The 72,089-nt window shown below is 40.7% G+C and overlaps 1 protein-coding gene across 1 annotated transcript; it reads left to right on the top strand.

Annotated features, from left to right (window-relative positions):
* The first annotated feature begins 33,746 nt into the window (after nt 1-33,746).
* On the top strand, nt 33,747-36,064 carry LOC120039111 (myelin-associated glycoprotein-like). Its single transcript, XM_038984637.1, has 4 exons — nt 33,747-34,092; nt 34,221-34,526; nt 34,663-34,955; nt 35,792-36,064. Exons 1-4 carry the CDS (start codon nt 33,747-33,749, stop codon nt 36,062-36,064), a joined length of 1,218 nt encoding a protein of 405 aa, XP_038840565.1.
* The last annotated feature ends 36,025 nt before the right edge of the window (nt 36,065-72,089 follow it).

Below are 72,089 nucleotides of genomic sequence, written 5' to 3'. Positions count from 1 at the left end.
GCCCTGCACTTTGAGCTGGATGTTGTCATAAGTGTACCGACGTCGGGACAGCCTGCCTAAAAGGATAACTTTGTTTGAGTAATAAATAAAATAAGTATGTCATTGTTGTGTTATTTGTTCACTCAGGTTCCATTGATCTAATATCAGCTTTTGATTGAATATCTGACAACATTCAGTATCAAAAATTACGCAAAATAGTTTTTCACAGCAGAGTTTAAATCCAGACTAATAAAATAGTCAGGTATAAAATAGTATAAAATAGTCAGGTGGTCAGGTATTAAATGTACACTTTTCTACACAACTAAAAAGCTGGAATATAGCACATCCCATAAAATATCATGACTTGTGCTTATTCCTTTATGTCTGATTCATAACTAGTTGTTGTTGTGTGGAAGACTCACCTGACATAAAGAGGACAATGAGAAAAAACATGTTCTCAGGACAAGCCATGTGAGAACTCACACACTACTGATCACCTGAAACAGTACAAACATACACTTACTGGTAGAGTAGCTTAACTCACACAACACATTGCATTGAACCATCTCCATATCAAATACACTATGTCCTTCAGTTGTGAAGATAATACATGAACAAACAGCAGTACTTTAGAACATTTTGAATCTCATTACTCATAATTAATTTCCTTTAATTTATTTTGAACATTCAAATTAAGAGAAAATATAGTGAAGAAGTCGATACTTGCCTTAGATAACGTAAACTGTCTACAGTAGAGACTGTCACACCCGTAGTGTGGTCTGACAAACTAATGTAGTGAAATTCATGTGGCATATCTCACATCTCATCAGTGACGTACTTCCTAATAATTATATGAGATTTTATTTTAAAAGAATACTACGGTATTTAATGTCCCTCTTTCGGGGTAGGACAGGTCACCACATTTTGATACGGGCCCCCAGTCTGCTCCCAATAAATTGTTAAAAGAAACTTTTGGCAGCATAACCATCTCCCTCTCCCGTATCTCCCAGGCTTGAATGGGAATATCTGTGGGATTTTAGAAATATAGTTAAATTATGAACCAAAATCAACTAATAATTTATTCAAATAAAAAAAGGAAAAGTTTATTTTGAGTTCGATACAAAACATATGGTTGTCACATTATGTTTCAACATGAAAAACAGACTTGGTATGAAACAGAGTAACTGTAATTGTATCTGACTGATTCTCACACACCACTCAACTTCTCCTACACCAACTTCCTCTTTGAAGTCTATTTGCCAAGAAGAGCCTGGTGGGCTGGAAGCCACAGAGACACTCTTTTCACTCCACTTGGATACAGAATTGACTTTTTTGTAGCAGTTTATGAGAATTTATGCAGCAGGTTAGGAGAATTAACGCAGCATGTTAGGAGACTGAGGTTAAGGTTAGGTAAAAGGGTTAGGGTTAGGGAAAATGCTCTCCTAACCAAGGTTGGACAACCGCATTTTGGACCCTGCTCTTACTTTCCTGCATTTCAACACATTTTGCCATGATGCAGAGAGGAAAATTTGCAATTTGATAATGCTATTCTACACATTTTGCAATGAGGCTGAGACAAAATGTGGCAGTTATAAAGCTAATTCCCTGCTATTCAACACATTTTTCCATGAAGTCGATTGAAAAGGTTTCAGTTTTAAAGCTAATTTCCTGTAATTCTACTCATTTTGCAATCATATGCTATCTGGGGCTGTTTGGTAATCTGTCCCTGCTACTAACCTGCAACCAAAATGATTTGGCGTGAAAAGAGTGTGTCCCGTGTGCAACAGGAGAGAGCCAGCGACCTGCAGGGCAATGGGTGGCAGGGTAGACATGGGCCCTCTCTTCGACGGTCAAGTCTAGATGGGATAAAGCTTTAGTCAAGTTGAAGTTGTATTCTTTTAGCATTTTAGCTAATCCTAACCCTTTTCCGTACTTTCATCTAATCATCATAACCTGATACGTTAATTATCCTAATCTGCTTCATAAATTCTGCTAAACTTGCTAAAAACAACATTTTGACAAAAGCTGTATCCCTTCTAGACAAAACCATCTTCGACCTGCCCAAGGTCTTCTGGGAGAAGGAGACCCAGGAGCTGAGGGCGTACTTTACCCAACAGGTGGAGGGAGAGCTGAAGGCTCTGGAGGACAGGATCAGGGATTGAGAGGCGGAGGGACCAGATGATTCAGAGAGAGAAGAGAGAAAGTATTGACTATTGGACATTACACTACACTGATGCTGCAGTATGGTGGGGATGGGGATATGGTGGGACTGACAAAAAAGGGACCAACATTCTCATTTCAGTTTTGTGGCAAATGCTTTGCCTATATGTGGGTAAAATGTATTAAAATTACATGTCTGCATGCAGTTTAGGCTACCACTCACTATCAATGGATATGTGAATTGGTATTAGGTAATATTTTTATTTTATTTAACTAGGCAAGTCAGTTATGAACAAATTCTTATTTATAATGACAGCATAGGAACAGGGGCTTAACTGCTTTGTTCAGGGGAAGAACAATAGATTTTTACATTGTCAACTTCGGGGATTTGATCTAGCAACCTTTCGGTTACAGGCCCAACTCTCAAACCACTAGGCTACTTGCCGCCCCAATAGATCAGAACCAATGTCTAGCAGTATCTTACCGTCATCTTGCATACAAGTATACATTGACATCAGAAGGTATTCATATCCCATAATAACAAAGTGAAAATATGTTTTTAGACATTTTTGCAGATTTATGGAAAATGAAATACAAAAATATCTGATTCATGTAAGTATTCACACCCCTGAATCAATACATGTTAGAATCACCTTTGGCAGCGATTATAGCTTTGAATATTTTTGGGAAAGCCTCTCAGAGCTTTTCACATGTGGATTGTACAATAGTTGGACATTATTTTCAAAATTCTTCAAGCTCTGTCAAGTTGATTGTTTCATCATTGCTAGCCATTTTCAAGTCTTGACATAGATTTCTACACCGATGTAAGTCAAAACTGTAACTAGGCCACTTAGGAACATTCAATGTCATCTTGGATAACAACGTCGCTGTATATTTGGCCTTGTGTTTTAGGTCATTGTACTGCTGAAAGGTGATTCTCTCCCAGTATCTTTTGGAAAACAGACTGAACCAGGTTTTCCTCCAGATTTTTTTAATGCTTAGCTCTATTCCATAAAATGTTATCCGAAAAACTCCCTTGCCTATGACAAGCATACCCATAACCTGGTGCAGCTATCACCATGCTTGAAAATACGAAGACTGGTAATCAGTAATGTGTTGTGTTGGACTTTCCCCAAACATAACACTTTGTATTTAGGCCACAGACTTAATTTCTTTACCCAATGTTTGGCAGTTTGGTGAAATCCTTAATTGTTTTTTTCATCTCCGGCAACTGAGTTAGGAAGGACACCTGTATCTTTGTAGTGACTGGGTGATACAGCATCATAAGTGTAATTTATAACTTCACCATGCTCAAAGGGATATTCAATGTCAGATTTGTTTTCTTTTTACCCATCTACAAATGGTGCCTTTCTTTGTGAGGCATTTGAAAAGATCCCTGGTCTTTGTGGTAGAATCTGTTGGAAATGCGCTGCTTGACTGAGGGACCTCACGGATAATTGTATGTGTGTGGTACAGAGATGAGGTAGTCATTCAAAAATCATGTTAAACACTAGTATTGCACACAGAGTGAGTCCAGAGTGAGAACTTATTATGTGACTTTTTACGCAATTCTTTACTCCTGAAATTATTTAGGCTTGCCATAGAAAAGGGGTTGAATACTTATTGACTCCAGACATTTCAGCTTTTAATATTTTTAATTATTTATTTTTTCAAATAGGTTTCAATTGTTTCTTTGATTTAACATTCAACATAAAACTGACACAACATCTTCTAAATAAATATAAACTGAAAATAAATAATATTGTTATTCTGGGAACTGCACAAAATATTAAGATAAACAGTGACTAGTAGATGTTAACACCATTCTGCCATCATGTATACTTCCTGCACCAACTTCCTGTCTTGTATCAGACCATTGTCTCTCCAACTAAGAGAGGAACAGGTGTAAAGCTCTAAGCTCAGTCATGTGTAAAACTCTAAGGTCAGCAGGTTACACAACACATACTGAGGTGATGTCAATGAAAATGTGAATTCAATTGTACCTCATTATTGACTGGCCTTTTGCCAACAAATGAGGTGTAATCTAAATGTTTCACAGCCAAAGTAAACACTGTCAAAGTCCAAAGCTATTCTGTAATCATTCCATATTCTTACAGGATGTGGCATTGCTATCGGTGTGGTTATCTCACCTTGAACAACCTCTAAAATGATATTAACCTCATGGCTTTGGATAGTTTCAGCATTAATTCAGTAGTTCCATAGATACACTTTGTAGATGGTTTGAAAGTTGAGCCTTATTCCCACCTGTCCCTGTGGATTGTCTGTCCTTTCAAGTCCATCGTGGAGCCTCGAGTTTCTCCTCCTGGAAGACATTTAGAAAGGCCTTCTGAATGCACTGAGAGGGTTTTCATATGCAAAAGCACAAACACAGCAGAAATAAACTAGTTTTGTATTGATGCCAGGAAGAGTTTTTACCATCCAAAACACTGATCAGGCTGATAAGCAAAAAGGCCCCCAGAGTTCCTGCTGCAACCCCAACAACCATTGGGTTAACAGGCTCTTGTTGCCCTGAAAATACAGCACATTTGATTGTCTTTTCTCACATAAAGATCTCTAAAGTATGTCTAACCTAAGGTTGTTGTCCTGGAACCACACGGCCAGGTCTCTGACCTCCTGTCATGTCCTGACTATAGAAAGCCTTTATTTTCTATGGTAGAGTAGGTCAGGGCGTGACTCGGGGTTTAGTCTAGTTTATATTTTCTATGTGGGGTTCTAGTTTGTTTTTTCTATGCTGGTGTTTTAGTATGATTCCCAATTAGAGGCAGCTGGCTATCGTTGTCTCTAATTGGGGATCATACTTAAGTAGCATTTTTTCCACCTGTGTGTTATGGGATATTATTTGGAGTTAGTGCACTTTGCACCGCTGTAGTCACAGTTTGTTCGGTTGTTATTTAGTCTTCGCTATAGTTTCACTTCTTTAATGAATTCACATTTTAATAAATCAAAATGAGAGGCCACAAGGAACAAAATCTTGATGCTGCAATGATTAAAGTATCTCTAAAACCAAGATAAGTAAGTCATTTTCTCTGGGTGTGCTCCAGCTCATGCTTTTTATATGACCTGAACATAACAAATAAAAAATAATACATGTAAAGATATTAAAGTATTTTCTTTATAGAGTACTGACTTTACTGTCCCCCTCTACAACAAAATACTTAAATAAATTTCATTTTGATTGAAATACTGTAGAATTCCATTAATTCTTATGGAGGACTGCTTCTTCTGGGGAGTACCATATATAGAGACCGGTGGATTTAAAGTCTCTCATTGGCTGTTACATAGCATCAGCGATCCAGGGTTTATACACATCATTGGTACAGTCTCTCCCAATAATAATAATATTAACTTATTTCAATGAACAGGTGATTTTCAATTGGTTTGTATGTCATCAAGGAGTGAGGTGACATGTGTTTGTGAGCAGAGGACCACTGGTTTGAGCCCGGTATGGTGACAGGAACAGTGGTGGAAGCTATACTGTTAGCTGCACACTGATGTCGGTTTCACATACTGTACAGTGACATGAAACAGTATTTCCCCCCCTTTCTGATTTTCTCTATTTTTGATTTTTTTTCTGAAGTTTACATTCACCTTAGCCAAATACATTTAACCTCAGGTTTTCACAAACCCTGACATTTAATCCAAATAAAAATGCCCTGTCTTAGATCATTTGGGATCATCACTTTATTTTAAGAATGTGAAATGTCAGAACAATAGTAGAGAGAATGATTTCTTTCAGCTTTTATTTCTTTCATCACAATCCCAGTGGGTCTGAAGTTTACATACACTCAATTAGTATATGGTAGCATTGCCTTTAAAATTGTTTAACTAGGGTCAAATGTTATGGGTAGCCTTCCATAAGCTTCCCACAATAAGTTGGGTGAATTTTGGCCCATTCCTCCTGACAGAGCTGGTGTAGCTGAGTTAGGTTTGTAGGGCTCCTTGCTCTCACAAGCTTTTTCAGTTCTGCCCACAAGTGTTCTGTGATTGAGGTCAGGGCTTTGTGATGGCCACTCCAATACCGTGACTATGTTGTCCTTAGGCCATTTTGCCACAACTTTGGAAGTATGCTTGGGGTCATTGTCCATTTGGAAGACCCATTTGCGACCTAGCTTTAACTTCCTGACTGATGTCTTGAGATGTTAATTCAATATATCCACATAATTTTCCTACCTCATGATGCCATCTATTTTGTGAAGTGCACCAGTCCCTCCTGCGGCAAAGCACCCCCACAACATGATGCTGCCACCCCGTGCTTCACGGTTGGGATGGTGTTCTCCGGCTTGCACGCCTCCCCCTTTTTCTTCCAAACATAACGATGGTCATTATGGCCAAACAGTTCTATTTTTATTTCATCAGACCAGGGCACATTTCTCCAAAAATAACGATATTTGTCCCCATGTGCAGTTGCAAACCATAGTCTGGATTTTTTATGGCAGTTTTGGAGCAGTAGCTTCTACCTTGCTGTCGATATAGGACTCGTTTTAATGTGGATATAGATACTTTTTGTTTTGCGTGGTCCCATGGTGTTTATACTTGCGTACTATTATTTGTACAGATGAACGTGGTACCTTCAGACGTTTGGAAATTGCTCCAAAGACGAACCAGGCTTGTGGATGTCTACAATGTTTTTTCTGAGGTCTTGGCTGATTTATTTTGATTTTCTCGTGATGTCAAGCAAAGTGGCACTGAGTTTGAAGGTAGGCCTTGAAATACATCCACAGGTACAGCTCCAACTGACTCAAATGATGTCAATTAGCCTATCAGAAGCATCTAAAACATGACAATTTTCTGGAATTTTCCAAGCTGTTTAAAGGCACAGTCAACTTAGGGTATGTAAACTTCTGACCCACAGGAATTGTGATACAGTGAATTAGAAGTAAAATAATCTGTATACAATTGTTAGAAAAATTACTTGTGTCATGCACAAAGTAGATGTCCTAACCGACTTGCCAAAACTATAGTTTGTTAACAAGAAATTTGTGGAGTGGTTGAAAAACGAGTTTTAATGACTCCAACCTAAGTGTATGTAAACTTCCGACTTCGACTGTATGTGCAGATAAGGATGTGCAAGTAGAAATACTGGTGTGCAAAAGAGCAGAAAAAAAGCAGGGTGTTGCTATGGTGACTAGTGAGCTGAGATAAGGTGGAGCTTTACCTAGCAAAGACTTATAGATGACCTGGGGCCAGTGGGTTTGGCAATGGATGTATAGCGAGGACCAGCCAACGAGAGCGTACAGGTCGCAGTGGTGGGTAGTATATGGGGCTTTGGTGACAAAACAGATGGCACTGTGATAGACTGCATTCAATTTGCTGAGTAGAGTGTTGGAGGCTATTTTGTAAATGACATCGCCGAAGTCAAGGATCGGTAGGATAGTCAGTTTTACGAGGGTATGTTTGGCAGCATGAGTGAAGGAGGCTTTCTTGCGAAATAGGAAGCCGATTCTAGATTTAACTTTTGATTGGAGATGCTTAAGGTGAGTCTGGAAGTAGAGTTTACAGTCTAGCCAGACACCTAGGTGTCAGAACCGTCCAGAGTAGTGATGCTCGTCGGGCAGGCGGGTGCGGGCAGCGATCGGTTGAAGAGCATGCATTTCATTTTACTAGCATTTAAGAGCAGTTTGAGGCCACGGAAGGAGTGTTGTATGGCGTTGAAGCTCATTTCGAGGTTTGTTAACACATTGTCCAAAGAAGGGCCAGATGTATACAGAATGGTGTCGTCTGCATAGAGGTGGATCAGAGAATCACCAGCAGCAAGAGCGACATCATTGATATATACAGAGAAAAGAGTTGGCCCGCGATTTGAACCTTGTGGCACCCCCATAGAGACTGCCAGAGGTCCGGACAACAGGCCCTCCAATTTGACACACTGAACTCTCAGAGAAGTAGTTAGTGAACCAGGCGAGGCAGTCATTATAGAAACCAAGGCTGTTAAGTCTGCCGATAAGAATACGGTAATTGACAGTGTCGAAAGACTTGGCCAAGTCGATGAAGACGGCGCACAGTACTGTCTTTTATCGATGGTGGTTATGATATCGTTTAGTACCTTGAGAGTGGCTGAGGTCCACCCGTGAACCAGCTCGGAAACCAGATTGCATAGCGGAGAAGGTATGTTGGGATTCGAAATGTTCGGTGATCTGTTTGTTCACTTGGCTTTCGAAGATTTTAGAAAGGCAGGGCAGGATGGATATAGGTCTGTAACAGTTTGGGTCTAGAGTGTCTCCCCCTTTGAAGAGGGGGATGACTGCGGCCGCTTTCCAAATCTTTAGGAATTTCAGACACCACTATAGTGGTGATAAGATGATGTAGGCTACTCTACTCTAGGCTACTCTACAGTTTATTTTGAGTGTTGAGTTCACAGAGCATCTGTTTAATGGGTTCCAGTATTGAGGAACTGCTGAGTTCAACTAGTCCACTGAAGGCAGTTTAAGTCCATATAAAGTCAATGATGACTGAGGAGAGAAGACACAGTTAGTTGGAGAGACAGTGGTCTCATACAAGACAGGAAGTTGGTGAAGTAAGTCTGCATGACGGCAGAATGGTCTTAACTCTAACTCTATCTACTAGTCACTGTTTAACTTCCTCTTTTGTGCAGTTACCATAATAACAATATTATTTATTTTCAGTTTATATCTATTTAGAATTGATCGTGTCAGTTTTAATGTTCAATCAATCAATTAAATTTATTTTATATAGCCCTTCGTACATCAGCTAATATCTCGAAGTGCTGTACAGAAACCCAGCCTAAAACCCCAAACAGCAAGCAATGCAGGTGTAGAAGCACGGTGGATAGGAAAAACTCCCTAGAAAGGCCAAAACCTAGGAAGAAACCTAGAGAGGAACCAGTCTATGAGGGGTGGCCAGTCCTCTTCTGGCTGTGCCGGGTGGAGATTATAACAGAACATGGCCAAGATGTTCATAAATGACAAGCATGGTCAAATAATAATCAGGAATAAATGTCAGTTGGCTTTTCATAGCCGATAATTAAGAGTTGAAAACAGCAGGTCTGGGACAGGTAGGTGTTCCATAACCGCAGGCAGAACAGTTGAAACTGGGACAGCAGCAAGGCCAGGTGGACTGGGGACAGCAAGGAGTCATCATGCCTGGTAGTCCTGACGTATGGTCCTAGGGCTCAGTTCCTCCGAGAGAGAGAAAGAAAGAGAGAAGGAGAGAATTAGAGAGAGCATACTTAAATTCACACAGGACACTGGATAGGACAGGAGAAGTACTCCAGATATAACCAACTGGCCCTAGACCCCCGACACAAACTACTGCAGCATAAATACTGGAGGCTGAGACAGGAGGGGTCAGGAGACACTGTGGCCCCATCCGATGATACCCCCGGACAGGGCCAAACAGGAAGGATATAACCCCACCCACTTTGCCAAAGCACAGCCCCCGCACCACTAGAGGGATATCTTCAGCCACCAACTTACAATCCTGAGACAAGGCCGAGTATAGCCCACAAAGATCTCCACCACAGCACAAACCAAGGGGGGACGCCAACCCAGACAGGAAGATCACGTCAGTAACTCAACCCACTCAAGTGACGCACCCCTCCTAGGGACGGCATGAAAGAGCACCAGTAAGCCAGTGACTCAGCCCCTGTAATAGGGTTAGAGGTAGAGAATCCCAGTGGAGGGGAACCGGCCAGGCAGAGACAGCAAGGGCGGTTCGTTGCTCCAGAGCCTTTCCGTTCACCTTCACACTCCTGGGCCAGACTACACTCAATCATATGACCTACTGAAGAGATAAGTCTTCAGTAAAGACTTAAAGGTTGAGACCGAGTCTGCGTCTCTCTCACATGGGTAGGCAGACCATTCCATAAAAATGGAGATCTATAGGAGAAAGCCCTGCCTCCAGCTGTTTGCTTAGAAATTCTAGGGACAATTAGGAGGCCTGCGTCTTGTGACCGTAGCGTACGTGTAGGTTTGTACGGCAGGACCAACTCGGAAAGATAGGTAGGAGCAAGCTCATGTAACGCTTTATAGGTTAACAGTAAAACCTTGAAATCAGCCCTTGCCTTAACAGGAAGCCAGTGTAGGGAAGCTAGCACTGGAGTAATATGATCAAATTTCTTGGTTCTAGTCAGGATTCTAGCAGCCGTATTTAGCACTAACTGAAGTTTATTTAGTGCTTTATCCGGGTAGCCGGAAAGTAGAGCATTGCAGTAGTCTAGCCTAGAAGTAACAAATGCATGGATTAATTTTTCTGCATCATTTTTGGACAGAAAATTTCTGATTTTTGCAATGTTACGTAGATGGAAAAAAGCTGTCCTTGAAACAGTCTTGATATGTTCGTCAAAAGAGAGATCAGGGTCAAGAGTAACGCCGAGGTCCTTCACAGTTTTATTTGAGACGACTTTACAACCATCAAGATTAATTGTCAGATTTAACAGATCTCTTTGTTTCTTGGGACCTAGAACAAGCATCTCTGTTTTGTCCAAGTTTAAAAGTAGAATGTTTTCAGCCATCCACTTCCTTATGTCTGAAACACAGGCTTCTAGCGAGGGCAATTTTGGGGCTTCACCATGTTTCATTGAAATGTACACCTGTGTGTCATCCTCATAGCAGTGAAAGTTAACATTATGTTTTCGAATAACATCCCCAAGAGGTAAAATATATAGTGAAAACAATAGTGGTCCTAAAACGGAACCTTGAGGAACACCGACATGTACAGTTGATTTGTCAGAGGACAAACCATTCACAGAGACAAACTGATATCTTTCTGACAGATAAGATCTAAACCAGGCCAGAACTTGTCCATGTAGACCAATTTGGGTTTCCAGTCTCTCCAAAAGAATGTGGTGATCGATGGTGTCAAAGGCAGCACTAAGGTCTAGTAGCACGAGGACAGATGCAGAGCCTCGGTCTGACGCCATTAAAAGGTCATTTACCACCTTCACAAGTGCAGTCTCAGTGCTATGATGGGGTCTAAAACCAGACTGAAGCATTTCGTATACATTGTTTGTCTTCAGGAAGGCAGTGAGTTGCTGCGCAACAGCTTTTTCTAAAATTTTTGAGAGGAATGGAAGATTCGATATAGGCCGATAGTTTTTTATATTTTCCGGGTCAAGGTTTGGCTTTTTCAAGAGAGGCTTTATTACTGCCACTTTTAGTGAGTTTGGTACACATCCGGTGGATAGAGAGCCATTTATTATGTTCAACATAGGAGAGCCAAGCACAGGAAGCAGCTCTTTCAGTAGTTTAGTAGGAATAGGATCCAGTATGCAGCTTGAAGGTTTAGAGGCCATGATTATTTTCATCATTGTGTCAAGAGATATAGTACTAAAACACTTAAGTGTCTCTCCCGATCCCAGGCCCTGGCAGAGCTGTGCAGATCCAGGACAGCTAAGCCCTGGAGGAATACGCAGATTTAAAGAGGAGTCCGTAATTTGCTTTCTAATGATCATGATCTTTTCCTCAAAGAAGTTCATGAATTTATTACTGCTGAAGTGAAAGCCATCCTCTCTTGGGGAATGCTGCTTTTTAGTTAGCTTTGCAACAGTATCAAAATAAATTTTGGATTGTTCTTATTTTCCTCAATTAAGTTGGAAAAGTAGGATGATCGAGCAGCAGTGAGGGCTCTTCGATACTGCACAGTACTGTCTTTCCAAGCTAGTCGGAAGACTTCCAGTTTGGTGTGGCGCCATTTCCATTCCAATTTTCTGGAAGCTTGCTTCAGAGCTCGGGTATTTTCTGTATACCAGGGAGCTAGTTTCTTATGACAAATGTTTTTCGTTTTTAGGGGTGCAACTGCATCTAGGGTATTGCGCAAGGTTAAATTGAGTTCCTCAGTTAGGTGGTTAACTGATTTTTGTCCTCTGACGTCCTTGGGTAGGCAAAAGGAGTCTGGAAGGGCATCAAGGAATTTTTGTGTTGTCTGAGAATTTATAGCACGACTTTTGATGCTCCTTGGTTGGAGTCTGAGCAGATTATTTGTTGCGATTTCAAACGTAATAAAATGGTGGTCCGATAGTCCAGGATTATGAGGAAAAACATTAAGATCTACAACATTTATTCCATGGGACAAAACTAGGTCCAGAGTATGACTGTGGCAGTGAGTAGGTCCAGAGACATGTTGGACAAAACCCACTGAGTCGATGATGGCTCCGAAAGCCTTTTGGAGTGGGTCTGTGGACTTTTCCATATGAATATTAAAATCACCAAAAATTTGAATATTATCTGCTATGACTACAAGGTCCGATAGGAATTCAGGGAACTCAGAGAGGAACGCTGTATATGGCCCAGGAGGCCTGTAAACAGTATATATAAAAAGTGATTGAGTAGGCTGCATAGATTTCATGACTAGAAGCTCAAAAGACGAAAACGTCATTTTCTTTTTTGTAAATTGAAATTTGCTATCGTAAATGTTAGCAACACCTCCGCCTTTGCGGGATGCACGGGGGATATGGTCACTAGTGTAACCAGGAGGTGAGGCCTCATTTAACACAGTAAATTCATCAGGCTTAAGCCATGTTTCAGTCAGGCCAATCACATCAAGATTGTGATCAGTGATTAGTTCATTGACTATAACTGCCTTTGAAGTGAGGGATCTAACATTAAGTAACCCTATTTTGAGATGTGAGGTATCACGATCTCTTTCAATAATGGCAGGAATGGAGGAGGTCTTTATCCTAATGAGATTGCTAAGGCGAACACCGCAATGTTTAGTTTTGCCCAACCTAGATCGAGGCACAGACACAGTCTCAATGGGGATGGCTGAGCTGACTACACTGACTACGCTAGTGGCAGACTCCACTAAGCTGGCAGGTTGGCTAACAGCCTGCTGCCTGGCCTGCACCCTATTTCATTGTGGAGTTAGAGCCCTGTCTATGTTGGTAGATAATATGAGAGCACCCCTCCAGCTAGGATGGAGTCCGTCACTCCTCAGCAGGTCAGGCTTGGTCCTGTTTGTGGGTGAGTCCCAGAAAGAGGGCCAATTATCTACAAATTCTATCTTTTGGGAGGGGCAGAAAACAGTTTTCAACCAGCGATTGAGTTGTGAGACTCTGCTGTAGAGCTCGTCACTCCCCCTAACTGGGAGGGGGCCAGAGACAATTACTCGATGCCGACACATCTTTCTAGCTGATTTATACGCTGAAGCTATGTTGTGCTTGGTGACCTCTGACTGTTTCATCCTAACATCGTTGGTGCCGACGTGGATAACAATATCTCTATACTCGCCAGTTTTAGCTTTAGCCAGCACCATCTTCAGATTAGCCTTAACGTCGGTAGCCCTGCCCCCTGGTAAACAGTGTATGATCGCTGGGTGATTCGTTTTAAATCTGCGGGTAATGGAGTCGCCAATGACTAGGGTTTTCAATTTGTCAGAGCTAATGGTGGGAGCCTTCGGCGTCTCAGACCCCGTAACGGGAGGAGTAGAGACAAGAGAAGACTCGGCCTCAGACTCCGACTCGCTACTTAATGGGGAAAACCGGTTGAAAGTTTCTGTCGGCTGAATGAGCGACACCAGTTGAGCATTCCTACAGCATTTCCCTCCAGAAGCCATGAGAAAGTTGTCCTTTACAGCCCAGGCGTTCCGCCAGCGGAACTCCTCCCACATTCCACTGAAAAGGCAGAGCGCGAAATTCAAAAAATATTTTTTAGAAATATTTAACTTTCACACATTAACAAGTCCAATACAGCAAATGAAAGATACACATCTTGTGAATCCAGTCAACATGTCCGATTTCTAAAATGTTTTACAGCGAAAACAGCACGTATATTTATGTTAGCTCACCACCAAATACAAAGAAGGACAGACATTTTTCACAGCACAGGTAGCATGCACAAAGCCAACCTAACTAACCAAGAACCAACCAAACTAACCAACAAACAACTTCATCAGATGACAGTCTTATAACATGTTACACAATAAACCTATGTTTTGTTCGGAAAATGTGCATATTTGAGGTATAAATCAGTTTTACATTGCAGCTACCATCACAGCTACCGTCAAAAATAGCACCGAAGCAGCCAGAGCAATTATAGAGACCAATGTGGAATAACTAAATACTCATCATAAAACATTTCTGAAAAATACACAGCGTACAGCAAATGAAAGACCCAGATCTTGTGAATCCAGACAATATTTCAGATTTTCTAAGTGTTTTACAGCGAAAACACAATATAGCTTTATATTAGCTTAGCACAATAGCAAACATCACAACAGCATTGATTCAAGCCAAACATAGCAATAACGTATAAACCACCAAAATATATTAATTTTTTCACTAACCTTCTCAGAATTCTTCAGATGACAGTCCTATAACATCATATTACACAATGCATATAGAGTTTGTTCGAAAATGTGCATATTTAGCGGCACAAATCGTGGTTATACAATGTGATTAGTGGCCAAAACATCAAGCAATTTGTCCGGCGCCATCTTGGAGAGGCACCTATTCTAATCGAAAACTATTCATAAACTTGACTAAAAAATACAAGTTGGACAGCAAATGAAAGATAAATTAGTTCTTAATGCAATCGCTGTGTTAGATTTTTAAAATTAACGTTACTGCGCAATACAGCATGCGCTAAAGCGAGACCACACCATAATTCATGGCGGAATTATTATTTGACATTTGTCAACATAAGTACGAATTAACAGCATAAAGACTGCTAACTATTAGCTGAGCTTCCATCAGAATCTTGGGCAAGGTGTCCTTTCTCTAGAACAATCGTCTTTGGGTTGAAAGATGTCCTCTTGTCCTGTCGAAATAGCCGCTAATGTTAGCCACCCACTGGAGAGGTGTCCAACTCGTGAACGCGCATCACAAAGAAATCCAGGAAAATCGCAATAAACTGCTATAAACTGCTATAAGTCAGTTTAAATTAACTACCTTATGATGTCTTTAACACCTTTAACGAATAAAAACATGACCGGAGATATAGAACTACTAAAACGAAAGCGTTTGCAGGACGCCATTGTGATGTCTTCTTGCGCCAGGCGCACCGTTGAAAAGGACGGTACTTCCGTTCCACGGTCTTATATAAGGTCCCAGATTGCGCAATGCACTCCATTCAAATTCTCCCCGCTTACTGACATCTAGAGGAAGGCGTATGCAGTGCATGTAGCCCCATAGCTTACATTGGGACTTATAAACTGACCCCAGAACAGGGACCTCGATTTCTGAAATCTCACTCCCTGACAGGAAATGTGCTGCAGAATGAGTTCTGTTCCACTCAGAGAAATAATTCAAACGGTTTTAGAAACTAGAGTGTGTTTTCTATCCAATAGTAATAATAACACGCATATTGTACGAGCAAGAATTGAGTACGAGGCCGTTTAAATTGTGCACGATTTTCCCCCAAAGTGAAAACAGCGCCCTCTATCCTCAACAGGTTTAATGGGGAAAACCGGTTGAAAGTTTCTGTCGGCTGAATGAGCGACACCAGTTGAGCATTCCTACAGCATTTCCCTCCAGAAGCCATGAGAAAGTTGTCCGGCTGCGGGGACTGTGCGGGGGGATTTATACTAACGTTAGTATCTGTACTTACTGGTGGCACAGATGCTGTTTCTTCCTTTCCTACACTGAAATTACCCTTGCCTAACGATTGCGTCTGAAGCTGGGCTTGTAGCACAGCTATCCTCGCCGTAAGGCGATCGTTCTCCTGTATATTATGAGTACAGCGACTGCAATTAAAAGACATCATGTTAATGTTACTACTTAGCTTCGGCTGTTGAAGGTGCTGACGAACCATGTCCAGATAAAGCGTCCGGAGTGAAAAAGTTGAATGAGGGAAAAAAGTTGTGATGGAAAAACTAAAAATATAAACGGTAATTAAAAAGTAAAAAGAAAAAAACGTAAAGTTGTCAGCTAGCAAAGTAAGGTTGGCAACAAAACGCACAGCAACACGTCTGCAAATTCAAAATGTTGAGTGTTAAACAACAGAAACAACTGAAACCTATTTGAAAAAATAAATAAATACAAATATTTTAAGCTGAAATGTCTCAAGTCAATAAGTATTCAACACCTTTTCTATGGCAAGCCTAAATAATTTCAGGAGTAAAGATTTGCTTAACAAGTCACATAGTAAGTTGCATGGACTCACTCTGTATGCAATAATAGTGTTTAACATGATTTTTGAATGACTACCTCATCTCTGTACCACACACATACAATTATCTGTAAGGTCCCTCAGTCAAGCAGCGCATTTCTAACAGATTCAACCACAAAGACCAGGGATCTTTTCAAATGCCTCACAAAGAAAGGCACCATTTGTAGATGGGTAAAAAGAAAACAAATCTGACATTGAATATCCCTTTGAGCATGGTGAAGTTATAAATTACACTTATGATGCTGTATCACCCAGTCGCTACAAAGATACAGGTGTCCTTCCTAACTCAGTTGCCGGAGAGGAAAAAAACAATTATGGATTTCACCAAACTGCCAAACATTGGGTGAAGAAATTAAGTCTGTGGCCTAAATACAAAGTGTTATGTTTGCGGAAAATCCAACACAACACATTACTGATTACCAGTCTTCATATTTTCAAGCATGGTGATAGCTGCACCAGGTTATGGGTATGCTTGTCATCGGCAAGGGAGTTTTTTAGGATAAAATTAAATGGAATAGAGCTAAGCATTAAAAAACTCTGGAGGAAAACATGGTTCAGTCTGTTTTCCAAAAGATACTGGGAGAGAATCATCTTTCAGCAGTACAATGACCTAAAACACAAGGCCAAATATACAGCGACGTTGTTATCCAAGATGACATTGAATGTTCCTAAGTGGCCTAGTTACAGTTTTGTAATCTACGTCAAGACTTGAAAATGGCTAGCAATGATGAAACAATCAACTTGACAGAGCTTGAAGAATTTTGAAAATAATGTGCAACTATTGTACAATCCACATATGAAAAGCTCTGAGGCTTTCCCAAAAAGATTCAAAGCTATAATCGCTGCCAAAGATGATTCTAACATGTATTGATTCAGGGGTGTGAATATTTACATGAATCAGATATTTTTGTATTTCATTTTCCATAAATCTGCAAAAATGTCTAAAAACATATTTTCACTTTGTTATTATGGGATATGAATACCTTCTGATGTCAATGTATACTCGTATGCATAAAATAAAAATATTACCTAATACCAACTCACATATCCATTGATAGTGAGTGGTAGCCTAAACTGCATGCAGACATGTAATTTTAATACATTTTACCCACATATAGGCAAAGCAGTTTCCACAAAACTGAAATGAAAATGTTAGTCCCTTTTTTGTCAGTCCCACCATATCCCCTTCCCCACCATACTGCAGCATCAGTGTAGTATAATGTCCAATAGTCAATACTTTCTCTCTTCTCTCTCTGAATCATCTGGTCCCTCCGCCTCTCAATCCCTGATCCTGTCCTCCAGAGCCTTCAGCTCTCCCTCCACCTGCTGGGTAAAGTACGCCCTCAGCTCCTGGGTCTCCTTCTCCCAGAAGACCTTGGGCAGGTCGAAGATGGTTTTGTCTAGAAGGGATACAGCTTTTGTCAAAATTTTGTTTTCTAGAAAGTTTAGCAGAATTTATGCAGCAGGTTAGGATAATTAACGTATCAGGTTATGATGATTAGATGAAAGTACGGAAAAGGGTTAGGATTAGCTAAAATGCTAAAAGAATACAACTTAAATTTGACAAAAGCTTCATCCCATCTGGACTTGACCGTCGAAGAGAGGGCCCATGTCTACCCTGCCACCCATTGCCCTGCAGGTCGCTGGCTCTCTCCTGTTGCACACGGGACACACTATTTTCACGCCAAATCATTTTGGTTGCAGGTTAGGAGCAGGGACAGATTACCAAACAGCCCCAGATAGCATATGATTGCAAAATGAGTAGAATTACAGGAAATTAGCATTAAAACTGAAACCTTTTCAATCGACTTCATGGAAAAATGTGTTGAATAGCAGGGAATTAGCTTTATAACTGCCTCATTGCAAAATGTGTAGAATAGCATTATCAAATTGCAAATTTTCCTCTCTGCACAATGGCAAAATGTGTTGAAATGCAGGAAAGTAAGCGCAGGGTCCAAAATGTGGTTGTCCAACCTTGGTTAGGAGAGCATTTTCCCTAACCCTAACCCTTTTACCTAACCTTAACCTCAGTCTCCTAACATGCTGCGTTAATTCTCCTAACCTGCTGCATAAATTCTCATAAACTGCTACAAAAAAGTCAATTCCGTATCAAAGTGGAGTGAAAAGAGTGTCTCTGTGGCTTCCAGCCCACCAGGCTCTTCTTGGCAAATAGACTTCAAAGAGGAAGTTGGTGTAGGAGAAGTTGAGTGGTGTGTGAGAATCAGTCAGATACAATTACAGTTACTCTGTTTCATACCAAGTCTGTTTTTCATGTTGCAAATTAATGTGACAACCATATGTTTTGTATAGAACTCAAAATAAACTTTTCCTTTTTTTATTTGAATAAATTATTAGTTGATTTTGGTTCATAATTTAACTATATTTCTAAAATCCCACAGATATTCCCATTCAAGCCTGGGAGATACGGGAGAGGGAGATGGTTATGCTGCCAAAAGTTTCTTTTAACAATTTATTGGGAGCAGACTGGGGGCCCGTATCAAAATGTGGTGACCTGTCCTACCCCGAAAGAGGAACATTAAATACCGTAGTATTCTTTTAAAATAAAATCTCATACACATATTAGGAAGTACGTCACTGATGAGATGTGAGATATGCCACATGAATTTCACTACATTAGTTTGTCAGACCACACTACGGGTGTGACAGTCTCTACTGTAGACAGTTTACGTTACCGTCTAAGGCAAGTATCGACTTCTTCAATATATTTTCTGTAAATTTGAATGTTCAAAATAAATGAAAGGAAATTAATTATGAGTAATGAGATTCAATATGTTCTAAAGTACTGCTGTTTGTTCATGTATTATCTTCACAACTGAAGGACATAGTGTATTTGATATGGGGATGGTTCAATGCAATGTGTTGTGTGAGTTAAGCTACTCTACCAGTAAGTGTATGTTTGTACTGTTTCAGGTGATCAGTAGTGTGTGAGTTCTCACATGGCTTGTCCTGAGAACATGTTTTTTCTCATTGTCCTCTTTATGTCAGGTGAGTCTTCCACACAACAACAACTAGTTATGAATCAGACATAAAGGAATAACCACAAGTCATTATATTTTATGGGATGCGCTATATTCCAGCTTTTTAATTGTGTAGAAAAGTGTACATTTAATTCCTGATTAGTGTATTTTAATAGTCTGTATTTAAACTTCTGTGTAAAAGTTGTAGCATATTTTTGATACTGAATGTTATCAGATATTCAATCAAAAGCTGATATTAGATAAATGGAACCTGAGTGAACAAATAACACAACAATTACATACTTATTTCATTTATTTCTCTAACAAAGTTGTGCAACACCCAATGTCCCTGTGTAAAAAAGTAATTGCCCCTTTACTCTCAATAACTTGTTGTGTCTCCTTCAGCTGAAATGACTCCAACCAAACACTTCCTGTAGTTGTTGATTAGTCTCTCACGTTGCTGTGGGTTTTAACTCAGCGACATTTGTGGGTTTTCAATCATGAACTGCTCGTTTCAAGTCCTACCACAATATCTCAATAGGGATTAGATCTGGACTAGGCCATTACAAAACTTTAAATTTGTTGCTTTATATCAATTTTCATGCTGACTTGATTGTGTGTTTTGGAATGGTGGCACAACCAGTTATTGAGTGTAAGGTGGCAATTCCTTTTTCACACTTTGTTAATGAAATAAATTAAATAACTGTGACTATTTTTTTTAGATTTCTAAACTCAAGTTCCCTTTATCTAATAGGTTTTGGTTGAAGATCTGATAACATTCAGTAAACAAAAAGCAAAAATAGAGAACCGGAAAGGGGATAAATACTGTTTCATGTCACTGTATGTGCATGTGAAAACGACGTCAGTGTGCAGCTAACAGTATAGCTTCCACCACTGTTCCTATTACAATACCGGGCTCAAACTAGTGGTCCTCTGCTCACAAACACATGTCACCTCACTCCTTGACAACATACTAACCAATTGAAAAATCACCTGTACATAGAAATAAGTTCATATTATTATTATTGAGAGAGACTGTACCAATGATGTGTATAAACCCTGGATTACTGATGCTATGAAACGGCCAATGAGAGACTTTAAATCCACCGGTCTCTATATATGGTACTCCCCAGAAGAAGCAGTCCTCCATAAGAATTAATGGAATTATACAGTATTTCAATAAAATGTTTCAAGGACAAAATGACATGTATTTTAGTATTTTGTTGTAGATGGGACAGAAAAGTTAGTACTCTATAAATACAATACTTTAATATCTTTACATGCTTTGTATTTTATTTGTTATGTTCAGGTCATATAAAAAGCATGAGCTGGAGCACACTCAGAGAAAATGACTTATTGTAGAGGTGCTGACTAACGGTGAATAAGCTATAAAAACAAAGAGAGTTGCACACTCTATCTATATAAACTCCCAGTCATTTATTGGGTAAAACACCAACGTTTCGGCATCACTGTGTCTTCTTCAGGGTAAAGTCATGAATGTTTGAACCAGGTTATGTAGACAAACAGTGAAATTAGTGCAACCAATGACAATAGTGAGGGGTGTGGCATAATTATGAGGTTAATTAGAGTGAATTGAGTGAAACTGTTAAAAGACAATAGTTTACAGCATATTAAATATATTAGCCTATTGTTATCATTAAAATTAGCATAAGATTAGCATCAACATACATTATTGTTTAATTTAATTTCACATATATTTAATTGTTTCCAATATCATTAAATGTTGTTACATGTGTCACGACTTCAACCGAGGCAGGCTCTCCTTCCCGTTCGGGTGGCGCTCGGCGGTCGTCGTCACCGGCCTACTAGCTGCCACTGACTCTTTTTCCTCCCCCTCCTTATGTGTTTATTTGTATCACCTGGTTTGAGTTAATTGGTAATTAGTGTGGCTTTATTAGTCAGCCAGCCTGTATGCTTATTTGTGCGGGATTGTTCGTCTGTAGCTGTGGATTTCGGGAGTGGTGGATTGTATTGTATACTGGGTTTGTCTCCCGTATTAGTAGACAGGTGTTTATGACACCCAGTAAGTCCGTGTTGGACATTTTGGTTTGCCGGTTGGGAATTAAAAATCACCGCATTGAAGCTCTGCTGTTCCTGCGTTTGATTTCACACCCCCCCGACACCCAGGTCGTTACAACATGTAATATTTTGGTTCATCCATAATGCGTAAGAAGTATCATCAACAGGGGGAACATATTGGGTGTACGCTGATAAACTGTAGAAAGAATATATTCATTTATAAGACTTCTTTATAAAGAATAATTGTTCATTAGAAGGGACTGAGACCAAATTAAATTTTAAGACACTAGGGGTCAATGTTTTTAAATTCCTCCTCTCCTTGGTAGACCAACATGCTCAATGCGTGTGTATATGAGTGTGTATTTGAGGGAGCAGATGGGATGGTTACCTTCAACAAAGTGAGCTGCTACTGGATAGTCAGTGTTCTTACACCTGATTGAGCTGCAGTGTTCAGCTCTGCATTGTTTTAATTGTCTTTTCGTTTGTCCTACGTTGGATTTACCACATGAACATGTGATGATATAGATCACTACCTTTATCTTGCAAGAGATGATACACCTAACAGGGATTTTTCCACCTGTATGTGGGTGTCTATAGAAGGATGTTTTTGTAGTGCTATTGCACTGTGAACATGAGCCACATTTGTAGTTCCCATTTGGAACGGGTGTCAAGAGTGTCTGAGTGGGCTCAGGGGGCAGGTCAGATCTCACTAAGCTATCCCCAATATTGCGACCATGCTTATAGACCACTAGTGGGGTTTCCTTGAAGAGGTGTGAATCTGATATCTGATTGCAGAATATGCCAGTGCTTTTTCAGGATTGCTTTCATTTTCTCTGAACACTTGGTGTACTTAGTGCAAGACTTAGTTTAGATTGTACCAATTCCTCTCTTGGTTTTTGAGATATTTTCATCGTTGCATCATCAATAGTTTTTTCCTTGTAGCCTCTGATTTTAAATTTATTTTTCATTTTCTTAGCGTTGCTGCCAAAATCTGACTGTTGGCAACAGATTAATTTAACCCTGAATAACTGGCTATATGGTAGACCATTCCGGAGGGGGAGGGGATGCATACTATCCCCACGTAGCAGGGTATTGAGGTCTGTTGGCTTTGTATACAAGTCTGTATGTAATGCATCATTCTCTTTGATGATCCATAAGTCCAGGTAGTTTATTTTTCTCTCATCAGTCTGCATGGTGAATTTGAGATATTCAGAGCTCTCGTTTAGCAGAGTTTGGAATTAATTTAGTTCCTGCTGACTTCCTTCCCAGAGCACAAAGACATAATCTATGTATCTCTTCCATGAGAGGATTTTAGAGAGTAGGGGGTGTGTCTCTGTTTGTAAATGAGTGCTTCCTCAAATTGTTCCACATACAGGTTCACATAGTTGGGGTCAAAGGGGGAGCCCATGGCTACACCCCGAATTTGAAGGAAAAACTGACTCAAAGATGAAGGAGTTATTGGATAATACCAGTTCAGTGAGTTACAAGATGCGATCATTGGTTGGAGAAATAATATAATTTAAAAGTATGGATTAAGGTGTCTGTAATAGAATATACTTGTCAAAATGTATGTAGACATTAATAAATGCATTTCTATAGCTTCCAACATCTTTTTTTACAATGGAGGAGGAGTAACAAGATGGCTGTCTAGTTGCTTCCAAACAGCGGCCCTTTCAGTCATCTAGGGTTAAAATCATATCATTGGACTGAACTGAAAATATGTTAGAACCTCCCTGATGTTGTCTTTTATGTTGCAGGTGTTTTGGCCTGTTTTGGTGAACGAGATTTGATCACCACAATGCCAGATAGACTGGATGTGCTGACTGGCTCCTGTGTACAAATCCCATGTTCCTTTGATATTCTTTACAAAAATAAGTATACATTTAACAGCACAATACCAACCTCTGGAGTGTGGATTAAAGAAAACCCATACTTTGGTGGGCGTCCGGACATTGTGATATTTAACAGTAGTAAGACGGTCAACAGATATCAAGGGAAGATAACTGGAAACATGTCCCAGAAGAACTGCACCACAGTCTTCTTCAATGTAACCACCAGTTACACTAATAGATACTTCTTCAGGATTGAGAGTCAACCATTCCGTTCAACAGATCCTGATAAGTCTGTTGATATAGTTGTCTGGGGTAAGAGACAATTTAACTGTTGAACAACTATTTTTCCCAGTTTAGATTCCTTGCGTCAAAGATAAGAGTAGAACAAGTGGATAGTTAACCTATTAGTGTAAAATATATTTATCAACAATGTATTACAGATTTGCCTTCCAGTCCCATCCTTACTGTCTCAGGTGAAGTGAAGGAAGGGACACCTGTCAGTTTGAACTGCTCTGCTGTTGCTCCCTGTCCTGAACACCCCCCTGAACTGACATGGACTCTCCCAACACAGTTCACAACTGAGAACCAACTGCAGGATAATCCAGACCAAACCAAATCAGTTCTCTCCACGGTGACCTTCACTCCGTCATACCTTCATCATGAGAAGAACATCACTTGTACTGCAGTCTACCCAGTAGGGACAAGCAACAAGACAGCTGAACATAACATGATGCTTAATGTTTCATGTAAGATTTAGTCACCGGTTCCTGAAGAATAGATCATTCTATCATGTTTTCACTGATGATTGTAATAGAGTGGTTTTGATGAGACTATTCAATATACCATATCAGATACATTCTAAATGAACCCCTCTCCCTCAGTCTCTCCTAAGGACACCTCGGCCTCCATCAGTCCAGCTGATCCAGTATTAATGGGCAGCTGTGTTAATCTGACCTGCAGCAGTACAGCCAACCCTCCTGTGACAACCTTCACCTGGTTCCAGATCTGTGGGGGTAAACAAACGCAGGTTGCATCTGGACAGTTACTCCCTCAATGTGACTGTTAGTGGTGGAGAACTATACTACTGTGAAGCAAGAAATAGTCACGGCTGTGGGAAGTCAAAGGAAGTGCAGCTGGCTATTAAAGGTAGAAGCATTGGCACATTCAATATGGCACAACATTAAGAATATTATAGATATAGATAGATGTAGAAGAGATATACTTCTACATGCCTGCTATATGTATCTAGGTATGATACGGTTGTAGGATCTTAATTTGATCACTATTTTGTTGCTTAGAAGTTTATTGCATTGTGGGAATCACAGATAAGCTTTGTGATTTGCATACATTCAACAAAAATCTGCACTAAAACATGGTTATATTAACAGTATTTCACTTTTCATGTAGCCTTATTTTGTCCAGCTAATAGCCTCACCACCAATGGAACAACATTACAGAGGAAATGTTCAAATCCTTTTGCTGGAGGATTATTTTGCTGCAACAATACTGGCTAAATTAAGATCTTACATCTGTACATCTACAGTATATGTGTAATTTGTAATGTTAGACAATGTGCAAAATGTTTCCTCTTTTAGGAACAGATGACCATAATATGTGTTTTATTTACAGGGAAAGAAGAGCCTGTTAACACAAAGGTTTATGAGATTGTAGGAAAAACCTTGGGGTTGCTTTTCCTTTTCAGCCTGGTCGTATTCTTTGCATGGTAAAAAGATATTCCCATCCTCAATGCAAACATATTTATCATGCTGATTGTGCTTTTGTATATGAAAACCTAAATGATGTCAAAAGACCTTTATTCTTGTCTTCCAGGAGGAGGAGAACATCTAGACTCCCCAGTGGGTTTGACATGACAGACCTTTCACAGGGACAGGTGGGAATGTTAGAATAAACTTTTAAAACCCATCTAGAATGTGTGTTTTTAAGGAAGAATTGAATGTATACTGTGTTGTGTAACCAACTGTAACTATGAAGTCATTATTCTTCTGAAGTGTCGGTCCTGACAACTGTTCCTTTCTCTGTGTTCTCTCCACAGAACTCCCCGGCTGGGACAGTGTGCTCTAACCAGGCCAGGGTCGGTAGAGGGAACCAGTAACCACCACTTAACAACCTCAATGGTCTTTATGCACAAGTCAATAACAGAGGTGCATTTTATGTATTTTGCCAATGGGTTTTAAGTCTTTTTATGTACAGTATTGTCATTGTGTATTCATTTTCTATTTATACTTTTCTTCCATTTGCAATTGTGTGCTCCTTGATTATCTGTATATTTGTGCAATTTGCTGGGATGAAAAGTGTTTAACTGTTACTATAGTGGTGATACGATGATGTAGGCTACTCTTTATTTTAGACCATTTATTTTGAGTGTTGAGTTCACAGAGCATCTGTTTAATGGGTTCCAGTATAGAGGACCTGCTGAGTTCAACTAGCCTACTGAAGGCAGTTTAAGACCATACAAAGTCAATGATGACTGAGGAGAGAAGACACAGTTAGTTGGAGAGACAGTGGTCTGATACAAGACAGGAAGTTTGTGCAGTAAGTCTACATGATGGCAGAATGGTGTTAACATCTACTAGTCATTGTTTCTCTGCATCTTTTGTGCAGTTCCTAGAATAACAATATCATCTATTTTCAGTTTATATCTATTTAGATGTTATTGTGTCAGTTTTTATGTTGAGTGTTAAATCAAAGAAACAATTGAGACTGAATTTAAGGTTGTTAATTAATTACACTGTAATAAAAACCTTTACATTCAATTTCCATGAAATCTTTTGGTCTTATTGGTCCAATATTTTACATTCCTCATTAAAATTGATTAAATTGAGATGTTGTGTTACTGGCCTACACACAATTCCTCATAATGTGAATGATGTTTTTAGACAAGAACAAGAAGTCTAAAAATCAAGAAGTATTTAACCCCTGTCTTATGGTAAGCCTAAATCATTTCAGGAGTAAAGATTTTCTTAACATGTCACATAAGAAGTTGCATGGACTCACTGTGTGCAATACTAGTGTTTAACATGATTTTTGAATGACTACCTCATCTCTGTACCCCACACATACAATTATCGTCCCTAAGGTCCCTCAGTCAAGTAGCGAATTTCAAACACAGATTAAACCACAAAGACCAGAAAGCTTTTCCAATACCTCTCAAAGAAGGGCACCTGTTGGTAGATGGGTAAAACAAATTATAATCTGACAATGAATTTCCCTTTGAGCATGGTGAAGTTATTAATTACACTGTGGATTGTTTGTCAATTCAGCCAATCACTACAGAACCGCTCAGGGATTTCACCTACAGGAGGTTGGTAGCACCTTAATTGGGGAGAACGTACTCGAGGTAATGGCTGGAGCAGAATAGGTGGAATGGTACCAAATACATCCAACACATTTTCCATGTGTTTGATTCTATTTTCTCCGTTCCAGACATAATTATGAGTTGTCTTCCTCTCAGCAGCCTCCACTGATTTCACCATAAGGCCAGTGGTGACTTTAAAACAGTTTCAGTGTTTAACAGCTGTGATTGGAGAAAAGCTCTCCCTCCACCTGTTGGGGGAGGTCGCCTCCCACCTACTGTGTAAAGTACGCCCTCAGCTCCTGGGTATCCTTCTCCCAGAAGGCCTTGGGGAGGTCGAAGAGTGACTTGTCCAAATTTTCTCGCAAGTTTAGGAGAATTAGGCTTCAGGTTAGGATAATTAACGTAGCAGGTGATGATAATTAGATCAAGGAATGGAAAAGTGTTAGGATTAGCTCAAATGCTAAAAGAATTTGACGTCAATTTGACAAAGCTTTATCCCATCTAGATTTGACCGTCGTAGAGGGAGTGTGAGGGGTGCGTAACTGGTGGCAGGAGAGCAGAACTAGGTAATAGCCAGAGCTGTTTAATTCCAAAACCAACGGCATCAAGAAATAATCAACATGGGTACAAAACCCGACGTGCACCAGTCAACATGTGCACAAGCATTACAACAAACAATACAACACAAAGACATGGGGAGAACAGAGGGTTAAATACACAACACGTAATGAGGGAATGAAAACCAGGTGTCTGGGAAAACAATCAAAAACAAATGGAAAATAAAAAATGGATCGGCGATGGCTAGAAGACCGGTGACGTCGACCGCCGAACACCGCCCGAACAAGGAGAGGAACCGACTTCGGCGGAAGTCGTGACAGGGAGCCCATGTCCATCTTGCCTCCCAGTCCCTGTAGGTCGCGGTCTCCCTCCTGTGGCACTCGGGACATTCTTTTCACGCCACTTTAATAAGAAGTGATTTTGGAAGCAGGTTAACACTAGGGCTGGACTACAGAACGGCCCCAAATAGCATATGATAGCAAAATATGTTGAATAGTGGGAAATTAGCTTGAAAACAAAAACAGTTTTTGTCAGCTTCATGACAACATATCGAATAGCATTATAAAACTGTAAATATGTATCTCTGCACCATGACAAAATGGGTTGAAATGCTCTCCGCACCATGGCAAAATGGGTTGAAATGCCCTCTGTACCATGGTAAAATGGGTTGAAATGCACTCTGCACCATGGTAAAATGGGTTGAAATGCACTCTGCACCATGGTAAAATGGGTTGAAATGCTCTCTGCACCATGGCAAAATGGGTTGAAATGCTCTCTGCACCATGGCAAAATGGGTTGACATTTTCTCCACACCATGGCAAAATGGGTTGACATTTTCTCCACACCATGGCAAAATGGGTTGAAATGCTCTCTGCACCATGGCAAAAATGGGTTGAAATGCAGTAAGTAAGAGGGGGGGTGTGGGGTCGTCCGACCCTGGTTAGGAGAGCATTTTCACTAACCGTAACCCATAGCCATAATTCTCCTAACCTACTGCATAAATTCTTCTAGCCTGATACGAAAAAGTCAATTCTGTATAGAAGTGGTATGAAAATGTGTCATCCAGCCCACCAGGGTTTTCTTGGCAAATAGACTTTAAAGTTAAGCAAGAAAAAGAGGAAGTTGGTGTAGGAGAAGTTGAGTGGTGTGTGAGAATCAGTCAGATACAATTACACTTACTCTGTTTCATACCAAGTCTGTTTTTCATGATGAAAAAATGATTTGACAACCCCATGATTTGGCATGGGTCCCAAGATCCTCAAAAGGTTCTACAGCTGCACCATCGAGAGCATCTTGACCGGTTGCATCACCGCCTGGTATGGCAACTGCCCGGCATCTGACCGTAAGGCGCTACAGAGGATAGTACGTACGGCCCAGTACATCACTGGGGCCAAGCAACCTGCCATCCAGGACCTATATACTAGGAGGAAAGACCAAAAAATTGTCAGAGACTCCAGACAGCAAGCGGTACCGGAGCGCTAAGTATAGGACAAAAATGCTCGTTAACAGCTTCTACTCCCAAGCCCTAAGACAGCTGAACAATTAATCAAATGGCCAACGGACTATTTACATTTACCCCCCCACCTTCATTTGTTTTGTCCACTGCTGCTACTCGCTGTTTATTATCTATGCATAGTCACTTCACCCCAACCTACATGTACAAATTACCTCGACTAACCTGTACCCTGCACATTGACTCTGTACCGGTACTCCATGTATATAGCCTTGTTATTGCACATTTTTTGTTTCTTTTTATAATGTTTTACTTTAGTTAATTTAGTAAACATTTTCTTAACTCTTTCTTGAGTTGCACTGTTGGTTAAGGGCTTGTCAGTAAGCATTTCACAGTTAAGGTCTACACTTGTTCTATTCAACGTTTATGATTTAACTCGATTTAAAAAAAACATCACACACACATTCCCATTGAAGCCTGGGAGACCACCTGTTGGGGGAGGTCGGCTCCCACCTGCTGGGTAAAGTATGCCCTCAGCTCCTGGGTCTCCTTCTCCCAGAAGGCCTTCAGGAAGGTTGAGGGTTTTGTCTAGAAGGGATACAGCTTTTGTCAAAATTGAGTTTTCTAGCAAGTTTGGGAGACTTTTTGCAGCAGGTTAGGAGAATTAATATAGCAGGTTATGAAAATGAAATGAAAGTACGAAAAAGGGTTAGGATTAGCTAAAAAACTGTAATAATTATACTTTTAACATCGTTTTGACAAAATCCCATCTAGACTTGACCACCGAAGAGGGCACCCATGTCCTCCTTGCCGCCCAGGACCTGCAGGTGGCTGGCTCCCTCCTGTGGCACCCGCGATATTCTTTTCACGGCACTTCAATAAGAAGCGATTTAGGAAGCAGGTTAGCAGCAGGGCCGGATTACTGAACGGCCCCAGATAGGATATGATAGCAAAATGTGTAGAACTGCATGAAAATTAGCTTTAAAACTGCAACCTTTTATATCAGCCTCATGGCAAAATGTGAACACAAGCATGAGGTGCTATAAAACACCAAAAATATAAAAAATAATTATCTCTGCACCATGGCAGAATGTTTTGAAATACAGGAAAGTAAACTCAGGGTCCCAACTGCAGTCATCCAACCCTGGTTAGGAGAGCATTTTCCCTAAACCTAACTATTTTACCTGACCTTAACCTCAGGCTCTGAACATGCTATGATAATTCTCCTAAACTGCTGCATAAATTCTCATAAACTGCTACAAAAAAGTCAATTCCGTATCCAAGTGGAGTGAAAAGAGTGTCTCTGTGGCATCCAGCCCACCAGGCTCTTCTTGGCAAATAGACTTCAAAGAGGAAGTTGGTGTAGGAGAAGTTGAGTGGTGTGTGAGAATCAGTCAGATACAATTACAGTTACTCTGTTTCATACCAAGTCTGTTTTTCATGTTGAAACATAATGTGACAACCATATGTTTTGTATCAAACTCGAATTTAACAAACTTAACTCTTGAATAAATGAATAGTGGATTTTGGTTCATGATTTAACTATATGTTTAAATCTCACACACATTCCCATTCAGGCTGGGAGATAGAGGAGGAGGAGATGTTATAATGCCGAAAGTTTCATTTGTTTAATTTAACAATGTGTCGGGGGCGGGCTTAGCGATTTGGGGGCCCGTTTCAAAATGCTGCTGACCTGTCCTACCCCGAGAAAGGGACATTAAATACTGAAGTATTGTTTGAACATAATTTCGCACACACTTATTAGGAAGTACGTCACTGATGAGATGTGAGATATGCCACATGAATTTCATCACTTTAGTTTGTCAGACCACACTACGGGTGTGACAGTCTCTCCTGTAGACAGTTTACGTTTCCGTCTAAGGCAAGTATCGACTTCTTCAATATATTTTCTCTTAATTTGAATGTTCAAAATAATTTAAAGGAAATGAATTCTGAGTAATGAGATTCAATATGTTCTAAAGTACTGCTGTTTGTTCATGTATTATCTTCACAACTGAAGGACATAGTGTATTTGATATGGAGATGGTTCAATGCAATGTGTTGTGTGAGTTAAGCTACTCTACCAGTAAGTGTATGTTTGTACTGTTTCAGGTGATCAGTAGTGTGTGAGTTCTCACATGGCTTGTCCTGAGAACATGTTTTTTCTCATTGTCCTCTTTATGTCAGGTGAGTCTTCCACACAACAACAACTAGTTATGAATCAGACATAAAGGAATAACCACAAGTCATTATATTTTATGGGATGTGCTATATAATTGTGTAGAAAAGTGTACAGTTAATTCCTGATTAGTGTATTTTAATAGTCTGGATTCAAACAGTCTTGTGAAAAAGTATTTCAGATATTTTTGATACTGAATGTTATCAGATATTCAATCAAAAGCTGATATTAGATCAATGGAACCTGAGTGAACAAATAACACAACAATTACATACTTATTTCATTTATTACTTAAACAAAGTTATGCAACACCCACATGTTCATTGAAATAAGTCTATATTATTATTATTATTAGTAGAGACTGTACCGTTGATGTGTATAAACCCTGGATTACTGATGCTATGTAACGGCCAATGAGAGACTTTAAATCCACCGGTCTCTATATATGGTACTCCCCAGAAGAAGCAGTCCTCCATAAGAATTAATGGAATTCTACAGCATTTCAATAAAATGTTTCAAGGACAAAATTACATGTATTTAACTATTATGTTGTAGATGGGAACGGTAAAGTCAGTACTCTATAAAGAAAATACTTTAATATCTTTACATGTTTATTTTTTTATTTGTTATGTTCAGGTCATATAAAAAGCATGAGCTGGAGCACACTCAGAGAAAATGACTTATTGTAGAGGTGCTGACTAACGGTGAATACACTGTAAGCTATAAAAACAAAGAGAGTTGCACACTCTATCTATATAAACTCCCAGTAATGTCTTTGGTAAAACACCAACGTTTCGGCATCACTGTGCCTTCTTCAGGGTAAAGCCATGAATGCTTTATCCAAGGTTATGTAGATATACAGTGCAAATAGTGCATCCAATGACAATAGTGAGGGGTGTGTCATAATTACGAGTTTAATTTGAATGAATTGAGTGAAACTGTTAATAGACAATAGTTTACAGCATATTGAATATATTAGGCTATTGTTATCATTAACATTAGCATACAATTAGCATCAACATACATTCGTGTTTATTTTAATTTCACATATATTTATTGTTTCCAATTTCATAAAATGGTGTTACAAGTAATATTTTGGTTCATCCATAATGCATATTAAATCAAATCTATTTTTATTTGTCACATACACGCGAGTGTAGCGAAATGCTTGTGCTTCTAGTTCCGACAATGCAGTAATAACCAACGAGTAATCTAACCTAACAATTCCACAACTACTACCTTATACACACAAGTGTAAAGGGATAAAGAATATGTACATAAAGATATATGAATGAGTGATGGTACAGAACGGCATAGGCAAGATGCAGTAGATGGTATAGAGTACAGTATATACATATGAGATGAGTAATGTAGGGTATATAAACATAAAGTGGCATAGTTTAAAGTGGCTAGTGATACATGTATTACATAAAGATGGCAAGATGATATAGAGTTAGGGTACAGTATATATATATACATATGAGATGAGTAATGTAGGGTATGTAAACATTATATTAGGTGGCATTGTTTAAAGTGGCTAGTGATACATTTTTACATACATTTCCATCAATTCCCATTATTAAAGAAGCTTCATCAACAGGGGGAACATATTGGCTGTACGCTGATAAGCTGTAGAAAGAATATATTCATTTATAAGACTTCTTCATAAAACAGTAATTGTTCATAAGAAGGGCCTGAGATCAAAGTCAATATTCTGACCACTAGGGGTCAATGTTTTTCAATAGGAAATCCAGTAGGCTTCCCTCTGTAGTAGTAGGATCTCCATGTTACCTCCTCTCCTTGGTAGCGCAACAGGATCAATACCTGTGTATTTGAGGGAGGAGATGGGATCAACCTGTGTTGCTTCAACAAAGTGAGCTGCTATTGGATAGTCAGTGCTCTTACACCTGATTGAGCTGCAGTGTTCAGCTCTGCATTGTTTTAATTGTCTTTTCGTTTGTCCTACGTTGGCTTTTCCTTATGAACATGTGATGAGATAGATTACTCCCTTTGTCTTGCAAGAGATGATACCCCTAACAGGGATTTTTCCACCTGTATGAGGCTATCTGAAGAATAATGTTTTTGTAGTGCTATTGAACTGTGCGCTAGAGCCACATGTGTGGTTCCCATTTGGAATGGGTGTCAAGAGTGTCTGAGTGGGCTCAGGGGGCATGTCAGATCTCACTAAGCTATCAGCAATATTGCGACCACACTAATAGACCACCAGTGGGGGTTCCTTGAAGAGGTGTGCAATTTTGTCTGATTGCAGAATATGCCAGTGCTTCTTCAGGATTGCTTTCATTTTCTCTGAACACTTGGTGTACTTAGTGCAAAAGACTTGTTTAATCCTTTATAACTGGCTATATGGTAGACCATTCCAGAGGGGAAGGGGATGCATACTATCCCCACGTAGCAGGGTATTGAGGTCTGTTGGCTGTGTGTACAAGTCTGTATGTAAACATCATTCTCTTTGATGATCCATAAGTCCAGGTAGTTTATTTTTCTCTCATCAGTCTGCATGGTGAATTTGAGATATTCAGAGCTCTCGTTTAGCAGAGTTTGGAATGAATTTAGTTCCTGCTGACTTCCTTCCCAGAGCACAAAGACATCATCTATGTATTTCTTCCATGAGAGGATTTTAGAGAGTAGGGGGTGTGTCTCTGTTTGTAAATGAGTGCTTCCTCAAATTGTTCCACATGCAGGTTCACATAGTTGTGGTCAAAGGGGGAGCCCATGGCTACACCCCGAATTTGAAGGAAAAAGTCTGACTCAAAGATTAAGTAGTTATTGGATAATACCAGTTCAGTGAGACGCAAGATGCGATCATTGGCTGGAGAAAGGGCAGGGTCTCTCTGTTGAAGGAAGTGTTGCAGTTTTACAAAATATAATTTAAAAGTTTGCATGAAGGTGTCTGTAATAGAATATTCTTGTCAAAATGGATGTAGACATTAATAAATGCATTTCTATAGCTTCCAACATATTTTTTTTTACAATGGAGGAGGAGTAACAAGATGGCTGTGCAGTTTCTTCCAAACAGTGGCACCTGGCAGTCATCTAGGGTTAATACATATCATTGGACTGATCTGAAAATATATCAGAACCTCCCTGATGTTGTCTTTTATGTTGCAGGTGTTTTGGCCTGTTTTGGTCAACGACATTTGATCACCACAATGCCAGATAAACTGGATGGACTGACTGGCTCCTGTGTGCAAATCCCATGTTCATTTCATATTCCTGACAAAAATAAGTATACATTTAACAGCACAATCCTAACCTCTGGAGTCTGGACTAAAGAATCCCCATACTTTGATGTGTGTCCTGACAGGGTGATATTTAACAGTAGTGAGACGGTCAACAGATTTCAAGGGAAGATAACTGGAAACATGTCCCAGAATAACTGCACCACAGTCTTCTTCAATGTAACCACCAATTACACGAATAAATACTACTTTAGGATTGAGAGTCAACCATTCCGTGCAACAGACACTGGAAAGTCTGTTGATATAGTTGTCAGAGGTAAGAGACAATTTATCTTTTAACCAACTATTTCTTCCAGCTCATATTCCTTGCATCAAGGATAAGAGTAGAACAAGTGGATAATTTAACTATTAGTGTAAAATATCTTTATCTGCAATGTATTACAGATTTGCCTTCCAGTCCCATCATTACTGTCTCAGGTGAAGTGAAGGAAGGGACCCATGTCAGTTTGAACTGCTCTGCTGTCGCTCCCCGTCCTGAACACCCCCCTGAGCTGACATGGACTCTCCCAACACAGTTCACTCCTGAGAACCAAATGCAGGAGAATCCAGACCAAACCAAATCAGTTCTCTCCACGGTGACCTTCACTCCGTCATACCTTCATCATGAGAAGAACATCACTTGTACTGCAGTCTACCCAGTAGGGGCAAGCAACAAGACAGCTGAACATAACATGATGCTTAATGTTTCATGTAAGATTTAGTCACCGGTTCCTGTAGAATAGATCATTCTATCATGTTTTCACTGATGATTGTAATAGAGTGGTTTTGATGAGACTATTCAATATACCATATCCAGATACATTCTAAATGAACCCCTCTCCCTCAGTCTCTCCTAAGGACACCTCGGCCTCCATCAGTCCAGCTGATCCAGTATTAGTGGGCAGCTGTGTTAATCTGACCTGCAGCAGTACAGCCAACCCTCCAGTGACATCCTTCACCTGGTTCAAGATCAGTGGAGATAAACCAACACAGGTAGCATCTGGACTGAGTTACACCCTCAATGTGACGGCTGTTGATGGAGGACTGTACTTCTGTGAAGCAAGAAATAGTCACGGCTGTGGCAAGTCAAAGGAAGTGCAGCTGGCTACTAAAGGTAAAACGGGCATGTCGGGCACAATCGTAGGTTAGATATACAATATATATACAAAAGTATGTGGACACCCCTTCAAACGCGTGGATTCAGCTATTTAATGACATTGACATTAATGCCCATGATTTTGGAATGAGATGTTCGATGAGCAGGTGACCACATACTTTTGGTCGTGTAGTGTACATTGCTGATATTTATGTGAGAAATTACCTAATATGTGCTGCATTTTCAGGGCAAGAAAAGACTGTTACCACAATGCTTTTTGGGATTGCAGCAGGAACTTTGGGGGTCCTTTTGCTTATCAGCCTGATCAGTGTTATTGGATGGTAAAAACTATTCCTGGAATCAATACAAACTATTATTTCTGCTGTGTTTGTGCTTCTGCATATGAAAACCCTCACAGTGCATTCAGAAGGCCTTTCTAAATGTCTTCCAGGAGGAGAAACTCGAGGCTCCACGATGGACTTGAAAGGACAGACAGTCCACAGGGACAGGTGGGAATAAGGCTCAACTTTCAAAACCATCTATAAAGTGTATCTAAGGAAGTACTGAATTAATGCAGAAACTATTTAAAGCCATGAGGTTCACATCATTTCAGAGCAAGTTTAGGGGGAGATGACCACACCAATAGCAATGCCTGTAAGAATATGGAATGATAACAGAATAGCTGTTGGACTTTGACAGTGTTTACATTAGATTGGAGCTCATTTGTTGAAAAAATGTAATTCTTTACACCTGTCAGTTGAATTTACATTTTCATTGACATCCACTCAGTATGTGTTGTGTAACCTGCTGACCTTAGAGTTTTACACATGACTGAGCTTAGAGCTTTACACCTGTTCCTCTCTCCGTGTTCTCTCCACAGAACTCCCTGGTTGGGACGGTGTGTGCTAACCAGGCCAAAGCCGGAGAGGAACCAGAGGAACCTGCAGAAAACCAGTCTGAAGAGATCCAATATGGTGACATAGACTTCTCCAAACTACGGCCCAAAGACACCCCAGCTGCAGCCCAGGACAGGGTTCAGGGACAGGAGAGTGCGTACGCTGAAGTCAACGTGACCAGGAGAGGGGCCCAGGAACCACCTCTTAACAACCTAGATGGACTTTATGCACAAGTGGATAAAAGAGGTGCATGTTAAGTATTTTGCCAATGGTTATTGTTGGATTCGACATTTTGAACATTGAGATATTAAAGACATGATAGATCAGACGCATAGTATATTAAAGAGTGAAACATACTGGGTCTCTGTAGCGAGACAGATAGCTGTGGAATGTGTTGGGTGACAAGAGGAGAGCAACGTGTTCATACAGGGGACACAGATGGATCTGTGGATTAGATGAAGGAGGTCAGGAGGTGAGGACAGATTCTCATCAGGGAGTAATAAATGTTTGGTATCCTGTTACCATCTTTATTATCTTCCTGTAGAGCCATAACATGTAATGATTGGAGATGAGGAGGAGTGTCTTAAGTGGAATGTAAATATCTGATGGGACAAATGTTGGGTTGTCTGATTACAGCTGTACAGAACCATTGGGAAGAATTAAACTGGGTTAACCTTTTACGGGGGCAGCCCGACACCGGTACACTTATGACAACATCCAGCTCAAAGTGCAGGGCGCGAAATTCGAAATCAATTTTTTTTAAATATTTAACTTTCACACATTAACAAGTCCAAGACACCAGATGAAAGGTGCACATCTTGTGAATCAAGCCAACATGTCCGATTTTTAAAATGTTTTACAGGGAAGACAAAATATGTAAATCTATTAGCTAACCACGTTAGCAAAAGACACAACTTTTCTAACTCCATCAGTTTCTTACTCCATCAGGTGCTATCACAAATTCGACCAAATAAAGATATAAATAGCCACTAACCAAGAAACAAATTCATCAGATGACAGTCTGATAACATATTTATTGTATAGCATATGTTTTGTTAGAAAAATTTGCATATTTCATGTATAAACCATAGTTTACATTTCAGCTACAATCCGAAATTGCACCGAAAGCAGCCATAATATTTACAGACACCAACGTCAAATAGCTAATTACTCATCATAAAACATTTCTGAAAAATACATAGTCTGCAGCAATTGAAAGACAGGCATCTTGTGATTCCAAACAATATTTCCGATTTATTAAATGTTTTACAGCGAAAACAAAATGTCTCGCTATATTAGCGTAGCTACAATAGACAGACACAATTGGGCACCCACGGCCAGTTCACATGCACGACAGATATATGAAATAACATCATAAAATGGGTCTTACTTTTGCTGATCTTTCATCAGAATGTTGAAGAAGGTGTCCTCTGTCCAGATGAGTCGTTGTTTCGATTCAGAATGGCAAATTTCCCTCTTCAATTAGCATTGGCACTAGCCGAGTGGCATAAATTTCTCCAACGTAAACACAGTCAGAGGACGGAACACGGCAAAACTCCCGAATAAAGTTTCAATAATCTGATTAAACTATATTGAAAAAACATACATTACGATGATATGGTCACATGTATCAAAAAAAATTAGAGCCGGAGACGTTAGCTGTTCGTTACCAAGGCAAAACAGAAGTCAATCCCACTTTCTTCAGAGTACCGGAAGTGGACGGTCACGTCAAAGAAATAGGTTTTTTCCCACCACAGAACAAGATGAGCACAAAAATTTCTTCTCTGACATCCTCTTTACACCAATAGGAAGGCGTATAGAGTGTCAGCAGACTCATAAGTGTCAAGACCATGTATAGGCATCAAGTTGAAAAGAGCATCGATTTCTGACATTTCACTTCCTGGTCAGGAAAAGTGCTGCAGAAGGACTTCTGTTTCACTCAGAGAAATAATTCCAACTCTTTTAGAAACTAGAAAGTGTTTTCTATCCAAAAAGAATAATAATATTCATATTGTACGAGCAAGATTTGAGTAGGCGGCCGTTTGAAATGGGCACGATTTCACTGGCTACTCAACACTTTGCCTTGCAGGCATAAGAAGTTAAAGCTTCTCTAGTGTCCGTGGGTTATTTACTCTGAAAAATAAGAACCTAACAGTATTAAGTGTTTTTATGAACAGTATTGTGTATTAGTATTTTATTGGTGCTTTTGTTACATTTATAATTGTGCTCTCTTTGATTATCTGCATATTTGTAGAATTTGCTGGGGTGAAAAGTGTTTAACTGTTAATGTAGTGGTGATACGATGATGTAGGCTACTCTTTATTTTAGACCATTTATTTTTAGTGTTGAGTTCATAAAGCATCTGTTTAATGTGTTCCAGAATAGAGGAACTGCTGAGTTCAACTAGCTTACTGAAGGCAGTTTAAGTCCATATAAAGTCAATGATGACTGAGGAGAGAAGACACAGTTAGTTAGAGAGACAGTGGTCTGATACAAGACAGGAAGTTGGTTCAGGAAGTCTACATGATGGCAGAATGGTGTTAAAATCCACTAGTTACTGTTTCTCTGCATCTTTTGTGCAGTTCCCAGAATAACAATATTATATATTTTCAGTTTATATCTATTTAGAAGTTATTGTGTCAGTTTTTATGTTGAACGTTAAATCAAAGAAACAATTGAGGCTGAATTTAAGGTTGTTTTTTAATTGCACTGTAATAAAAACCTTTACATTAAATTTCCACTAAATATTTTGGTCTTATTGGTCCAACATTTTACATATCTCATTCAAATTGATTACATTTAGATGTGTCACTGGCCTACACACAATTCCCCATTAATGTGGAATGATGTCTTGAATTAAAAAATAAATTAAAAGATGAAATATCTTGAGTCAATAAGTATTCAACCTCTTTCTTATGACAATCATGAATAAGTTCAGGAGTAATAATAAGTTGCATGGACTCACTGTGTCTGCAATACTAGTGAATGACTACTTCATCTCTGTACCCCACACATACAATAATCTATAAGGTCCCTCAGTCGAGCAGTGTGTTTCAAACAGATTTAACCACAAAGACTGGGGAGGTTTTCCAGTGCCTCGTAAAGAAGAGCACCTATTGGTAAGTGGGTAAAACATTATTAATTGAATATCCCTTTCAGGGAAGTTATTAATTACAATTTTTAATGGCATATCAATACAGCCAGTCACTACAAAGATACAGGCGTCCTTCCTAACTCAGTTGCCAGAGAGGAAGGAAAACGTTTAGGGATCTCACCATGAGTCCAATGTTGACTTTAAAACATTTACACAGTCTAATGGCTGTGATAGCAGAAAACTGAGGATGGATCAACAATTTTGTAGTTACTCCACAATACTAACCTAAGTGACAGATTGAAAAGAAGGAAACATGTTCAGAATTAACATATTCCAAAACATGCATCCTGTTTGCAATAAGGCACTAAAGGAAAACTGCAAAAAAAGTGTCAAAATAAATGTACTCTATGTCCTGAATACAAAGTGTTATGTTTGGGGCCAATCCATCACAACACATCACTGTGTACCACTATTCATATTTTCAAGCATTGTGATGGCTGCACCGTGTTATGGCCGTCTAGCAATGATCAACAACCAACTTGACAGGGATTTAATAATTTTTTAAAGATCAACGTATAAATATTGTACAATCCAGAAAAGCTCTTACAGACTTACCCAGAAAGACTCACAGCCGTAATCACTGCCTTTAATGTGATTCAACATGTTTTGACTCAGGGGTGTGAATACATACCTCAATTAGATTTTATTGTATTTCATTTTCAATTAATCTGCAAACATTTCTAAAAACATATTTTCACTTTGTTATTAAGGGGTATTGTGTATAGATGGGTGAGAAAATAATTATTTTTAATACATTTTTATTTAACACAAAATGTTTAATAAGTCAAGGGTATGAATACCTTCTGAAGGCACTGAGTATACCAAACATGAATTTAATTGCACCCCCTTTTGCCTTCAGAACAGCCTCAATTCATTGGGGCATGGACTCTACAAGGTGTCGAACTTGTTCCACAGGCGTGATGGCCTATGTTGACTCCAATGCTTCCCACACTTGTGTCAAGTTGGCTGGATGTCCTTTGGGTGGTGGACTATTCTGTATACACATAGGAAACTGTGTGAAAAACCTCAGCAGTATTGCAGTTCTTGAAACCAGTGCGTCTGGCACCTACTATCACACCTCATTCAAAGGCACTTACATGTATTGTCTTGCCCAAACATCCTCTAAATGGATCACAAACACAATACACTATTCAATTGTCTCAAGGCATAAAAATCCTTCTTTAACCTGTCTCCTCCCCTTCATCTACACTGAAGTGGATTTAACATGTGACTTCAACAAGGGATCATAGCTTTCACTTGGATTCACATGGTCAGTCTATGTCATGGAAAGAGCAGTAAGATACAGTTGAACACTGATTCTGATCTATCACCTAATACCTACATTACTCATAAATCCATTGACAGTGAGTGGTAGCCTGAACTGCACACAGACACTTTGTTTAATCGTAATTTCATACATTTTACCCACATATAGGCAAAGCAGTTTCCACAAACTGCAATGAGCTTGTTAGTCCCTTTTTTGTCAGTCCCACCATATCCCCTTCCCCACCATACTGCAGCATCAGCGTAGTGTTGTGTCCAATAGTCAATACTTTCTCTCTTCTCTCTCTGAATCATCTGGTCCTTCTGCCTCTCAATTCCTGACCTTGTCCTCCAGAGCCTTCAGCTCTCCCTCCACCTGTTGGGGGAAGTCGGCTCCCACCTGCCAGGTAAAGTACACCCTCAGCTCCTGGGTCTCCTTCTCCCAGAAGACCTTTGGCAGGTCGAAGAGGGTTTTATCTAGAAGGTATACAGCTTTTGTAAAAAATAAAAAATAAAATCTAGCAAGTTTAGGAGAATTTATGGAGCAGGTAGGATAATTAATGTTGCAGGTTATGATAAATAGATTAAATTACAGATAAGGGTTAGGATTAGATAAAATGCAAAAATAATTCAACTTTTGATGTAAATTTGATAAAAGCTTTATTTATCCCACCAAGACTTGACTGTCAAAGAGGGCGACAATTTCCACCTTGCCGCTCAGGCCCTGCAGGTCGTTGGCTCTCTCCTGTGGTACCTGTGGACGTCACGTCAATAAGAAGTAATTTTGGTAGCAGGTTAGGAACGGCAGAATGGCCCCATATAGCATATGATAGCAAAATGTGTTGAAAGTAGGAAATTAGCTTTAACACTGCAACACTTTGTCTCAGCCTCATGGCAAAATGTGAACACAAGCATGATGAGCTATAAAACACCTAAATAAATCTCTGCTTCATGGCAAAAAGGGTAGAATTTCAGGAAGTTAGCTTTAAAACTGACAAGTTGTATAGAATAGCATTGTAAAATTGCAAATGTTTCTCTCTGCACCATGGCAAATGTGTTGAAATTCAGGAAAGTACAGTGGCAAGAAAAAGTATGTGAACCCTTTGGAATTACATGGATTTCTACAGAAATTGGTCATAAAATGTCACAGTCACAACAATAGACACACAGTGTGCTTAAACTAACACACAAATTATATTTTCCTTGTCTTTATTGAATACATCATTTAAAAATTCACAGTGGAGTCAGCTAACCTGGAGTCCAGTCAATGAGATTGAAGATGTTGGTTAGAGTTGCCCTGCCCTATACAAAACACTCTCAAAGTTTGAGTTTGCTATTCACAAGAAGCATTGCCTGATGTGAACCATGCCTTGAACAAAAAAGATCTCAGAAGACCTAAGAATTGTTGACTTGCATACATCTGGAAAGGGTTACAAAAGTATCTCTAAAAGCCTTGATTTTCATTAGTCCACAGTAAGACAAATTGTCTATAAATGGAGAAAGTTCAGCACTGTTGCTACTCTCCCTAGGACTGGCCTTCCTGCAAAGATGACTGCAAGAGCACAGTGCAGAATGCTTGTTACGAATCCCTTTGGCCCGACAGTCTAGGGGGGATGGTAATGGGACCCGTAACATAACTCATGCAAATTATAGTAGTGACAAAGTAAGAGTGAAAACGAAATAACCACGACAACTAATATCTACCGTCAAACACTCAGGGTTTATTTACAAACACACGGTAATGGGGGGAGCAGGAAAAGGGGCTGAGCTGGACCCAAGGAAAGAATTAATAATAATCCAAAAACACCCCTAAACTAGACTAGCCTATTTCAACAACAACTAACTAACTAACCAATAAATACAGGGGGTGGTCCGCCCAGTTCTAACTAGTGTTTATATACAAAGTATTCCTACGGGTAATGTATGCCCAAGGGCGTCTTATCTTGGTTACCCCCTTTTCCCACCATCAAGCAAACACCATACTCACAGGTGGGGACAAAGTGCCATGTAGACGCAAAACCACACAATGAATCTACAGACATATGGCATTGACAGAGAGATTGAGCTCTAGAGAACACAACTGACAGGGTTTTTAAACCAAGGGAAAGGGACTGTGATTGGGTAAGGGAAAAGGAGCAGGTGTCTTCCGATTAGCGACTGATTGATGACTGATTGGGGAATGATGATTGTCACCTGTGAGTAGGGGAGAAGGAGAGAACAGAAATACACACAGGATACACACAGAATACCTGTATCCGTAACACTCCCACCCATAAAGGGAGCAACCCTAGGGGGGATTGCGAACACAAAACATACAAACATCATTATTCTCTCACACGAGATAAAGCATCTGCCAATACATTTTTGTCAACAGAAACTGGTTACCCGATTTTGTCTTCGGTAACGGTCCAACACAATCAACCACCACATGTTCAAATGGTTCACCTATGACAGGTATTGGACAAAGAGGAGCGGGAGGAATAACCTGATTTGGTTTTCCTGTTATCTGACATGTGTGGCATGTCCGACAGAACTGAGCCACATCTTGTTTTAAACCCGGCCAAAAGAAATGGCAAAGGATCCGATCATATGTTTATGTGATTCCTAAATGACCAGACCACTGGTGATCATGAGCAAGGGATAACACATTTTGTCAAAAGGCTGTAGGAATCACTATTTGGTAAACAGCATTCCAGTCTCCGCCCGCGTCAACATGGGATGTCCATTTACACATGAGGAGATTACCATCAATGAAGTAAGCCACGTTCTTCTTCTTTACATCTTCCAATGAGACAACACTAGAAAAACATTTAGCAAGCGTGTTGTCAACCTTTTGGTTAGCAATCAGCTGCTCACGAGTGACTGGTAACTATTGCATCAGCAATAAGTTCAACATTCTTCGCTTCTTTCCTGGGCTGTTTGTCAGAGGTGATCAGCTTCCCAGAGGTAGCGCACAACCCATCCTCTTGATCATCCTCTTTGATCAGAACAGTGTTCGACAAATCTATCACATCACTCTCTTGTCGTGCCTGAGCACGAGTGACAGCACAAGCAGGGAACACATGTGGATAACTCTGTGCCAGCTCATTAGAGAGAGAGTGGTCACTTTTATCCAATACTTCCAAAACGGGTACTACCTTTCCTCCGGCAATATCGTTACCCATTATAAAGGTCACACCTTTTACTGGCAACATAGGACGTACCCCCACTCTGATTATTCCACTGATTAACTCAGAACGTACTTTCACAAAGTGCAATGGCACTGGGACAAAACCCAACCAATGAGGTTAAGAAGAATCCTAGAGTGTCAGCTAAAGACACACAGCAATCTCTGGAACATGCTAACATCTCTGTTGACGAGTCTACGATACGTAAAACACTGAACAAAAATTGTGTTCATGGGAGGACACCACAGAAGAAGCCACTGCTGTCCACAAAAAACATTGCTGCACATCTAAAGTTCACAAAAGAGCACCTGGATGTTTCACAGCGCTACTGGCAAAATATTCTGTGGACAGATTAAACTAAAGTGGAGATGTTTGGAAGGAACACACAACACTATGTGTGGAGAAAAAAAGGCACAGCACACAAACAGCAAAACCTCATCCCAACTGTAAAGTATGGTGGAGCTTCTTCACCTGCATTCTAGCTGTTTGGGGTTTTAGGCTGGGTCTCTGTACAGCACTTCGAGATATTAGCTGATGTACGAAGGGCTATATAAAATAAACTTGATTGATTGATTGATGGAGGGAGCATCATGGTTTAGGTCTGCTTTGCTGCCTCAGGGCCTGGACAGCTTGCTATCATTGACGGAAAAATGAATATCCAAGTTTATCAATACTTTTTGCAGCAGAATGTAAGGCTATCTGTCCGCCAATTGAAGGTCAACAGAAGTTGGGTGATGCAACAGGAGAACAACCCAAAACACAGAAGTAAATCAACAACAAAAGGGAGTGACCCAGTCAGAGTCCTGAGCTCAACACGATTGAGATGCAGTGGCATAACCTCAAGAGAGCGGTTCATACAAGACATCACAATAATATTGCTTCTGTGGTGTCCTCCTATGAACACCATTCTTGTTCAGTGTTTTACGTAACGTTGACTCGTCAACAGAGATGTTAGCATGTTCCAGAGATTTCCGTAAGTCTTTAGCTGACACTCTAGAATTCTTCTTAATTATGGCTGCAGTCCCGATATCGGGACCAATATGACAACAGCCAGTCCAAGTGCAGGGCGCCAAATTCAAAAACCAGAAATCTCATAATTAAAATTCCTCAAACATACATGTGTCTCATATCATTTTAAAGGTAATCTTGTTGTTAATCCCACCAAAGTGTACGATTTCAAATAGGCTTTTCAGCGAAAGCACTACAAACGATTATGTTAGGTCACAAAACCAAAAGTAATCACAGCCATTTTTCCCAGCTAATGACAGCTTCACAAAAACCAGAATAGAGATAAAATGAATCACTAACCTTCGATTATTTTCATCAGATGACACTCATAGGACTTCATGTTACACAATACATGCGTGTTTTGTTAGATTAAATTCATATTTATATAAAAAAAATCTGAGTTTACATTGAGGCTACAAGATTCACTAAATGCAAAAACATCAAGTGACTTTGCATAGTGTCACGAACCGGCTCAAAGCCCGTACAACAACCTGACTAATTGCCTCCCCCAGAAAACAACTACCATGAGACACCCACTTTCCCATCAGGACATCCTCTTGGAGAAAATAGCCATGGGCGACATCTCCCAACTGTTCCACAGGCACAATTTGGTCACGCAACTCTTCCAATGTGGAGTCATCCCGTTGCGCATTGATTAGATCTGAGCGGGTTACAGATAACGGGATAACAGGGAAAACAGTGGCATACTTCTTTGTATTATTATCATTAGTCGGCGCAGTGACCAGTTCGCCATGGCTCATAGAACGTGTCACTGCACACGCAGAGAACACCTCTGGGAAGCTCTGTACACTCATCAGGAATCCCAACAAATGACGGCTTAGTGGAAACCACTAGAGATGGAAACACGACAGGCCATACACGATCACCAGCCAAGTTATTCCCAAGGATAGCGTCGATACCCTCAATAGGCAACGAAGGACGCACCCCCACAACAACTTCACCCTTCACCAACCCACAATCCAACATCAGTTTATGCAATGGAACTGACAGAGTGTTCAAACCTATTCCCCTAATTAGAACACTATTCCCTGAATCAGTCTCAGCAGAAAAGGGTAACACAGACTCCAACACAAATGATTCAGAGGCACCTGTGTCTCTCAGGATCTTCACTGGCACTAGGTCCTTACTTCCTAACCTAGACACAAAACCTTCCGCAATGAAAGGTAAATAGTCTGGATCAATATGGACTTTCACATGCTCCTGGACCTGAGGCAATGAGTCATGAGTGAACTGATGAACAGGCGCAGCTAACGCGGTAGGCTTAGATTTAGCATAAGCACCCTTTGACCTGAGAAGTGGACATTCGTTTTTCCAATGACCTGAACCTTGACAGTAGTGACACTCTTGCCCAAAGTCAGCTTTACCACGGGAGTCAGGCTCAACCCTAGTTGAATAGAACTCTGCCCGTGAACCAAAGTATCTCGGTGAGCGAAGCCCAAATCTATCCGAACGCCCCCACTCATTCCGAATACGGGGCTCTGCAAAGACACTTTTGTGAGTCAACACATACTCATCCTCCAAAACCGCAGTTTCAGCGACATTCTTTACTCTCCGTTCGTTAATATATGTGGCAATACGACCAGGGATTGTGTCCTTAAATTGCTCTAACATAATCAGATCACACAGCCCTTGGAAAGTCACAACTGCAGAGGTGGAACACCAGCGATTAACCTCTAACGCCTACCAAACCCGGATCCGGGAGCCCCCCCCATCACAAAAGCTGACTAGCGTAGCCTAGCCTAAAGCCACAGGGATATCATATAATAAAATGTTCATGAAATCACAAGTCCAAGACACCAAATGAAAGATACAGCTCTTGTGAATAAAGCCATCATTTCTGATTTTTAAAATGTTTTACAGGGAAGACAAAATATGTAAATCTATTAGCTAACCACGTTAGCAAAAGACACCACTTCTTTACTCCACCATTTTTTTACTCCATCAGTAGCTATCACAAATTCGACCAAATAAAGATATAAATAGCCACTAACCAAGAAACAACCTCATCAGATGACAGTCTGATAACATATTTATTGTATAGCATATGTTTTGTTAGAAAAATGTGTATATTTCAGGTATAAATCATAGTTTACCATTGCAGCCACCATCACAAATCGACTAGAATAACTACAGAGAGCAACGTGTATTACCTAATTACTCATCATAAAACATTTCTTAAAAATACACAGCGTACAGCAATTGAAAGACACAGATCTTGTGAATCCAGACAATATTTCAGATGTTCTAAGTGTTTTACAGCGAAAACACAATATAACGTTATATTAGCTTAGCACAGTAGCAAACCAAACAGCATTGATTCCAGCCAAACATAGCGATAACGTATTCACCACCAAAATAATATTTTTTTCACTAACCTTCTCAGAATTCTTCAGATGACAGTCCTGTAACATCATATTACACAAAGCATATAGAGTTTGTTCGAAAATGTCCATATTTAGCGGCACAAATAGTGCTTATACAATGAGAAAAGTTGCCAAGCTCCCCAGAAAATGTCGGGCGCCATCTTGGAGAGTCACCTAGTCTAATCAATAAATAATCATAAACTTGACTAAAAAATACAGGGTGGACAGCATATGAAAGACAAATTCATTCTTAATGCAATCGCTGAATTACATTTTTAAAATTAACCTTACTGCGCAATACAGGCTGCGATAACGCAATGCTATACTGCAAGAAATGGCGTCTCATGCATTTTACTTTTAACAGAACAATTAATTAACAGCATAAAGACTGCTTACTATTAGCTGAGCTTCAATCCGAATCTTGGGCAAGGTGTCCTTTCTTCAAAACAATCGTCTTTTGGCTGAAAGATGTCCTCTTGTCCAGTCGAATTAGCCGCTAAACGTTAGCCAACCACTGGAGAGGTGCCCAACAAATGGAAGCGCGTCACAAAGAAATCCCAGAAAATCGCAATAAACTGCTATAAGTCGGTTTAAATTAACTACCTTATGATGTCTTTAACACCTATAACGAATAAAAACATGACCGGAGATATAGAAATACTAAAACAAAAGCGTTTGCAGGACGCCATTCTGATGTCTTCATGCGCCAAGCGCACTGTTGAAAAGAACGGTACTTCCTGTTCCACGGTCTAATATAAGGTCCCAGATTGCGCAATCGACTCCATTCAAAGTCTCACCGCTTACTGACATCTAGAGGAAGGCGTATGCAGTACATGTACCCTCATAGCTTGCATGGGAACTTATAAACTGATCTCAGAACAGGGACCTGGATTTCTGAAATCTCACTCCCTGACAGGAAAAGTGCTACAGAATGAGTTCTGTTTCACTCAGAGAAATAATTCAAACGGTTTTAGAAACTAGAGTGTTTTCTATCCAATAGTAATAATAATATGCATATTGTACGAGCAAGAATTGAGTACGAGGCAGTTTAATTTGGCCACTATTTTTTCCACTGGTGAAACAGCGCCCCCATATTGACAAGAAGTTAAACTGTAAAGATAATTGTCGCGCAAACTCAACATGAGTGTTTATCATCCTTCTTAAAGTTCTAAATCGTTGGCGGTAAGCCTCAGGGACCAATTCATAAATCTGTAACACAGCCGTTTTAACCTTATCATAACTGGCACTGTCGTGTACACTAAGAGCTGAATATGCTTTCTGCGCTTTACCAGTCAGCACACAATGCAACATTAAGGTGCGGTCAGAATCAGGCCAACTCCTAGCGTCAGCAACACGCTCAAACAACGAAAGAATGTCTCAGGGTCCTTTTCATTAAACTGAGGCAATAACCGTAAGTTCCCAACAATATCAAATGTGTCCGGGGCACGACCAAAAGAGGATCGACCCCTAGATAAATCTGGATCACCTTCCCAGAACAAACTCTCCCCTGAGATCTTTCCTTCCCTAACCAACTCTACCCATTCTTGTTGCAACTTGATTTTAGCCATCTCCATATCTTGTTTAAATGCTAATTCCTTTTCATACTTTACACGATCATGCTCTAGCTTCTCACGATCATGCTGCCGATCATGCTCTAGCTTCTCACGATCATGCTGCCGATCATGCTCTAGCTTCTCACGATCATGCTCCAGCTGTAATAGAAGCAGTTCTTTCTGCTGTTCAAAAAGAAGACTACCATGACTAACCGATGGAATGGCCATTGTAACGTTACGGGGAGACGAAGAGTCCTCAGCAGAGGCTGGCCCAGTGTTAACTTCTAGAATACCACTCTCCATCAGATTGGCCTTCAATATCAACCTAATAGAATTCTTTAGACGTTTATCACTAATTTCAACCTTGTAGTGTTCAGCGACCTTCAACAGCTGTTCTTTAGTACCTAATTCTAACAATTCCTCTGATGGAAAGCGAATGAACTCATCTACATAAGACGCCATAGTTACAAAAAAAAAAAATTCTCGCTCTTCCCCTCTGCTGAGCACACCAGACCACAACCCGAGAAATGACAATCACCCTGAGCACCACAGAAGAGAGATGAGATACGGAGCTTCCCCAAAACCTACAATAACTCAACCCTAGTCTTCGTGAGGATTTGCGGTGGGTATTTACGCACTGTAGCCCGCTGGCAAGGAAATAAACCCCCAGCACGCTGGCAGATTCCACCAAGCCACGGATGTGCCCCCGAGACAACTGCTCAGTCCACAGACACCACACAAAAATAACAAACATTAACCATGCCCAACATATTCCAAAAATGAAACACGTCGCTAAGCCTATCAGGGGTAAAAGGCTATAGCTCCAGGTAGCAAGTTCCACTACCCTACCCACATCTCCCACTGAGGTACACAGCCGATTACTCACCACCTCAGACCGATGTCCCAACAGAAAGTAGAACAAGAGTTTCCAGGCTGGGCAGGGCCAGGAAACTAACCATTATACTCTCTCCAACGCAGCACACAAACCAACCAACAAAGGCAACCAATACTGGGCCTATCAGACTCAAACAAAATATGCAAACCAAACACGTACCTCCACGTTCTCCCAAACCAATACGTTCAATTATCCCGGACGAGCCCCCACTTGTCACGAACCGGCTCAAAGCCCGTAACAAAAGGGAGACAACCTGGAGATAAGGAATAACAAAACATATATTTATTAAATAAAGTAACTAAGTACAATATACAATGGTGTGTGTAATCAGTAATCAGTAGTGTAAATGAGTGTTTAGCATGCATGAATGTGATAATGCAGGGTGTTGAAAGGTGCCAAAGCAAACAACCAAAAAACACCACGAAACACAACAAAATCTATCAAGGTGTCTGCATGGAGAGAGTCTCCTCCATGAATGGGGAAGTGGTGTATTTATCCTGGGACACACTGGGCTCAGGTGTTTCCCATGTAGCTGACGACCCTCCCAACTCCGCCCACCGGCATCCTAATAAGGAAACAAGAACAAAGAGAGAATATGGCAGACAGAGTGGGAGGGTCGTCACAATAGCCCATCGTTTCAACATGAATACTCATCATAACTATAGATGATAATACAAGTTATACACATTGAATTATAGATATACCTCTCCTTAATGCAACCGCTATGTCAGATTTTAAAAAATTACGGAAAAATAATTGCACTCTATAATCTGAGACGGCGCTCAAACTAGCATACCACAGCTGCAAAGATAGCGTCACTATAAACAATACAATACATGATAAATATTTCATTACCTTTGTTGATTTAGATCAGGAAGCACAGCAGGAATCCCAGGTCCACAATAAATGTTTGTTTTGTTCGAAAAAATCCGTATGTCCAAATACCTTCTTTTGTTAGCGCCTCTGGTTTACATATCCAAACGCTAATTCTGGTCAGCGTTATATCGGACAAAAACTTCAAAATTTGATATTACTGGTCGAAGAAACATTTCAAACTAAGTACTGAATCAATTATTAGGATGTTTTTAACATATAGCTTCAATAAAGTTCCAACCGGAGTATTCCTTCTTGTCTGCATGAGCAATGGAACGTCAGTGACTTGCATGAGGAAGTGGCATGATCAGCGCATGGCTGCTTGATGGACACCTGACTGATTCTGCTCTCATTCTCTCCCACAACATTATAGAAGTCTCATTGGAATTTCTATTGATTGCTGACATCTAGTGGAACCCCTAGGCAGTGTAACATCAGTCACAACACAATTGGATTTCTTAAGGGACTCTGGTGAATATAGACAAGCTCAGATTTCTGACTTCCTGTTTAGATTTCAACTCAGGATTTTGCCTGCCAATATGAGTTCTGTTAATCTCACACACATAATTCAAACAGTTTTAGAAACGTTGGAGTGTTTTCTATCCAATACTAATAATAATATGCAAATATTAGGAACTATGACTGAGGAGCAGGCCGTTTGAAATGGGCACCTTTCATCCAAGCTACTCAATACTGCCCTTGCAACCATAAAAAGTTAACCTCATTGAGCATTCTGCGCTGTGCTCTTGCAGTCATCTTTGCAGGAAGGCCAGTCCTAGGGAGAGTAGCAACATTGCTGAACTTTCTCCATTTACTGTATAGACAATTTGTCTTACCGTGGACTAATGAACATCAAGACTTTTAGAGATACTTTTGTAACCCTTTCCAGATTTATGCAAGTCAACAATTCTTAATCTTAGGTCTTCTGAGATCTCTTTTGTTTAAATTGGTCATAAAATTTGATCTTCATCTGAGTCACAACAATAGACACACACAGTGTGCTTAAACTAATGACAGAAATTATTATATTTTCCTTGTCTTTATTGAATACATAATTTAAAATTTCACAGTGTAGGTTGGAAAAAGTAAGGCTAATGACTTCTCCAAAAGCTAATTGGAGTCAGTAGTCAGCTAACCTGGAGTCCAGTCAATGAGATTGAAGATGTTGGTTAGAGTTGCCCTGCCCTATACAAAACACTCTCAAAATTTAAGTTTGCTATTCACAAGAAGCATTGCCTGATGTGAACAAAATACATGTAATTCCAAAAGGATCACATACTTTTTCATGCCACTGTACTTTCCTAAATTTCAACACATTTTGCCATGGTGCGGAGAGAAATATTTGCAATTTTATAACGCTTTTCTACACATTTTGTCATGAAGCTTAGACAAAAAATGTCAGTTTAAAAGCTAACTTTTTGCCATGAAGCAGAGATTTATTTTGGTGTTTTATAGCTCATCATGCTTGTGTTCACATTTTGCCATGAGGCTGAGACAAAGTGTTGCAGTGTTAAAGCTAATTTCCTACTTTTCAACACATTTTGCTATCATATGCTATATGGGGCCGTTCAGTAGTCCGGCCCTGCTCCTAACCTGCTACTAAAATCCCTTCTTTTTGAAGTGACGTGAAAAGAGAGTCCACAGGTACCACAGGAGAGAGCCAGCGACCTGCAGGGTCTGAGCGGCAAGGTGGAAAGTCTAGGTGGGATAAAGCTTTTGTTAAATTTACGTCAAAAGTTGAATTATTATTGCATTTTATCTAATCCTAACCCTTTTCTGTACTTTAATCTAATTATCATAACCTGCTACGTTAATTATCCTAACCTGCTGCATAAATTCTCCTAAACTTGCTAGAAAACTATTTTATTTTTACAGAAGCTGTATACCTTCTAGACAAAACCCTCTTCGACCAGCCCAAGGTCTTCTGGGAGAAGGAGACCCAGGAGCTGAGGGTGTACTTTACCCAGCAGGTGAGAGCTGACTTCCCCCAACAGGTGGAGGGAGAGCTGAAGGCTCTGGAGGACAGGGTCAGGAATTGAGAGGCAGAAGGACCAGATGATTCAGAGAGAGAAGAGAGAAAGCATTGACTATGGGACACAACACTACGCTGATGCTTCAATATGGTGGGGAAGGGGATATGGTGGGACTGACAAAAAAGGGACTAACAAGCTCATTTCAGTTTTGGGGAAACTACTTTGCCTATATGTGGGTAAAATGTATGACATTTCAAATAAACTACGTGTCTGCATGCAGTTCAGGCTACCACTCACTGTCAATGGATATATGAGTACTGTAGGTATTAGGTGATAGATCAGAATCAGTGTTCAACTGTATCTTACTGCTCTTTCCTTGACATAGACTGACCATGTGAATCCAAGTGAAAGCTATGATCCCTTATTGAAGTCACTTGTTAAATCCACTTCATTGTAGATGAAGGGGAGGAGACAGGTTAAAGAAGGATTTTTAAGCCTTGAGACAATTGAATAGTGTATTGTGTATGTGATCCATTTAGAGGATGTTTGGGCAAGACAATACATGTAAGTGCCTTTGAATGAGGTGTGGTAGTAGGTGCCAGACGCACTGGTTTCAAGAACTGCAATACTGCTGGGGTTTTTCACACAGTTTCCCATGTGTATACAGAATAGTCCACCACCCAAAGGACATCCAGCCAACTTGACACAAGTGTGGGAAGCATTGGAGTCAACATAGGCCATCACGCCTGTGGAACAAGTTCGACACCTTGTAGAGTCCATGCCCCAATTGTCACGTTCCTGACCGGTTTTCTGTTATTTTGTATGTGTTTGACGGTCAGGGCGTGAGTTTGGGTGGGTAGTCTATGTTATGTGTTTCTATGTTGGTTAAAGGGTGACCTGATATGGCTCTCAATTAGAGGCAGGTGGTTTTCATTTCCTCTGATTGAGAGCCATATTAAGGTAGGTGTTTTCACATTGTTTGTTGTGGGTGGTTGTCTCCTGTGTCAGTGTCTGTGTATGTTACGCCACAGGGACTGTTTCGGTTTCGGTTTGTTTGTTCGTTCGGTTTTTGTGTAGTCTGTTTTTCCTGTTCGTGCGTTCTTCGTTACATGTAAGTTCCTAAGTTCAGGTCAGTCTACGTCGTTTGTTGTTTTTGTATCTATTCAAGTGTTCTTTGTGTTTTCGGTTTTGTTTAATAAATATCATGTCATATAACCACGCTGCGTGTTGGTTGAATCCCTGCTCCCCCTCTTCGGATGAAGAGGAGGAGGAAATCCGTTACACCAATGAATTGAGGCTGTTCTGAAGGCAAAAGGGGGGTGCAATTAAATTCATGTTTGGTATACTCAGTGCCTTCAGAAAGTATTCATACCCCTTGACTTATTAAACATTTTGTTGTGTTAAATAAAAATGTATTAAAAATAATTATTTTCTCACCCATCTATACACAATACCCCTTAATAACAAAGTGAAAATATGTTTTTAGAAATGTTTGCAGATTAATTGAAAATTAAATACAATAAAATCTAATTGAGGTATGTATTCACACCCCTGAGTCAAAACATGTTGAATCACATTAAAGGCAGTGATTGCGGCTGTGAGTCTTTCTGGGTAAGTCTGTAAGAGCTTTTCTGGATTGTACAATATTTATACGTTGATCTTTAAAAAATTATTAAATCCCTGTCAAGTTGGTTGTTGATCATTGCTAGACGGCCATAACATGGTGCAGCCATCACAATGCTTGAAAATATGAATAGTGGTACACAGTGATGTGTTGTGATGGATTTGCCCCAAACATAACACTTTGTATTCAGGACATACAGTACATTTATTTTGACACATTTCTTGCAGTTTTACTTTAGTGCCATGTTGCAAACAGGATGCATGTTTTGGAATATGTTAATTCTGAACATGTTTCCTTCTTTTCAATCTGTCATTTTGGTTAGTATTGTGGAGTAACTACAAAATTGTTGATCTATCCTAAGTTTTCTGCTATCCCAGCCATTAGACTGTGTAAATATTATAAAATCACCAGTGGACTCATGGTGAGATCCCTGAGCGTTTTCCTTCCTCTCCGAAACTGGGTTAGGAAGGACGCCTGTATCTTTGTAGTGACTGGCTGTATTGATACGCCATTAAAAATTGTAATTAATAACTTCCCTGAAACGGATATTCAATTATTTTATTTTTTTAGCCATCTACCAATAGGTGCTCTTCTTTACGAGCAATTAGAAAACATCCCCAGTCTTTGTGGTTAAATCTGTTTGAAACACACTGCTCGACTGAGGGACCTTATAGATTATTGTATGTGTGGGGTACAGAGATGAAGTAGTCATTCACTAGTATTGCATACACAGTGAGTCCATGCAACTTATTATTACTCCTGAACTTATTCATGATTGTCATAAGAAAGAGGTTGAATACTTATTGACTCAAGATATTTCTTCTTTTAATTTATTTTTTAATTCAAGACATCATTCCACATGATGGGGAATTGTGTGTAGGCCAGTGACACATCTAAATGTAATCACTTTGAATGAAATATGTAAAATGTTGGACCAATAAGACCAAAATATTTAGTGGAAATTTAATGTAAAGGTTTTTATTACAGTGTAATTAATAAACAACCTTAAATTCAGCCTCAATTGTTTCTTTGATTTAACATTCAACATAAAAACTGACACAACAACTTCTAAATAGATATAAACTGAAAATATATAATATTGTTATTCTGGGAACTGCACAAAAGATGCAGAGAAACAGTCACTAGTGGATTGTAACACCATTCTGCCATCATGTAGACTTCCTGCACCAACTTCCTGTCTTGTATCAGACCACTGTCTCTCCAAATAACTGTGTCTTCTCTCCTCAGTCATCATTGACTTTATATGGTCTTAAACTACCTTCAGTAGGCTAGTTGAACTCAGCAGTTCCTCTATACTGGAACCCATTAAACAGATGCTCTGTGAACTCAACACTCAAAATAAATGGTCTAAAATAAAGAGTAGCCAACATCATCGTATCACCACTACAGTAATAGTTAAACACTTTTCAACCCAGCAAATTCTACAAATATGCAGATAATCAAAGAGAACACAATTATAAATGTAACAAAAGTACCAATAGTACACAATGACAATACTGTTCATAAAAACACTTAATACTGTTAGGTTCTTATTTTTAAAGAACTCACAGACACTAGAGAAGCTTTAACCCAGTTTAATTCTTCCCAATGGTTCTGTACAGCTGTAATCAGACAACCCAACATTTGTCCCATCAGAGATTTACATCCCACTTAAGACACTCCTCCTCATCTCCAATCCTTACATGTTATGGCTCTACAGGAAGATAATAAAGAGGGTAACAGGATACCAAACATTTATTACTCCCTGATGAGAATCTGTCCTCACCTCCTCACCTCCTGACCTCAACCCCTCCTTCATCTAATCCACAGATCCATCTGTGTCCCCTGTATGAACACGTTGCTCTCCTCTTGTCACCCAACACATTCCACAGCTATCTGTCTCGCTACAGAGACCCAGTATGTTTCACTCTTTAATATACTATGCGTCTGATCTATCATGTCTTTAATATCTCAATGTTCAAAATGTCGAATCCAACAATAACCATTGGCAAAATACTTAACATGCACCTCTTTAATTCACTTGTGCATAAAGTCCATCTAGGTTGTTAAGAGGTGGTTTCTGGGCCCCTCTTCTGGTCACATTGACTTCAGCGTACTCACTCTCCTGTCCCTGGACCCTGTCCTGGGCTGCAGCTGGGGTCTCTTTGGGTCGTAGTTTGGAGAAGTCTATGTCACCGTAGTGGATCTCTTCAGACTGGTCTTCTGCAGGTTCCTCTGGTTCCTCTCCAGCTGTGGCCTGGTTAGCACACACTGTCCCAACCGGGGAGTTCTGTGGAGAGAACACAGAGAGAGGAACAGGTGTAAAGCTCTAAGCTCAGTCATGTGTAAAACTCTAAGGTCAGCAGGTTACACAACACATACTGAGGGATGTCAATGACAATGTGAATTCATCTGACAGGAGTAAAGAGGTACATTTAGTCAACAAATGAGTTCTAAAGTAAACACTGTCAAAGTCCAAAGCTATTCTGTAATCATTCCATGTTCTTACAGGATGTGGCATTGCTATCGGTGTGGTCATCTCCCCCTAAACTTCCTCTGAAATGATGTTAACCTCATGGCTTTAAATAGTTTCTGCATTAATTCAGTACTTCCTTAGATACACTTTGTAGATGGTTTGAAAGTTGAGCCTTATTCCCACCTGTCCCTGTGTATTGTCCGTCCTTTCAAGTCCATCGTGGAGCCTCGAGTTTCTCCTCCTGGAAAACATTTAGAAAGGCCTTCTGAATGCACTGAGAGGGTTTTCATATGCAAAAGCACAAACACAGCAGAAATAATAGTTTTGTATTGATTCCAGGAATAGTTTTTACCATACAAAAAGACTGATCAGGCTGATAAGCAAAAAGGCCCCCAGAGTTCCTGCTGCAACCCCAAAAACCATTGGGTTAACAGGCTCTTCTGGCCCTGAAAATACAGAACATATTATGGTCAATTCTCACAAAAAGATCTCTAAAGTACACTACATGACCAAAAGTATGTGGACACCTGCTAGTCGAACATCTCATTCCAAAATCATGGGCATTAGTATGGAATATAGAATGACGTTTTATGCTGTAGCGTTAAGATATCCCGTCACTGGAACTAAGGGGCCTTGACCAAACCATGAAAACAGCCCCAGTGTCACGCCCTGATCTTAGAGATCCTTTTTATGTCTCTATTTTGTTTGGTCAGGGCGTGAGTTGGGGTGGGCATTCTATGTTTTTGTTCTATGTTTTCTATTTCTATTTCTATGTGTTTGGCCGGGTGTGGTTCTCAATCAGAGGCAGCTGTCTATCGTTGTCTCTGATTGAGAACCATTCTTAGGTAGCCTTTTCCCACCTGTGTTTTGTGGGTAGTTGTTTTCTATTTTGTGTCTGCACCAGACAGAAATGTTTCGCTTTCATTCTCCTGTTTGTTGTTTTTGTTCAATTTGTTTTTTTGGATTAAATCATGAACACTTTAAATGCTGCACCTTGGTCCACTCTTCCTTCAGCCCACGAGAACCGTTACACCCAGTTCATTATTCCTCATCCACTAAACTTTACAGTTGGCACTATGCATTGGGGCAGGTAGTGTTCTCCTGGAAACCGTCAAAACCCAGATTCGTCCGCCGTACTAACAGATGGTGATTCGTATATTCAACACGCCAGAGAACGGATTTCCACTTCGCCAGAGTCCAATGGCAGTGAGCTTTACAGCACTGCAGCTGATTCTTGGCATTGCACATAGTGATCTTAGGCTTGTGTGCGTGCGGCTGCTCGGCCATGGAAACCCATTTCATGAAGCCCTCAACAAACAGTTCTTGTGCTGCAGTTGCTTCCAAAGGAAGTTTGGAACTCGGTAGTGAATGTTGCCATTCTCCTGCCAATGTTTGTCTAAGGAGATTGCATGGCTGTGTGCTCGATTTTAAACACCTGTCAGCAACATGTGGGGCTTTAATAGCTGAATCCACGCATTTCAACGGGTGTCCACACACTTTTGAAAATATAGTGAGTATCTAACATACGATTGTGCCCTACGTTCCCGTTTTACCTTTAATAGCCAGCTGCACTTCCTTTGACTTCCCATAGCCATGACTATTTCTTGCTTCACAGAAGTACAGTCCTCCATCACCAACAGTCACATTGAGGGTGTAACTCAGTCCAGATGCTACCTGTGTTAAATTACCCCCACTGATCTTGAACCAGGTGAAGGTTGTCACAGGAGGGTTGGCTGTACTGCTGCAGGTCAGATTAACACAGCTGCCCACTGATACTGGATCAGCTGGACTGATGGAGGCCGAGGTGTCCTTAGGAGAGACTGAGGGAGAGGGGTTCATTTAGAATGTATCTGGATATGGTATATTGAATAGCCTCATCCAAACCACTCTATTACAATCATCAGTGAAAACATGATAGAATGATCTCCTACTATTCCGGTCGCACGCGATTCCGGTCGCATTCCGCTTCGCTCCACAGGTAGTATCACATTTCATTTCATTTCATTACAGTACAACGGTTTGATTTGTTTGATCTTAGCTAGCTACATAGCCGTCTTTGTATCAAAGATAATTGTGTAGTTTAGAGTAATTATCTAGGTTAGCTAGCCAGCTATTTTCGTCTTTCTAACGTAACGTAACGTAGTCAACACTGCTAGCTAGCCAGCTAGCCACCGAATAGCAGCACTGTAGAAACTATTACATTCAACGGAACAACGGAACGACTTGATTAGTGTAGTGTTAGCTAGCTACATAGTTGTCTTTGCTGTCTTTGTATCTAAGATAATTGTGTAGTCTAGAGTAATTATCGGTTAGCTAGCCAGCTATTTTTGTCCGCCGCGCTGCCGTTCTCCTACCTAGTCAACACTGCTAGCTAGCCAACTTCTACCGAATAGCAGCACTGTAGAAACTATTACATTACAACGGAACGATTTGATTAGTGTAGTGTTAGCTAGCTACATAGTTGTCTTTGCTGTCCTTGTATCTAAGATAATTGTGTAGTTTAGACTAATTATCTAGCCAGTTACCGAGGTTACCTAGCCAGCTATCGAGGTTACCTAGCCAGCTACACTTTCAAACAAAGTCAACAACGCAGCCACTGCTAGCTAGCCTACTTCAGCAGTACTGTATCATTTTAATCATTTTAGTCAATAAGATTTTTGCAACTTAAGCTTAACTTTCTGAACATTCGAGACGTGTAGTCCACTTGTCATTCCAATCTCCTTTGCATTAGCGTAGCCTCTTCTGTAGCCTGTCAACTATGTGTCTGTCTATCCCTGTTCTCTCCTCTCTGCACAGACCATACAAACGCTTCACACCGCGTGGCCGCGGCCACCCTAACCTGGTGGTCCCAGCGCGCACGACCCACGTGGAGTTCCAGGTCTCCGGTAGCCTCTGGAACTGCCGATCTGCGGCCAACAAGGCAGAGTTCATCTCAGCCTATGCTTCCCTCCAGTCCCTCGACTTCTTGGCACTGATGGAAACATGGATCACCACAGATAACACTGCTACTCCTACTGCTCTCTCCTCGTCTGCCCACGTGTTCTCGCACACCCCGGGAGCTTCTGGTCAGCGGGGTGGTGGCACCGGGATCCTCATCTCTCCCAAGTGGTCATTCTCTCGTTCTCCCCTTACCCATCTGTCTATCGCCTCCTTTGAATTCCATGCTGTCACAGTTACCAGCCCTTTCAAGCTTAACATCCTTATCATTTATCGCCCTCCAGGTTCCCTCGGAGAGTTCATCAATGAGCTTGATGCCTTGATAAGCTCCTTTCCTGAGGACGGCTCACCTCTCACAGTTCTGGGTGACTTTAACCTCCCCACGTCTACCTTTGACTCATTCCTCTCTGCCTCCTTCTTTCCACTCCTCTCCTCTTTTGACCTCACCCTCTCACCTTCCCCCCCTACTCACAAGGCAGGCAATACGCTTGACCTCATCTTTACTAGATGCTGTTCTTCCACTAACCTCATTGCAACTCCCCTCCAAGTCTCCGACCACTACCTTGTATCCTTTTCCCTCTCGCTCTCATCCAACACTTCCCACACTGCCCCTACTCGGATGGTATCGCGCCGTCCCAACCTTCGCTCTCTCTCCCCCGCTACTCTCTCCTCTTCCATCCTATCATCTCTTCCCTCTGCTCAAACCTTCTCCAACCTATCTCCTGATTCTGCCTCCTCAACCCTCCTCTCCTCCCTTTCTGCATCCTTTGACTCTCTATGTCCCCTATCCTCCAGGCCGGCTCGGTCCTCCCCTCCTGCTCCGTGGCTCGACGACTCATTGCGAGCTCACAGAACAGGGCTCCGGGCAGCCGAGCGGAAATGGAGGAAAACTCGCCTCCCTGCGGACCTGGCATCCTTCCACTCCCTCCTCTCTACATTTTCCTCTTCTGTCTCTGCTGCTAAAGCCACTTTCTACCACTCTAAATTCCAAGCATCTGCCTCTAACCCTAGGAAGCTCTTTGCCACCTTCTCCTCCCTCCTGAATCCTCCCCCCCCCCCCCCCTCCTCCCTCTCTGCAGATGACTTCGTCAACCATTTTGAAAAGAAGGTCGACGACATCCGATCCTCGTTTGCTAAGTCAAACGACACCGCTGGTTCTGCTCACACTGCCCTACCCTGTGCTCTGACCTCTTTCTCCCCTCTCTCTCCAGATTAAATCTTGCGCCTTGTGACGGCCGGCCGCCCAACAACCTGCCCGCTTGACCCTATCCCCTCCTCTCTTCTCCAGACCATTTCCGGAGACCTTCTCCCTTACCTCACCTCGCTCATCAACTCATCCTTGACCGCTGGCTACGTCCCTTCCGTCTTCAAGAGAGCGAGAGTTGCACCCCTTCTGAAAAAACCTACACTCGATCCCTCCGATGTCAACAACTACAGACCAGTATCCCTTCTTTCTTTTCTCTCCAAAACTCTTGAACGTGCCGTCCTTGGCCAGCTCTCCTGCTATCTCTCTCAGAATGACCTTCTTGATCCAAATCAGTCAGGTTTAAAGACTAGTCATTCAACTGAGACTGCTCTTCTCTGTATCACGGAGGCGCTCCGCACTGCTAAAGCTAACTCTCTCTCCTCTGCTCTCATCCTTCTAGACCTATCGGCTGCCTTCGATACTGTGAACCATCAGATCCTCCTCTCCACCCTCTCCGAGTTGGGCATCTCCGGCGCGGCCCACGCTTGGATTGCGTCCTACCTGACAGGTCGCTCCTACCAGGTGGCGTGGCGAGAATCTGTCTCCTCACCACGTGCTCTCACCACTGGTGTCCCCCAGGGCTCTGTTCTAGGCCCTCTCCTATTCTCGCTATACACCAAGTCACTTGGCTCTGTCATAACCTCACATGGTCTCTCCTATCATTGCTACGCAGACGACACACAATTAATCTTCTCCTTTCCCCCTTCTGATGACCAGGTGGCGAATCGCATCTCTGCATGTCTGGCAGACATATCAGTGTGGATGACGGATCACCACCTCAAGCTGAACCTCGGCAAGACGGAGCTGCTCTTCCTCCCGGGGAAGGACTGCCCGTTCCATGATCTCGCCATCACGGTTGACAACTCCATTGTGTCCTCCTCCCCGAGCGCTAAGAACCTTGGCGTGATCCTGGACAACACCCTGTCGTTCTCAACTAACATCAGGTCCTAATCCAGGCACTTGTCATCTCCCGTCTGGATTACTGCAACTCGCTGTTGGCTGGGCTCCCTGCCTGTGCCATTAAACCCCTACAACTCATCCAGAACGCCGCAGACCGTCTGGTGTTCAACCTTCCCAAGTTCTCTCACGTCACCCCGCTCCTCCGCTCTCTCCACTGGCTTCCAGTTGAAGCTCGCATCCGCTACAAGACCATGGTGCTTGCCTACGGAGCTGTGAGGGGAACGGCACCTCAGTACCTTCTTGCTCTGATCAGGCCCTACACCCAAACAAGGGCACTGCGTTCATCCACCTCTGGCCTGCTCGCCTCCCTACCACTGAGGAAGTACAGTTCCCGCTCAGCCCAGTCAAAACTGTTCGCTGCTCTGGCACCCCAATGGTGGAACAAACTCCCTCACGACGCCAGGACAGCGGAGTCAATCACCACCTTCCGGAGACACCTGAAACCCCACCTCTTTGAGGAATACCTAGGATAGGATAACGTAATCCTTCTGAACCCCCCCCCCCCCCCCCCCCCCCCCTTAAAAGATTTAGATGCACTATTGTAAAGTGGCTGTTCCACTGGATGTCATAAGGTGAATGCACCAATTTGTAAGTCGCTCTGGATAAGAGCGTCTGCTAAATGACTTAAATGTAAATGTATCTATTCTTCAGGAACCGGTGACTAAATCTTACATGAAACGTTAAGCATCATGTTATGTTCAGCTGTCTTGTTGCTTGTCCCTACTGGGTAGACTGCAGTACAAGTGATGTTCTTCTCATGATGAAGGTATGATGGAGTGAAGGTCACCGTGGAGAGAACTGATTTGGTTTGGTCTGGATTCTCCTGCAGTTGGTTCTCAGTTGTGAACTGTGTTGGGAGAGTCCATGTCAGCTCAGGGGGGTGTTCAGGACAGGGAGCGACAGCAGAGCAGTTAAAACTGACAGAGGTCCCTTCCTTCACTTCACCTGAGACAGTAATGATGGGACTGGAAGGCAAATCTGTAATACATTGCAGATAAAGATATTTTACACTAATAGTTAAATTATCCTCTTGTTCTACTCTTATCCTTGATGCAAGGAATATGAGTTGGAAGAAATAGTTGGTTAAAAGTTAAATAGTCTCTTACCTCTGACAACTATATCAACAGACTTTTCAGTGTCTGTTGCACGGAATGGTTGACTCTCAATCCTGAAGAAGTATTTATTAGTGTAATTGGTGGTTACATTGAAGAAGACTGTGGTGCAGTTCTTCTGGGACATGTTTCCAGTTATCTTCCCTTGAAATCTGTTGACCGTCTCACTACTGTTAAATATCACACTGTCCGGATGATAACCAAACTGTGGGATTTCTTTAATCCACACTCCAGAGGTTTGTATTGTGCTGTTAAATTTATACTTATTTTGGCCAGGAATATCAAATGAACATGGGATTTGCATACAGGAGCCAGTCAGTACATCCAGTCTATCTGGCATTGTGGTGTTCAAATCTCGTTGACCAAAACAGGCCAAAACACCTGCAACATAAAGGACAACATCAGGGAGGTTCTGATATATTTTCTGTACAGACCAGTGATATGTATCAAGTCTAGATGACAGACAGGGGCCGCTGTTTGGAAGCCACTGCATAGCCATCTTGTTACTCCTCCTCCATTGTAAAACAGATGTTGGAAGATATAGAAATGCATTTATTAATGTCTACATTCGTTTTAGACAAGTATATTCTATTACAGACACCTTAATGCAAACTTTCAATTATATTTTGTAAAACTGCAACACTTCCTTCAGCAGAGAAACCCTACACTTGCTCCAGCCAATGATCACATCTTGTAACTCACTGAACTGGTATTATCCAATAACTACTTCATCTTTGAGTCAGACTTTTTCCTTCAAATTCGGGGTGTAGCCATGGGCTCCCCCTTTGACCCCAACTATGTGAACCTGTATGTGGAACAATTTGAGGAAGCACTCATTTACAAACAGAGACACACCCCCTACTCTCTAAAATCCTCTCATGGAAGAGATACATAGATGATGTCTTTGTGGTCTGGGAAGGAAGTCAGCAGGAACTAAATTAATTCCAAACTCTGCTAAACGAGAGCTCTGAATATCTCAAATTCACCATGTAGACTGATGAGAGAAAAATAAACTACCTGGACTTGTGGATCATCAAAAAGAATGATGCATTACATGCAGACCTGTACACAAAGCCAACAGACCTCAATACCCTGCTACGTGGGGATAGTATGCATCCCCTTCCCCTCAGGAATGGTCTACCATATAGCCAGTTATTCAGGGTTAAATGAATCTGTTGCCAACAGTCAGATTTTGACAGCAATGCTAAAAAAGTATTGATCCTAGAATGATGAAAATATCTCCAAAACCAAAAGAGGTTTTTCTAAAAACTAAACCAAAGAAGTGAAACAACGCAACAGTCTTTTGCACTAAGTACACCAAGTGTTCAGAAAAAATGAAAGCAATCCTGAAAAGGCACTGGCATATTCTGCAATCAGACAACAAAAAAATCACACCTCTTCATAGAAACCCCACTGGTGGTCTATAAGTGTGGGCGCAATATTGGGGATAGCTTGTGAGATCTGACCAGGTCAGATCTGCATTGTTTTAATTGTTTTAACAGATCTCAGATCTGACCTGCCCCCTGAGCCCACTCAGACACTCTTGACACCCATTCCAAATGGGAACTACAAATGTGGATCATGCTCATAGTGCAATAGCACTACAAAAACATCCTTCTACAGACACCCAGATATTGGTCGAAAATCCCTGTTAGGGGTATCATCTCTTTCAAGACAAAGGTAGTGATCTATCTCATCACCTGTTCATGTGGAAAAGCCAACGTAGGACAAACGAAAAGACAATTAAAACAATGCAGAGCTGAACACTGCAGCTCAATCAGGTGTAAGAACACTGACTATCCAGTAGCAGCTCACTTTGTTGAAGTTAACCATCCCATCTGCTCCCTCAAATACACACTCATATACACACGCATTGAGCATGTTGGTCTACCAAGGAGAGGAGGTATTTAATAACATTGTCCCCTACTGTCTTAAAATTGAATTTGGTCTCAGTCCCTTCTAATGAACAATTATTTTTTATAAAGAAGTCTTATAAATGAATATATTCTTTCTACAGTTTATCAGCGTACAACCAATATGTTCCCCCTGTTGATGATGCTTATTATGCATTATGGATTAACCAAAAGATTACATTTCAACAACATTTAATGATATTGGAAACAATTAAATATATGTGAAATTAAATTAAACAATCATTTATGTTGATGCTAATCTTATGCTAATGTTAATGTAACAATAGGCTAATATATTCAATATGCTGTAAACTATTGTCTTTTAACAGTTTCACTCAATTCATTCCAATTAATCTCATAATTATGACACACCCCTCACTATTGTCATTGGTTGCACTAATTGCACTGTTTGGCTACATAACCCTGATTAAGCATTCATGGCTTTACCCTGAAGAACGCACAGTTATGCCGAAACGTTGGTGTTTTACCCAATACATTACTGGGAGTTTATATATATAGAGTGTGCAACTCTCTTTGTTTTTATAGCTTACAGTGTATTCACCGTTAGTCAGCACCTCTACAATAAGTCATTTTCTCTGAGTGTGCTTCAGCTCATGCTTTTTATATGACCTGAACATAACAAATAAAAAATAAACATGTAAAGATATTAAAGTATTTTATTTATAGAGTACTAACTTTACTGTTCCCATCTACAACATAATACTTAAATACATGTCATTTTGTCCTTGAAATATTTTATTGAAATACTGTAGAATTCCATTAATTCTTATGGAGGACTGCTTCTTCTGGGGAGTACCATATATAGAGACCGGTGCATTTAAAGTCTCTCATTGGCCGTTACATAGCATCAGCGATCCAAGGTTTATACACATCACTGGTACAGTCTCTACTAATAATAATAATATGAACTTATTTCTATATACAGGTGATTTTTCAATTGGTCGGTATGTTGTCAAGGAGTGAGGTGACATGTGTTTGTGAGCAGAGGACCACTAGTTTGAGCCCGGTATGGTGACAGGGACAGTGGTGGAAACTATACTGTTAGCCAAACACTGACGTCGGCTTCACATACTGTACAGTGATATGAAACAGTATTTACCCCTTTCTGATTTTCACTATTTTCACTTTTTTTAACTGAATGTTATCAGATCTTCAACCAAAACCTATTAGATAAAGGGAACTTGAGTTACCAAATAACACACTTTTTTATAGGTATTAATTTATTTAATTAACAAAGCTATGCAACACCCAATGCCCCTGTGTGAAAAAGTAATTGCACCTTTACTCTCAATAACTGGTTGTGCCACCATTCCAAAACACTCAATCAAGTCAGCATGAAAATTGATAAAAAGCAACAAATGTAAAGGTTTTGAATGGCCTAAGTCCAAACCTAATCCCTGTTGAGATATTGTGGCAGGACTTGAATCGAGCAGTTTATGATTGAAAACCACAAATGTCGTTGAGTTAAATCAGTTCTACAAGGAAGAGTGGACAAAAATTCCTCCACAGCAATGTGGGAGGCTGATCAACAACTACATGAATTGTATGGTTGGAGTCATGGAGAGTAAGGGGCAATTACTGTTTCACACAGGGACATTGGGTGTTGCATAACTTTGTTTATGAAATAAATCAAATAAATATGTCATTGTTGTGTTATTTGTTCCCTCAGGTTCCATTTATCTAATATCAGCTTTTGATTGAATATCTGATAACATTCAGTATCAACAATATGCAAAATACTTTTTCACAGGACTGTTTGAATCCAGACAATTAAAAAACACTAATCAGGCATTAACTGTACACTTTTCAACACCGTTATATAGCACATCCCATAAAATATAATGACTTGTGGTTATTCCTTTATGTCTGATTCATAACTAGTTGTTGTTGTGTGGAAGACTCACCTGACATAAAGAGGACAATGAGAGAAAACATGTTCTCAGGACAAGCCATGTGAGAACTCACACACTACTGATCACCTGAAACAGTACAAACATACACTTACTGGTAGAGTAGCTTAACTCACACAACACATTGCATTGAACCATCTCCATATCAATACATTATGTCCTTCAGTTGTGAAGATAATACATGAACAAACAGCAGTACTTTAGAACATATTGAATCTCATTACTCATAATTAATTTCCTTTAAATTATTTTGAACATTCAAATTAACAGAATATATAGCGAAGTCGATACTTGCCTTAGACGGTAATGTAAACTGTCTACAGGAGAGACTGTCACACCCATAGTGAGGTCTGACAAAGTAATGTACTGAAATTCATGTGACTCATCTCACATTTCATCAGTGACGTACTTCCTAATAACTGTATGAGAAATTATTTTTAAAGAATACTACAGTATTTATTTGACAGGATGTTGAATAGTCTATGTGCTGGGTTTATTATCAGTTGTGAAAACACAGTATTCAAATATAAGTTCTTAGAACACGGTCATTTTCTAATGAACCTTCTACTTCAGAACAATTAGTTTCAGTCACTTGAAACATTGCAGAGGTGGCCTTAGTCATGTTTCACCAGTTTCAAATGAAATGGAGCCCAGCTACCACTGACTGATTCTTAACACATTGTGTGGGTCAGCCACTGACTCAACAGCTTTTTGTGGCCTATAAATGTCATTACTGCCAGAAGTGAAACACTTATACACAAGATGTTTTTCATTGTGGGATAATAATATTCATTGCAGTTTATGTAAGTGGGGACATTCTGCAATATAACCATCTCCCTCTCTCCTATCTCCCAGGTTTGGCTGAACGTGTGTGGGTTTTTTAAAACAATTTTGCTAAATCATGAACCAAATTCCATACAACTTGCCTAGTTAAATTTGAGTACAGTAAAAGATACACGGTTCCCGTATTATTTTTCAACACAAAAAACAGACTTTGTCAGGAACAAAGTAACTGTAATTGTAGCTGACGGATTATCAAACACTCCTAAATCTCTCCTGCACCCACTTCCTCTTTCCTTACTTCGCTTCTATCTGCCAAGAGGACCATTGTGGGCTGGGAGTCACAGGAGGGAGCCATCAACCTGTAGGGCCTGGGCAGCAAGGTGGACACGGACACCCTCTTCGACGTCATGTCTAGATGGGTTACAGCTTTTGTCAAATTGAAGTAAAAAGTAAATTACATTTTTTATTTTAGTTAACCTTAATCCTTTTCCTTACCTTAATTCAGTGGTTCTTAACCTGGGTTCGATCGAACCCCAGGGGTTCGGTGAGTCAGTCTCAGGGGTTCGGCGGAGGTCAAGACACACATCCGACTCATATGATTCGTGATGACACGAAGAGAGCCAGATTCGATGAAAAGGCTACTCTGCCTGTTCTCGGCTTTGTACCCATCAACAAACCGATCCTCACAGCATCGTACGAAGTTGCTTACCTGATCGCAAAGCAGGGCAAACCACACACCATTGGTGAAACACTCATAGAACCAGCTGTGTTGAAGATGACGAATATCATGCTGGGAAAAGAGGCTGAAGTTAAGTTATCCCAAATTCCTCTTTCAAATGACACCATCAGCGACAGAATAGAGGACATGAGCAAAGACATCTTGGCTCAAGTAGTTGCAGATCTGATTTCAAGCCCGGCAAAATTCAGCCTTCAACTCGACGAGACCACAGACGTTTCCAATCTAAGCCAGCTTGCTGTATTCGTGCGCTATTTGAAAGACGACGTGATAAAGGAAGATTTTTTATTTTGTAAGCCTCTTACAACAACAACTAAGGCAGCCGATGTGAAGAAACTTGTGGATGACTTCTTCAAAGACAACAATCTTTCGTGGGATATGGTTTCTGCAGTTTGTTCGGACGGAGCTCCAGTCATGCTGGGAAGAAAGTCTGGTTTTGGTGCGCTAGTGAAAGCCGATGCACCACACATCATTGTTACGCATTGTATTCTGCACAGGCATGCGTTGGCAACAAAAACCTTGCCTCCAAAACTGGCAGAAGTATTACAAATTGTAGTGGAATGCGTGAACTATGTGCGAACTAGTGCTCTGAGGCACCGCATCTTCAGTGAGCTGTGTAAAGAAATGGGCTCTGAATTCGAGGTACTTCTGTACCATTCTAACGTTCGGTGGTTATCCCGGGGACAGGTGCTGAATCGTGTTTTTGCCGTGCGTGTGGAATTAGCCCTGTTTTTGCAAGAGCGCCAACATTGTCATGCAGATTGCTTCAAAAATTCTGAGTTCATTCTCATTTTAGCGTACATGGCTGATATCTTCGCAGCTCTCAATCAGATTATTTTTCCAATTAAGAAGGGTTCGGTGAATGCGCATATGAAACTGGTGGGGTTCAGTACCTCCAACAAGGTTAAGAACCACTGCCTTAATTGAATTAAACTAACCTGCTACGTTAATTATCCTAACCTGCTACATAAGCCAGGAAAAACACATTGACAAAAGCGGTATCCCTTCTAGACAAAACCCTCTTCGACCTACCCAAGGCCTTCCATAATCCACTATCCATAAGGTTGTTGTCCTGGAACCACCCTGCCAGATTTCTGACCTCCTCCCTATAGGCTGTCTCATTTTTGTTGGTGTGTCGTCTGCAAAGCTAATGATTGTGTTGGAGTTGTGCTTGGCCCTTCGGTCATGGGTGAACAGGGAGTACAGGAGCGGACTAAGCACACACCCCTGAGGTACCCCCGTGTTGAGTATCATAGAGGCAGATGTGTTGTTGCCAACCTTTACTACCTGGGGTGTGGCCCATCAGAAAGTCCAAGATCCAGTTGCAGAGGGAGGTGTTTAGACCCAGGGTCCTTAGCTTATTGATGAGATTTGAGGGAACTATGATGTTGAACTCTGAGCTGTAGTCAATGAACAGCATTCTCAAGTAGGTGTTCCTCTTGTCCAAGTGGGAAAGGGCATTATTCGATTGCAATAGAGATTGCAATAGAGATTGCATCATCTGTGGATCTGTTGGGGCGGTATGCAAATTGGAGTGGATCTAGTGTTTCTGGGATGATGGTGTTGATGTGAGCTATGACCAGCCTGGCTACAGACATGAGTACTATGGGTCGGTAGTCATTTAGGCAGGTTACCTTGGTGTTATTGGGCACAGGGAATACGAGGGTCTGCATGAAACATGGAGGTATTACAGACTCGGCCAGGGACAGGTTGAAAATGTTAGTGAAGACACTTGCCAGTTGGTCAGCGTATGCTCGGAGTACACATCCTGGTAATCCGTCTGGCCCTGCGGCCTTGTGAATGTTAATCTGTTTTAAGGTCTTACTCACATCGGCTACGGCGAGCGTCCGGAACAGCTGGTGCTCTCATGCATGCTTCAGTGTTTCTTGCCTCGAGGCGCGCATAGAAGTCATTTAGGTCATCCGGGTAGGCTTCCCTTTGTAGTCCGTAATAGTTTGAAAGCCCTGATGTAGTAGGATTCAATCTAGTCCTGTATTTGAGGGCATATCGAAAATAGGCATATAGCTTAGCATCTGCGTCATCTGACCACTTCCGTATTGAGTGAGTCACTTGTACTTCCTGCTTTAGTTTTTGCTTGTAAGCAGGAATCAGGAGGATAGAATTGTGGTCAGATTTGCAAAATGGAGGGTGAGGGAGAGCTTTGTACATATCTCTGTGTGTGGTGTAAAGGTGGTCTAGAGTATTTTCCCCTCTGGTTGCACATGTAACATGCTGGTGGAAATTAGGTAAAAACAGATTGAAGTTTCCCTGCATTAAAGTCACTGGCCTCTTGAAGCCCCGCCTCTGGATGAGCATTTTCTTGTTTGCTAATGACTTTATACAGCTCGTTGAGTGCATTCTTAGTTCCAGCATCGGAATGTGGTGGTAAATGGATAGCTATGAAAAATATAGATGAAAACTCTCTTGGTAAATAGTGTGGTCTACAGCTTGAGATACTCTACTTCAGTAGAGCAAAACCTTGAGACTTCCCTAATATATGACTTTGCGCACCAGCTGTTATTGACAAATTGACACAGACCGCCATCCCTTATCTTGCCGTAGGCAACTGTTCTGTCTTGTCAATGTATGGAAAAACCAGCCTACTGTACATTATATCATGTCGTCGTTCAGACACGACTCTATTAATCATAAGACAGTACAGTTTTAATGTCCTGTTGATGGGATAGTCTTGAACCGAGCTCATCCAGTTTATTCTCCAGTGATTGACATTGGCCAACAGAACGTATGGTAGAGGCCGGGTTACCCCCTCTGCGATGAATTCTCACAAGGAACCCCGATCCCTGCCCCCTATATTTCCATATTTTCTTCACGTGAATGACAGGGATTTGGGCCTGGTCTTTGAAAAAGCAGTATATCCTTCGCTCCGGACTCATTAAAGAAAAAAATCTTTGTCCAGTTCAAAGTGAGTAATCGCTGTTCTGATATCAAGAAGCTCTTTTCGGTCATAAGAGACGGTAGCAGCAACATTATGTACAAAATAAGTTACAAACAATGCGAGAAAACACACAAAATAACACAGATGGTTAGGAGCCTGTAAAACGGCGGCCAACCCCTCCGGCACCATCATCCCGGTTAAAGCTATGATCCCTTATTGATGTCACTTGTTAAATCCACTTCAATCAGTGTAGATGAAGGGGAGGAGACAGGTTAAAGGAGGATTATTAAGCTTTGAGTCAATTGAGACATGGATTGTGTATGTGTGCCATTTAGATGGTGATTGGGCAAGACAAAAATGTAAGTCTCTTTGAACGAGGTGTGGTATTAGGTTCCAGGCGCACTGGTTTCAAGAACTACAACACCACTGGGTTTTTTCACATTTAACAGTTTCCAGTGTGTATGAAGAATGGTCCACCACCCAAACACATCCAGTCAACTTGACACAACTGTGGGAAGCATTGGAGTCAACACGGACCAGCTTCCATGTGGAATGCTTTCGACACCTTGTAGAGTCCTTTCCCTGATGATTTGAGGCTGTTGTGAAGACAAATATGGGTGAAACTTAATATTAGGAAGGTGTTCCTAATGTCTGGTGTACTCAGCGCCTTCAGAAAGTATTCATACCCCTTGACTTATTCCACATTTGTTGTGTTAATGCCTGAATAAAAAAAATGATGAAATAGATTTGTTTTCTAATCCATTTACACACAAAAACCCATAATAACAAAGTAACTTATTTACATAAGTGTTCACACCCCTGAGTCAATGCATGTTAGAATCACCTCTGGCAGCGATGACAGCTGTGAGTCTATCTTGGTAAGTCAGGTAGCCTAGTGGTTAGAGCATTGGACTAGTAACTGTAAGTGTTGCAAGATTGAATCCCTGAACTGACAAGAGAAAATCTGTTGTTCTACCTCTGAACAAGGCAGTTAACCCACTGTTCCTAGGCTGTCATTGAAAAGAAGAATTTGTTCTTAACTGACTTACCTGGTTAAATAAAGCTTTTTTTAAAGTCTAGAAGAGCTTTGCACACCTGGAATTTGCACATTATTCATTAAAAAAATGAATCAAGCTCTTTCAAATTGGTTTTCAAATTGGTTGTTGATCATTGCTAGACAGCCATTTTCAAGTCTTGCCATAGATTTTCAAGCCGATCAAAACTGACACGTAGGAACATTCAATATTGTCATAGTAAGCAACTCTGGTGTATATTTGGCTTTTTTTTTTAGGTTATTGTCCTTCTGAAAGGTGAATTTGTGTCCCAATGTCTTTTGAAAATCAGACTGAACCAGGTTTTTCTCTAGAGTTTTGCCTGTGCTTGGCTCTATTCTATTTA

The sequence above is a fragment of the Salvelinus namaycush genome, unplaced genomic scaffold (genome assembly GCF_016432855.1).
Source record: "Salvelinus namaycush isolate Seneca unplaced genomic scaffold, SaNama_1.0 Scaffold254, whole genome shotgun sequence".
Classification (NCBI taxonomy): Eukaryota; Metazoa; Chordata; class Actinopteri; order Salmoniformes; family Salmonidae; genus Salvelinus; species Salvelinus namaycush.
Note: the sequence above shows the minus strand (reverse complement) of the source record. Positions and strands in the feature narration are given on the sequence as shown.

Bases quoted from the DNA above. Each gene is read 5' to 3' on its own strand.
- LOC120039111 (XM_038984637.1), top strand. From the start codon at position 33,747: ATGCCAGATAAACTGGATGGACTGACTGGCTCCTGTGTGCAAATCCCA. The intron at 34,093-34,220 runs GTAAGAGACAAT...AATGTATTACAG, and splicing joins TGTTGATATAGTTGTCAGAG to ATTTGCCTTCCAGTCCCATC. The intron at 34,527-34,662 runs GTAAGATTTAGT...CCTCTCCCTCAG, and splicing joins CATGATGCTTAATGTTTCAT to TCTCTCCTAAGGACACCTCG.